The 72,089-nt window shown below is 40.8% G+C and overlaps 2 protein-coding genes across 2 annotated transcripts; one reads left to right on the top strand and one right to left on the bottom strand.

The window, feature by feature from the left end:
* Positions 1 to 320: 320 nt before the first annotated feature.
* On the bottom strand, positions 321 to 27,811 carry LOC132780269 (serine/threonine-protein phosphatase 2A 65 kDa regulatory subunit A alpha isoform). Its single transcript, XM_060783880.2, has 15 exons — positions 27,680 to 27,811; positions 22,088 to 22,178; positions 21,456 to 21,556; positions 19,457 to 19,689; positions 19,185 to 19,332; positions 18,914 to 19,069; positions 17,831 to 17,945; positions 16,931 to 17,001; positions 16,332 to 16,466; positions 14,382 to 14,555; positions 12,785 to 12,845; positions 8,815 to 8,969; positions 4,174 to 4,316; positions 3,915 to 4,006; positions 321 to 1,708 (listed from the first exon to the last, which is right to left on the bottom strand). The coding sequence occupies exons 1-15, from the start codon at positions 27,755 to 27,757 to the stop codon at positions 1,692 to 1,694; spliced, it is 1,770 nt and encodes a 589-aa protein (XP_060639863.1). The 5' UTR covers positions 27,758 to 27,811; the 3' UTR covers positions 321 to 1,691.
* Positions 27,812 to 44,066: 16,255 nt separating this feature from the next.
* On the top strand, positions 44,067 to 71,655 carry LOC132781685 (sialic acid-binding Ig-like lectin 14). Its single transcript, XM_067461976.1, has 11 exons — positions 44,067 to 44,146; positions 51,071 to 51,221; positions 54,749 to 55,156; positions 57,608 to 57,646; positions 58,402 to 58,650; positions 61,666 to 61,731; positions 61,862 to 62,110; positions 63,086 to 63,418; positions 64,657 to 64,741; positions 66,935 to 67,052; positions 70,185 to 71,655. Exons 2-11 carry the CDS (start codon positions 51,110 to 51,112, stop codon positions 70,392 to 70,394), a joined length of 1,869 nt encoding a protein of 622 aa, XP_067318077.1. The 5' UTR covers positions 44,067 to 44,146; positions 51,071 to 51,109; the 3' UTR covers positions 70,395 to 71,655.
* Positions 71,656 to 72,089: the final 434 nt, after the last annotated feature.

Below are 72,089 nucleotides of genomic sequence, written 5' to 3'. Positions count from 1 at the left end.
CATGAGGAACTGAATTAAAGGGTTGTGGCATTAGGAAGGTTGAGATATATGAAAATCGTGCCTAAAAAGGCTCCAAAGCTAATCTATTTGCAGAATTAATGCACTCTGACATCACTTCAGTTACTATGGCTAAATGCTATGGATTCATGGAAGCTATAGTTTTACAAGGTTCTTTTGCCACAAATCCCAGGACTTCACAGTATTAAGCCATAGCAGTTAAAGTGGTTTCAAATTTGATTAATTTCACAATGTAGATGCACTCAAAGTTTTAGTGAAAAGACGCAGCTCCATTTCACTGTCCCAAAAAACACAATGCCAGATAACGTTCGAGCATTTTATTAATCATAAGAGAGGAAAAAATAAAACAAGTATACACCAAAAAAATTCAACAATTGTAAAGTAACATGCCACTAACAGAGGGAGGGTGTGTGTGTGTTTTGCTGTTAGGGGGTGCGTGGTTAGAACACACACTTGTTTCACCTGTCCAGTGCAAGAACCATAGAGGCAGCAGCAGGAATCTGGGGAGTGGAAGGGTTCAAGAGATAATTGGGGAATGTTGGAGGACAGGGGAGGAAAAAGTTGTCTTTTTTTCAATTTCTCAATGTCACATGATAAAAACTGAGAACCCCAGTTGGCAGAGCTTCCAAGATTCACCAGAGAACGCTACCTGATCATCCCTCCCTTGCATGTCTATTAGTTAGGAATCCTTTCTCATATAGCATCCCCATGGCTTCATATTTAGGAAAGACCAAGCCTGGATAGTTAGAAAACATACTGGTAAGTCCCCGACTCACCTTAGTCCAGAGGTAGTAAATACTAAGGCCTGAGGCAACACAATACTTGTCAGCTTCAAAACCTCTGCCTGCAAATCACAACTCATGAACTCTTTCAATCACAGGTGCCATTTCTAATGCCTACCTCCTACCAGCAAAGAGAAGCTCACAACATTAGACATGCAAGGGATGTTATTTCCCAATTTGATCAGGTAGATTGTAAAAGAAGGTCTGACCAACCCTCTCTACTGCAGGTGGGAAAGCTGATTTATTTCATCACTCCCAGCAAGAGAGGATTTTGGCAAATCAAGGGATCTTTTCTGCCTCCCAGCTCATTTCTAATCTTCATTCTGATCAAACTGGTGTTAAGAATTGAATGGAAAAATTGGGGACTTCTAACTATTTATGATGGGAGAACTAAAGGACCCATCGGGCTGCCAGATGAGCACGAAAAGGGCCAAATTGATACTGCATTCGCAGCTATATACAGCTTTAGGGACATTCTCATGCAAACCCTGGCCAATAAAGTTACAGGTTGGCCTAAGCGGCAGGTTTTGCCTCTTGCAAAGCTCAGATTCATGCCAAGTGGGGCTCGAAGGGGCTGTTCTGCTTCTCTTGCTAAGCTTGCATCAAGACACAGAACGGGGGGACTGCTGTTTGCTGCCTCCTGGTGATGGAACAAAAATTAAACTTTTCTAAGATGGAAAAGGAAGACTCTCACAGCTGCCCAAGAAGGTCTGAAAACACAGAGCTAAGAGAAGGAGAGGGAGATCAGCTACTGGCCAATAGCACTGTCTCCACCACATGGATCGGGGGGGGGGGGGGGATTTGCGGGTGTCATACACATGCTGGGAAAGGGGGACAGGATGGGTCCAATGGCGTCCAAGCTGAAGAGACAACAGAGCCAGGTCCTAACGTTCAAGCCAACGCCAACACTGTATGAATAAAACAGAAAGTGAATAGGTTACAAAACTAAGAAATACTTTTGCATCATCAGTTTTTGCCTCCAATTAAATGGTTCCTCCGCTGCAAGAATGAGTAGTAGAGGACAAGGACTCATGGGCCAAGAGTGACTGCTCTTCTGGCTGAATAGAAAACAAGGAAGCTTTGAGTGCAAAGACAAACAAGGTTGGGAGGGGGCACAGTTTGCTATTGGGTTGTTGATGACTTCAGTATGAATTGATAGCTCACAAATGGGAATGATGCAGGAGAGGCCATTCAGCCCCAATACCTTCATGTCATCGCAAACATGCATGTCTTCAACAAAGGAAAATGGTTACAGAGTCCTAAGTAATTGGGTGATATGCATGTCCTGTGCTACGCTAAGTGCTACGAAGGAGACTTAATAATACCGAGGTCTTTTTAGGCAAACAGAAAAGAAAATGATTACAGGAATGAATTGCAAGGAAAAAGAGTGGGAAAAGTTATCTCCCTTTATACCTGTGTTTCTCAATCTGGGAGTCGGGACCCCTGGGGGAGGGGTCGCCAAAGACTATCAGAAAACGTATTTCTGATGATCTTAGGAACCCCTTTGGCAGAGAAGGCTGAAAATCTCTGTCTGTCCTTCCCTTCCTTTTTAGAAACAGACAGTGAGTCCTCCCACCAAAAGCCTTCATCTGCTATGACTAGCCGGCCTCTTAGCGAAGGGGAGGGGAGAACAGGCATGTTTGGTGCATGGCAATGTGGTGCGCATGTTCAGGCAAGGGAGAGCGTGTGAGGCTGGAGGGAGATTCACACCAGCAAATCCCTTCAAAGCATGGGGGTTCTGTGTGGGAAGTTTGGCCCAATTCTATCATTAGTGGGGTTCGGAATGCTCTTTAATTGTAGGTGAACTATAAATCCCAAATGTCAAGTCTATTTTCACCAAATTTTACCAGTGTTTACATTTGGGCATATTGAGCATTCGTGCCAAGTTTGATCCAGATCCATCATTGTTTGAGTCCACAGTGCGCTCTGGATGTAGGTGAACTAAATCTCCAAAACTCAAGGTCAATGCCCACCAAACCCTTCCAGTATTTTCTGTTGATCATGGGAGTTCTGTGTGCCAAGTTTGGTTCAAATCCATCGTTGGTAAAGTTCAGAATATTCCTTGATTGTAGGCTAACTATACATCTCAGCGACTACAACTCCCAAAGGACAAAATCAATCCCTACAACCCCACTAGTATTCAAATTTGAGCATATTGGGTATTTGTGTCAAATTTGGTCCAGTGAATAGAAAATACATCCTGCATATCAGATATTTACATTACAATTCATAACAGCAGAAAAATTACAGTTATGAATGAAAATAATTTTATGGTTGAGGGTTACCACAATATGAGGAACTGTACTGAGGGGTTGCGGCATTAGGAAGGTTGAGAAACACTGCTTTATACAATATTAAAAACTAGCAGCATCTAATGATGAGTGGATAACATATCTCCTTCTCCTAAAAACAGGTTAAAAAGGGCAGAATTTTCTACCTAGGTATGTGTTGAAAGAGGATTAGACTAATTTATTGTGGTTAAGGCTATCGGTGGTTACTAGTCATGGATCCCATGTTAAGAGAAAGGCAGGATACACATTAAATATTAAATAAATGGAAAAAAAACTGATAAAGTCAAGATGGATATTTATCAGTTCTAGTGCAAATCAGAGCTGTATGATTTGGTAACAAAAGCAGAACATATGTTCTGTTTATGGGCTTTCTCGAGCACTTGGCTAATCATGTTGGGACAGAATGCTATCTATAGACTTTGGTCCGATCCAAAGGGACAAAACAAAGAAACATCCCCGAACACCTGTTCTTTGAATGCAAGTATTTTTGAAGGTTGAGTATCCTGTACAGGTTGCCTTTTATATAAATGCCCTTGGGTCTAGCACCATTAATACGCCAGCACTCCTCTGTGACACTAAATCCATAAACTGAAGCTATTAAAGCAAGAGGTCACTAATCTGCATACACAATGACAGAAAGAGTAGGCATATAGGCTTTTTAGAAACAGCCATTAAAAGGCAAGAACTTGAATGGAAAGCATTTACTCTCATCATCTGCAGTCGGATTCCTGGTTAGAAGTAGGATCTGGAACTGACACACATTTGTTATAAAAGAGGTCAAGGCTACCCGAACGGAGGAAAGGAAAAAGTGTTCCAAACTTACCGGTCAGTGCCTCCTGGGCAAAATATTTGACATCCACATCCGCATCCTGTGTTAGTTTTTCCAGGACTGGCTTCACTTCATTCTGAAGGGTGCTGTGGGTTTAAGAATAGTGTGAGATTATGCCAAGAGAGGAAAGAATCAGTATCCAAGGTCTCATGGGCGTTTTTGCTTCTTTGTCTCCATTTCCACCTCCCAAACTCTTTAAACAAGAGAAATTCAGGAGCTTCACAAAAGAGTTATCCTCGGTGATACCCAGTACCTGTTGTCCAGGATTGGTCCAATTTTCTGAAGGGATTTGGCCACATTGAAGCGGACATTTGCTACTGCGTCACCTGCCATCCGCAAGACGGTAGGAAGCATGTGCTTTGTGGTGATCTCCTGCCCGCACACCTCTGACAGCACCTAAGGGAAGGGATTTATTTATTTATCGTATCAGGAGTGAACCAAGTGCACAGTTGTGATGTATTTGAAAAAAACATACAGTTTAAAAACTTGGCTTTATGTATATTTAAAGGGAATTGGGGACCTGGATCATGGTTCCGTACATATCTAGATCCAAATCTTACATTGTCCTTGACTTTTAGGCTTCCTTCTGGCTCTCTTGCTAGCTTGTACTCAATCTATATATATAATAAAGAAGAGTGTTTGTATGGGAAGGACAGAGGTGCGGAGGGCGGAAGGGGTATGTGCCAGCGTTCTGATTGGCTGCCGCTGTGGTGCTATTTGCATATGGTCTCTGATTGGGCAGCTTCAATAGGAGCCCCTGGTGGAGAAGAGGGCTCATGGCAGAAACGGGGCATGACAGAAGGAAATTTGCATATGGTCTCTGATTGGCCAGCCTCAAATCCAACATTCTGAGATGACAAAGAGAGGAAAGGAAAGGCCAAAGGGGGCTGGGTCAGAACACTCCCAATACAGAACGAAATAGGCACACAGAGCCCCCATCACCCACTCGACATCCTACTGCAGTTTGGAGGAGGATGAACCATGGATGATGGGACTTGCAGTACCACCACTCACATTCTGAGACCGCTGTTAACCTTATCCAATGACTGATCAGGACCAAACTTCGCACATAGACCTCTCATGACCCACTTTACGTCCTGGTGTGGTTTGGCCGGGGATGGACCGTGGATTATGGGACTTGCAGTACAATTGCTCAATTCTTCAGACTACTGCAACCCTCATCCAATTACCAATAAATGCCAAACTTGGCACACTGAGTCTCCATGACGCACTCTACATCCAGGTACAGTTTGAAGGAGGATGCACCATGGACGATGGGACTTGCAATACCTGCACTCCCTTCCTAAGACCATAACTGCCAACAATGATGGATCAGGACCACAATTTACACAGAGAGCCCGCATAACTCACTCTACATCTTGGTGCGGTTTGGAAGAATTTGACAATGGATGATGGGACTTGCAGTCATTTCACTCACTTCCTGAGACCACTGAGACCCTCGCCAATGACTCATCAAGACTAAACTTGGCACATGGAGCTTCAATGACCCACTCTACATCCTGGAGCAGTTTGGAGGACGACAGACCATGGATGATGGGACTTCAAGTACCTCCACTCCCCAAGACTGCTGCAAAACTCATCTAATGACCAATCAAGACCAAAGTTGGCACACAGAGCCCCCATGACCCACTCTACATCCTGCTGCAGTTTTGGAGAAGGGTGGACCATGGATGATGGAACTTCCAGTACCTTCACTCACATTCTGAGACCTCTGAAAACCTCATCCAATGACGGATCAACACCAAACTTGGCACATAGACCTCTCATGACCCACTTTACGTCCTGGTGTTATTTGGAAAACTTTGGAGATGGATGATGGGACTTGCAGTACCTTTGCTCACTTCCTGAGACCACTGAGACCCTCGCCAATGACTAATCAAGACTAAACTTGGCACATGGAGCTCCAATGACCCACTCTACATCCTGCTGCAGTTTGGAGGAGGACAGACCATGGATGATGGGACTTCAAGTACCTCCACTCCCTTCCAAAGATTGCTGCAACCCTCTTCTAATGACCAATCAAGACCACACTTGGCACACAGAGCCCCCATGATCCACTCTACATCCTGCTGCAATTTGAAAGGGGATGGACTTTGGATGATGGGACTTGCAGTACACTTACTGACACCACTGCCACCCTCATCTAATGACTGATAAAGACCAAACTTGGCACACAGAGCCCCCATGACCCACTCTATATCCTGCTGCTGTTTGTAGGAGGATGGGCCATGGATGATGGGACTTCAAGTACCTTCACTCACTTCCTGAAAATAATGCAGCCGTTATCCAAAGACCAATAAAGACCAAACTTGGCATACAGAACCACCATTACCCACTTTCTCTAATAACCCGGGCAACGCCGGGTCCCCAAGCTAGTAGATTAGAATAAAAAACAGAATTCATCTTTGGGTTGCTTTGAGTTTTCCGAGCTGTATGGCTATGTTCTAGAAGCATTCTCTTCTGACGTTTCACCTACATCTATGGCATGCATCCTCAAAGGTTGTATCACAATCTCTGAGGATGCCTGCATAGATGTGGGCAAAACATCAGGAGAGAGTGCTTCTGGAACATGGCCATACAGCCCAAAAAACTCAATGATTCCGGACATGAAAGCCTTCAACAACAGAATTAATCTTCTCAAGGCTAATCTTGGAAAAACTTTACAGAAAAGCAACTAGTGGGCCACATCATAGATTCTACTGCCTTGAACACTGGACATCTAGTCCCAAAACACAAACAACAATTCAACTTCAATTGGAACACCTTGAAAGATGGCCATCTTAATGTCTCCTAAATAACTTATTCTACTGTAGAACAGCCGATATATACATTGAGTGGTGCAGATTGTTGGAATCCAACTCCATACTGCCCAAGTCTCAAGTCCTCAATGAGTAACAGGTTGGTTAGTTTAGAATAGTCTGAGGGAATTCCCTTCCCCCATGTCTCCTGTATGACAGTTGGGAATCTATTTACTTTGTTCTCTCTGTGTTTCTACTCTCATTCTGATTGGTTGCTTAAAAAAAGATATTTTTCTACTGCGGGAGTTTTTGAATCTGACTTCTGCCTTCTTACACTTTAGTATGGAGAGTATGTGCTGTGCACTTTGAGATCTCTCGCTCTCTCTGTGTGTCAGAGAGATGTAGTGATTGGTGTTTTTCCTTTTTTTAAACCTTAGAAGAGATGGGTGTTAGAGTAGGTCAGACCCAGTTCTTGATTATGAAGAAATGCAGTTATTTCTTATTATGGTAAAGAAACCTTTTGTGATTTTTTAAGATTGGACTCTGCATGCTTGCCTCCTAAGCTCTGAATTCTTTACAGCCACATCACGCAGCACTTCACACTCTGCTCACTAAAGAACTGATGCTCAATTTTTGTATCCTGTTTGTTTTTGGATGCTCTGCTTTATTTTAGAGTAGTTTTCCCTAACACATTCAAGTCTAAAAATCAAGATTACAGCCTTGATCCTGCTTGGAAGTGACAGAACATAAAGGTGCAGCCCCAAACTTGTGGGTGAAAAATGACTGGTCTGCTATGGTTCAGAGATCTACTGTTGTAAATGAGTACTGGATACTGTTTTAAAAGATACATCCAAGACTTAAACCTGCATAACATCCCTCATGATCCTATCCAGGGAACTTCAGCTAAGGATCAAGGAAGGATTAACGCTGCATTCTGAACAAGATTCTACTGACAGGTGAGGAATGCAGAAAAATATTAGAGGAGGTTGTACGTGCTTTTTCAATTGTTCGTATTCCTTCTCTTCATTGCTGTCTTTGATTTCTAGTCCTAAATTTGTCTCCTGACACAAAATAATTTCCAATGCATAGAATTTGTATTTTAAGAAAAATATATTTAAACTTCACAAGTCTACAAAAGTGCAGTTAAAAATGCAGTTGAGTTATGGTAATTTTGAATGCCAGATCCATTTGATTGCTTGTGTATAAGCCAATTCCATGTATAGTTCGAGGGCAAGTTTGGGGGAACAAAATTATAGATTTCAATTTGACTTGTGGCTAAATCGAGGGTCATTCCATGGAGAGGGGAAAGCGGCCAGGACACCTCAAGAGACCAGACACCCCTACAAGCCTCTGCTCATTCCATGCCCAGGGATTCAAAAAGACCAGATGCAGATGAGGGGAGAGCAGAAGGCATAGATGCTTTTTAAGGTTCTCTTGAGTCAGACAAAGCTCTTGCCTTTTGCCACTCTATTCAGAGAAGGTGGTGGTTCCTTTTATGAGAAAAATACAGCACTCACATTGACCCATGGAGAAGTCAACCCAGATTTTTTGGAATGGTGTCTTTGCTAAAATTCCTCAACATACCCAAGTATATAGAATAATCTTCCTTATTAGATACTGGATAACAATGTGTTGTCAAAGGCTTTCGTGACCAGAATCACTGGGTTGCTGTGAGTTTTCCCTGGCTGTATGGCCATGTTCCAGAAGCATTCTCTCCTGACACTTTGCCCACATCTATGGCAGGCATCCTCAGAGGTTGAGGGGTCTTAATCTTTGAGGATGCCTGTCATAGATGTCGGCAAAACGTCAGGAGAGAATGCTTCTGGCGCATGGCCATACAGCCTGGAAAACCCACAGCAACCTACTGGATAACTAATTATATCTTCAGGAAATTGGAAATGCATTTCATACATAATTTTCTAAACCTAAGAAATATGCTTCTATGAATACTTTGAGTTGAAACTAAAAATATACTTATGCGGCCTGTTTTTAAAATTTGTTCCAACAGCAAGAGGTAGTCTTTTCTTAGTAGAAACCTGGCAATTACTGTATAAATAATCAAGAATATCCCCTGGCCCTCTTGCTCAACATTTACTCCAGATGTTTCTTCTATTCCAAACCCTGACCCAACTTACGTTGATACAGAAGAGCGTGGTCATGCGGTGTAAGTAGTTGGGGTCATTAGACATAGCCAGGACCTTTGGGATGATTGTGGCATGGGCCCAGTCTTTGCCAAACTTCTCCACTAGCTTCTTGAGGTTGCTAGTAGCTGCCTCTCGGATGGCATAGACTAGGGAGCAGGAGAAGAGCGACATGAGCCAAGGATGTGGGTTAAGATAAGGAGTAGTTGAATCCATTCTTTGTTTCACAGGGAATATCTCAAGGGGACGTTCCAGCATTTTTGCCAGAACAAAGAGGGCTTGTTCTTGTTGTTTATCAAAACAGCAGTTGCTTTATATTTAAAGTAAAGCTAAGTAGCAGATGGGGTCTGAGAGTATCAAAGAAAAATCCTGCAATCCTGCTATACGTGCTATGAGAAATCCACCTTAAAACACGGAAGAAAATCTATCCCATACACAGGGAAGAACCTCCCATTTTATGTAAAACTTGCATGAATGAGGGTACAATAAAGTCATTTATATCAGAGAGAAATGTGTTATTTATTTAAAACATTTATATTCCACCCTTCTCACCCCAAAGGGGACTCGACGGAGCACAGCATATATATGGCAAACATTCAATGCCGGGACACAAATTCTTATTTACATATATAAACATTAAAAACAATTATCAAAATATTAAAATACACCATTTAAAACCATCCTAGTCATCCACGTCAAATCTAATTGGACTGGTAATCTTTCTTATTGCTGCTTTATTGCCCTGTCCTGAAAGCTTGGTCCCACAGCCAAGTTTTTACCATCCTTCTAAAGGACAGGAGAGAGGGGGCTGACCTGATCTCACCAGGGAGTTCCATAGCCGGGGAGTAATCACCGAGAAGGCCTTGTCTCTCGTCCCCACCAATCGTGCCTGTGACAATGGCGGGATGGAAAATAGGGCCTCCCCAGAGGATCTCAATCTCCGCAATGGTTCATAGGGAGAGATGAGTTCGGACAGGTAATTTGGGCTGGGGCCATTTAGGGCTTTATAGGCCAAAGCCAGCACTTTGAATTGGGCCTGTAGCAAACTGGCAGCCAGTGGAGCTGGCATAACATGGGAGTTGTATGCTCCCTGTATGCCACCCCAGTTATTAATCTGGCTGCCTCTCGTTGGACTATTTGAAGCTTCCGAGCAGTCTTCAAAGGCAATCCCTCATAAAGTGCATTGCAGTAGTCTATCCTAGATGTAACGAGAGTATGGACCACCGTGGCCAAGTCTGACCTCCCAAGGTACGGGTGCAGCTGGCGCACAAGTTTTAATTGTGTGAAAGCTCCCCTGGCCACCGCTGCGACTTACAATACACAAGTTTCACACATAGTCTGAACTTCTATGAACTACGTCACCATTGGCTACAATTATCACTATAGCTCTTCTCTTTTCAATAGCAAAAATCGTACATGATTAAACTGAGGCCGTGGGGAAAACTGAATCGGGCACAAGTTATATGTGGACTGCCTTGGGGTTGTATCCATTTACTTTATACAAGTCACCTGCACCCCTTCACAATAATAATTAAAGAAGATGGCAATTAAATAGATGTATATTCTAAGGCACCTTCCACACAGCTGAATAAAATCCCACATTATCTGCTTTGAACTGAAATATATGGCAGTGTGGACACAGATCACCCAGTTGAAACCAGCTATTGTGGGATTTTCTGCCTTGATAGTCTGGGTTATATGACTGTGGAAGGGCCCTAAGTACAGACACCGATATGATCCCACAGGCAATTTGCAAAAGATTTAACAAAGCACTTAATAGTGGTTTGCAACTCTGCCAGGAGAATGGGGAGCATGGTCTATGGTAGTTTGAGAGTGTAAGAAAAATATATTTCTTCAATTTTATAAAGCAAGAGATTCACAAATTAAAACCCCTACTGATCAATAATGGCAAATCTTACTCGATAAATAGCATATTTCCATTCTTAAATCATTATTATAGTGAGTGACTGCAGGAGGAAAGCATAAAATAAAAAAGAAAGGCTTAAAATAAGGGGTAATATTAAGTTGCACCCCTTATTTTATACCAGGTTGCAAATATTTAAGGTTTTGGTTATAATTTAAGAATTCTATAAATTCTATAAAATACTAAAATTACAAATATTCCTTGAATACCAATGTAGAAAAAGCCATGGAAACAAACTAAATTACTTTTTCACCATTATCCTGGCATTAGACTTTAATTTAATTGCTTCTGTGGCTGAAAAAGGTCTCTTCCCCTCTCCCCATTAAATGGCAAAAAGCAAACCAACATCTCTATTTCTCCATTAAAAGCTGCATTAGTCACTACCCTGCTGTAAGTGGAAAAAGAACACAATGGATCCCATTAGTTTCAAAGTGCACTTTCAATATTGTGGATTACTTGTTCAGTTCTAGAGCATTTGCCATTTTAGAGACGTGGACTAAAATCTAAAGAACTACTTCAGCATGTGCTCTCCAACTTCTTACTCACAGGAAGTGCACTGAACTAGTAAAATGAAGCCTTCAATTAACCTAAAGAAGGGATGCTTCAGGTCCTACACAATTTATTATCATCATCATAATTCATTTTATTATTTACAGTGTTCATATGCTACTCAACGACAAAGTTATCTGGTAGATAACACAGGTATATGCAACAATAAAAATGCACTAATAGACAAACAGACTGCAGACCTATAACACTGGCTAACAAACATTATGGTGCCTCAAATATTAGCCCTGCTTCTGGATATATTTGTCCTGCTGATTTCAAAAATGGCAAGAGTTTCCCCTATCAGCTCTAATTTTTGAGATACAGAACACATGGCATCTACCAGACGCCATCTGCTCGCAAATGATAACTGTATCTAAAAAACAAGATACCAAGATTTTTTGGTGTGGTTTGGCTGTGTAAACAAAGAGACCTGGAAAAATAAAATTAAAATGTTTACCTCCTACACAAAATCAGAAAGTGAGAGCACATTTCTCTAAAAAAAGGAATGCCACAAAAAGGGGTCCCACTTCTGAAAAACAATCCTTGTCCTGTATAAGCACCCAGAGAAACCCCTCTGAATATGATTTCAGGATCTTTATATGCCAAAGTAACTTGTTTAAAACTTGGAAGATAAACCTTTTGAATCTGGGCTGGAGGTGAACAACAAAGCCAGTGCTTACGATAATCACAATTCAACCTAACATCACTAATTTATTATTTCACAGTACATTTCTGAATTGTAATCTCCCAATTAATTTACAAGGGCAACATCAAAACAACACACTACAATAATCCCAGGGCCCTTCCCCAACCATATAACACAGAATAGTAAGGCAGATTTTTTTTTTCTGTGTCAGGAGTAACTTGAGAAACTGCAAGTCACTTCTGGTGTGAGAGAATTGGCTGTCTGCAAGGATGTTGCATCTGGGGACGTCCAGATGTTCTGATGTTTTACCATTCTTGTGGGAGGCTTTTCTCATGTCCCCACATGGGGAGCTGGAGTTGACAGAGGGAGCTCATCAGTGATCTTCTCGGATTCAAATCTCTGACCTGTTGGCCTTCAGTCCTGCTGGCATAAGGGTTTAAACCCATTGTACCACCGAGGGTTCCATCAAGGCAGATAATCCACAATATCTGCTTTGAACTGGATTATCTGAGTCCATACTACCATACAATCTAGTTCAATGTGGATTTCATACAGCTATGTGGAAGGAGCCCCAGGAATCCAAGTTGAAGTTAATTACACCTTGGAAAACTGAAGCAGGATCCTATCTGTACACGTATGGAGGCAGCCAGCAAATCAGCTGAAACTTTAGTGATAGCTTCTCTAAGTTGATAACTTGCTGATTGACCAAGTCTGATACAACGCTCCTGATGAGAAAAGCATATTCTATATTTCAACAGCTTGTAGCATAGGGCAACACTGCTAAAGGAGGAGGGGAAAAGCAAGAGAGAATGTAGGAACGTCTTGGTTACAGTGTCAGGTCTTACCATGATCCACAAGCCACGCCATGCAAAGAGAGTTCAGCTTCTCATCAAAGAATTCCACACCCTAAAAATGGAAAATTGGTGGTGAGTTCAAATTAACTTGCAAGCTTGTTAAATTACAGGATTTTTAAAACCAAAGCCATAATTTTAGGAGATGTGATGGTGTTACACCAATCAGTAAACTATTTTTTAGGGTCATGTGTAAAAGCAATAGTGAATTTAAACCACTGAATGCCCAAGAAATTTTGGAGATGAACAAGTAGAAAACATATTATAATAATTATATGAAATTGTTGAAATTAGAATAAGCAGAAGCAATTTAAGGACAGAGCTGTATTTTTATAACACCATGTGAAGGAACGGCGCTCCATGCAGTCATGCTGACCACATGACCTTGGAGGTGTCTACAGAAAACGCTGGCTCTTCAGCTTATTTTATTTATTTATTTATTTGGGGCTTTTACATCCCATCCTTTCTCAACCTCTGTAGAGACTCAGGACGGCTAACAAAGTGGCACCTCATGGTACCCACATCAAAACATAAATATACAGAAATGGAGATGAGCAGCACACCCGAGTCGGACACGACTGGACTTAATGTCAGGGGAAAACCATTACCATTTTTTAACTATGTGAAGGAAAGGAAGGGTGGAGGTTAATATAGATTTGGGAATAGATCATTTTTTTTTATTTTTCGTGTCAGGAGTGACTTGAGAAACTGCAAGTCGCTTCTGGTGTGAGAGAATTGGCTGTCTGCAAGGGCATTACCCAGGGGATACCCGGATGTTTTAATGTTTTACCATCCTTGTGGGAGGCTTCTCTCATGTTCCCACATGGGGAGCTGGAGCAGACAGAGGGAGCTCATCCGAGCTCTCCCTGGATTGGAACCTCCGACCTGTCAGTTTTTAGTCCTACCGGCAAAAGGGTTTAAACCAGGGGTCCTCAAACTATGGCCCGGGGGCCGGATACGGCCCTCCAAGGTCATTTACCCGGCCCTCGCTGAAAGTCTGAAAGTACACAACAACAACAACAATAATCCTATCTCAGCCAAAAGCAGGCCCACACTTCCCATTGAAATACTAATAAGTTTATATTTCTTAAAATTGTTCTTCATTTTAATTATTGTATTGCTTTTCACTGTTTTTTGAACTACAAATAAGATATGTGCAGTGTGCATAGCAATTCATTCATAATTTTTTCAAATTATAATCCGGTCCTCCAACATTTGGAGGGACTGTGACCTGGCCCTCTGTTTAAAAATTTTGAGGAACCCTGGTTTAAACCATTGCACCACCAGGCACATAGATGATGTGACATAAGTGTTGTATTATGTCTTTAATGTTTCAAAACAAATATTAAAAAATCAATTATAAAAGGACAAGAAAAACCCCACTCTCAATCGGTAGGCCAAACAAAAAGGATGTGGAAAGGGAACAGACTTTGGTTGAATTGTCAATACTTCCAGTTTCATTGGCAATAATCTTCAGACTGTTTGAGGGGGAACAAACAGGTCAGCTGACACAAGAATCTTAAGGTCATTATTTTCCTCCAGACACACAAGTACTTTTCATTCATTTCTAAAGAGCTCATGCAGCACTTACCAGTTGCCCAGCCAACAAGGGCATGTACTCAATGATGGCCAATCGCACACGCCACTTGGCGTCCTCTGCCAATTCCACAATGGCTGGGAGCAGGGACTGAGACAACTGCCGGATACCAATCACCTCATTCACACAGTCCAGGTTGGAGATGATGTTGAGTCGGACTTCAGGACACTATAGAAAGAGAAATGGGTTACATCACACAAGGGAGATCTTATCTTTACTCCCAGTGGCAGTTTCTAACACCTGCTCCCTCTTTTTGAGCTTCCTTAGTTGGAAGGCTAATAGAGAACCGCTGTGCCTCCTTCCACCTTATGTGAATTGGACTTGCAACCTGTTGATGTGTGAGATGCATTCTTGAAAGATATAGGTCTTTCATTCAGAAATAGGAAGGAGTAACTAACAATCACCCTCTAACAGGCATGGGTAAACTTTGGCCCTCAGGGTGTTTGGGACTTCCACAATTCCTACCAACTGTTAGGAATTGTAGGAGTTGAAAGTCCAAAACACCTGGGGGGGGGGGCAACTTCTAAAAAACCAAGTTTCTACTACCTACCAAATACTTGGTCATCTAGTTCAGTACTGTGAGTTTTCCTAAGGCCCCTTTCCACCCTGCTTCGAAAGCATTTAAGTGCAGGATTGAACTTGGGATCTTATACAAAACATGTGCTCTGCCACTCACCAATGAAGCCCCTCTAGAGAAACTACTCTATTTTATTATTTGTTTTATTTTTGACATTTATATGCCGCCCTTCTCACCCTGAAGGGGACTCAGAGCAGCTTACAAGTAAAAAGTAAATACAATATATTATATTATTACCATAGCACAATATTAATATTATATATTACATTGTACTATAACATTATACTGTAATATTATTAGTAATATTACATTTAATATAAAATATATAATTATAATACCATATTATTAGTAGTATTATATTGTATTACATTATAATATTATCAAGGACAACTATGGATCTGTCCTCACAAAGAAAATTACACGCTTCAAATTTAAAGACATAGCCATTAAGTTTGAACTATCAGTACGTGAAGAAATCTTGTAATATCTTAGAGAATGAGAAAAGAAACACAGTACAAAGCATTTTACAACAAATAAAGGCAAAATTCAATGTCTCACATACATATAAACTAAGTCACAGATATAAACAAAGCATATAACTGAGCATTAAAATCAGTAAGATAATTAAATATAAGATAGAGCAATAATTTGACATGAAGACATAAACATTAAAACCACCTAATAAAAACACTAAAATCACATTATCCAAACTCGTAGACCGGGGCCATTCCAAATGTCGATTGCACATATTCCATATTTAACCTATCATAGAATACCTTATGTACTAGTGTGCGAGTCTAGATATTATAGTCAGAAAATCAAACCAAAAAACCTGGGTTGATTTATTCAGATTGATTTGAGTAGCGTACCATCTTTTAAAAAACAACAACAAGCATCACTTTCTCTGAGTAGAGTGGCAAACATTTCAGGAGAGCCCAAAAGAATATCTCCATCGTGGTGCTGCTTTTGGTCTTTATGAATGTTTGGATGGGGAAATGGCATGAGTCATATTAAAATCTGTAATTTTGATCTCAAAATCTGCCATCAACTTATATATCAGTCTATACAGTAATCTTATGAAAGCTTATGCTCTAAGGTGCTACAAGGTTTCTTTGAATATTTCAAATTTAGTTTATATTTTCCTGTATGTTTCTATAGCTACTTCTATGCTTTGGTTAATTCTATGAGACTGTTTCCTTAGCATCATACAAAGTGGTTCATGGCAAGGAAGCTAATCAGACATGTAGTAATGCACATAAGACAGGAGAGCAGGCAAATGTTCCCTTGTGTGAGCCCTGGGAACTAGAGAAAGATGTTTTGAGTACTCCAGAAAGAATGGGAAGTATAGGCCAGGGGGAAGCACTCACCTCATCTTTGAGCTGAGCCAGGAAGAGAGGCAGGAGGTGTTCAATTGTGTTGTCCTTGCCCAAAATGGGAGAGAGCCCCATGATCACAGAGGCCAAGGCGGATTTGACATGTTGGTTTGCATCTGATACTAGTTCCTAGAAGGAAAAGGGGAGAATTTTTAGACAACACATGCGGGAGAGAAACATTTAGGTAGCACTTCCTGTTCTTGCCCCCTGCTGAAGAGGCCACCTTTATTCTGCGTATGTGATAGCCAACTAATGAAGATATATATATTCAATGTTCTGGTGCCACACCACAAATACCTACTCTCATTTCTTAAAACTTCCCAGATACATGCATGCAGCGAAACAGCCAATATGAATGCACATCTTGGGAACTACCAAGGCTTTGATCAAAATCAGAAGTAAGGAATTGCCCTGGCCATGCATAATAAACAACTGCTTGCTGTTCTTTCTTTATAGAGTCCTCCTGCTTTCTTTCCTTCTTCAGCCTGCAACTCTTATTGAAAGTCTATTCCTGACCTGATTAACTGAAGAGCAAAAGTAATGGTTAAAAAAATTCTAGCTCGAAGCTCAGCAGAAGATGTCCTGACACATACCTTGATGCAGGGCAAGATCTGGGTCATGATGACATTTTCACGACAATCGGGAGAGAGGTTCTCACAGAACTCTAAGAAATGGAAAAAAATGGTTACCATAGTAATAAGATACAAGGATGAGGCTGTTGTTTACCTGGATAACAAAGATCAGAGAAATATTATATTTCTATTCCCTGGTGCCCTAACTTTTTATGCTAACTCCCAGGTTTTTTGTGGCAAAATTAGGTGATTTGGCTTATATTCATGTCGGCTTATACTCACGTGTATACGCAAAGCAAAATAATGGCAGTTATAAAAGACTATCTTTCCTAATCTCTCTCATGATCATCAAGGTTGATACAATCTTATCTTAAATTACAATTTTATATAAATATTCAAAAACATCTAATCTACTGATGCCTCAATTAATGTAATGTTATTGTCATCTATTTTTATTTTGAATTCTACCAGTAGCTCCTTCATTTCCCGCCCTCAGCTTATACTAGAGCCAATAGTTTTCTCAATTTTTTTGTGGTAAAATTAAGTGCCTCGGCTTATTCGGGTCAGCTTATACTCAAGTATATATGGCATTTATTTTTGCCAGTGTGCATTACATTTGGCAGCAAACTTTTTTGGTTTCAGGGTTTTGAAAGCAAAGGTGTGCATTAGATTTGATGGTGCATTAAACTCGAGTAAATACAGGTAATTTGTACTAAATCTACCCCCAGTTGGAAAAATTTCAAATCATGGAGATCAGAGGTAGGCTCGCTATAGCACCAGTTATCCTTTCTGACTCCTATCACTTTCAAGGGCCATCACTATACCAACTTTATTCTGCTTCTCTTATACTGATTCCATTGCTGTTCAAGGTCTTCCACACATTATTCCAAAAACACTACAGGTCAAGTAAGTACAACTGACCTTTGACTTTGTGGGAGGCAGCAGCCCTCACTTCAGCTTCACAGTCTTTCATGAGGTTCTGGAAGGCCGGCACCAAGTCAGTCTTAGTGATTTCTGGTCCAACAGCTTTCTGGAGCTGTAAGGAATGAAATCATACCCAACTTCACCACATAGAAGCTTCCAATAGGGTTGCCAGAACTCTGATAGAAGCAATTATAACATTCACCAGAGAAAGTGGTGGTTATGAGGAGCAGGCTTTGAATAATGTGCTGGGCTTTGATTTATTTTTTAATGGCTTATGTTTTAAATATTTTAATTTTTTGATGGTTTAACTGTTTTTCAACTTTCATGTGGTGGGAAGTTTTAATTATACTTCCTTTATAAGTGCTGTAAGTCTCGCTGAGTCCCTAACAGGGAAAAAGGCAGGAAAGTAATAACAAACAAGAGCAACAATCAACAATACATGTGTCTAATACAAAGTCCGTAGGCCAAATCTAGCCCTTGATGCCATTTTATGAGGCCCTTCAGATGCTGGACTACAACTCTTGTATTCCTCATCATTAAATATAATGGCTAGAAACTATGGGAGTTGTGGCACAGTAACATCTGGAAGACTGCAGTTGGTTCTGTTTTGATGGGGAGACCGGGGTTCCAAAAGGCTCATGGATATGATGTCTGGTGTTAAAATGTCCTTTCATCTTTCCCTGACCTCAGAACCACAAGTACTGTTGGGTTGTAGTTCTCATCATCCCCAGTCCACATGGCGGATAATCAAAAGTGATGTCCTTCAATAACATCTGGGGACCCACACTGGGTAAAAACTAAAGAGAACTGACCAATATAGTTGGCCCTCTGAACCCACAGATACTCTGTTCATGGATTCAACAGCCCTTTGCTGTGGCCCTCAATGAAAATGAGTCCGAAACCCTTCATGGACAACTACGAGGAGGTATAATCAGGAAAAAAAAGAGAGTACTGAGTGGAGTTTGTATACTTTGAAATTATTATGTGTATCAACAAGAACAGAAGAGGGTATAAAAAGTGTGTCACCCGAATCTCTCCACCACAATATATTGCTGACTTGCAGAAGGGATTCATACTAACCTCTGTGAACTTATCAGCCACCATGTAACGAACCCGCCAAGATTTGTCTTCTGCCGCTTGCCGTAGTGTTGGCATGACCAAGGACTCCAGGTCCTCTTGGGGTAGGAGCTGAGCAATATTAACACAGGCTTCCACAGCCAATAAACGCACAGAGTCCTATATGAGAGATACAAAATGGGTTAAAGTAAAGTTTCTTTTCAGAGTACTATGCATATCTCTGCCACAACTCACTCCCATTCTCTTCCAGAACTTGACATGCCAGCATACCAACCTGCTCATCAGAGGCCAAGTTAGAGAACATGGGGATGATCTCACTCTTGACATGTTCCAACTCCAAGACTTTGGCAAATTCGCCCAGCTTGGAGGCTGCTGCCCGTCTCACCATTGGAGTATCATCTGAACACAGGTTCCGGAAATACCTGCAGAAGAGGAAGGAGCAGCAATAGTTGCCATTTACGATTTATGGGGCCACACAATCACTCTCTCTTACTCTGTGTCATTCACAACTCAGCAGATATAACCCAACCATTTTTGCACACTTACTGTCGGAGTTCCGCTTTCACCGAACTGGAGACTCGTGGATAACAGACGCTGAAGAGGCCACAAGCAGAGGTGCGAGAGGTGAACCAGTCACCTCCTGCCAGGCGCTTTACCAGGGGTACAAAATGGGCCTCAAGGTCAGAGGGAGAGTGCTCATGGGAGATGGCTCGCAGGGACTCCACTGCCTTGTCTCGCACCACCGTCTCTTCAACTGTCGCCAGGCTCTCAAGTGGGGGCTGCAATAAGATCGGAGGACGCATTATAGACAGGATGCATTTCTGCAGGTTATAATTTATCACTATCCATAAGAAATAGTAATAAAACAAAAATATACTATAGTTTTTTTAAAAAAGGAAAAGAAATCAAGAAAATAAATTGACATTTTGATAGGACAAACAATCTATTCAAAGCAGCCAGGAAGAAAGAGATTTTCAGCCACTGTTTAAAATTGTTGTTATGCTTTTGGAGCATATGAGATTAACAAAACTTTCCATTTCTAGTAAGATAAGTGGAGACTCAACATGCAGGAAACAGAATATGGGTTACCTGCGTAAGAATTCCAATTCTTAGCCACATATTAGAAACACACCCTATATTCCTTCATGCAAATAAATTGCAGATAAATATTTTGCCAGACATTTTCATGTGATGTACAATAGAGCTTTGATGTGTATGTATGTGTGTGTGTGTGTGTGTGTGTAAATTACAGTTTCCAGAACTGAAATAAGCATTTTCTTTCCCACTTAGCAATCTTCTTTAGAAAACCAAGCTGACCCTAGAAAATGATTTATCTAAGAAAATGTTTGTCATCTGTGAGGGCTTAACACTATAATCCCCTCAAAATTATCAATTGTCAATAATAATAATAATAATAGTAATAATTTTCTTTCTTTCTTGCCCGCGTCTCCTGGTGGCTCAAGGCACATTACAGAATAATTAAAACATATAAACATTGTAGAAATATCACAAATTATTTTTTTATATAAAAGATACATATTAAAATATATTTCTATAAAATACATATTAATATATACAAAAGGTAGATTAAGCAATGGGCACATGTTTGAAATTCATGTTTAAAAACTGCCTAGGAAGGCCTACTGGAAGAAATCGGTGGTTTGGTGAGAATGGGGGAGGGGTCTTCTCCGTGATTGCTCCCCATCTCTGGAAATCCCTCCCTAAAGAAGTAAGCATGGCCTCCACCCCCTCTCCTTTAAGAAACTTCTAAAAACACACTTATGCACTTTAGCACATGGAGAGGAAGAGGACTAAGCGACTTTAACTACTTGTAATGCTGGCTAGTCCCACTTGTTTTTATGCCTGCCACTTTACATTTCAAATGAACACGCACATCAGCCATTTTTAATGTAACTGTATTTTAAATTGCTTTTAGGATATTTGTTGTAATGTTTACTTATGTTTTAGTTAGCTGTGTCTTATTGGATTGTTTTCTTTTCTTTTTCATCACAATGCTTGATTCTTTGTTGTTAGCTCACTGTTATTACTGCTGCTTTATTGTGTATTATGTGGCTACTTTTGGACTCTACTAAGCCATTGAATGCTTGCCTTTTTGTGTGTTCAAACTGCCCTTCGGGGAGAAAGGGTGGTCTAGAAATAAAGGATTATTATTATTATTATTTAGATAGATTTTAAATTCAAACAGCTCATTTGGTTGTCAGAGCTCTTCTAGCAGGCCATTCCACATTCGTGGGGCGGCCGAAGCAAAGGTCCTCTGAGTAATGGTCACCAATCAGGTTCTGGCAAGATGGAGTAAACTGTCCATCAAAGGACCTCAGTGTGCAGGGCAGATTGTATGGTAACCTGAACCCAAACCATGTAGGGCTTTAAAGGTCAAAACCAATATCTTGTACTTTGCCCAGAAACTAATTTGCAACCAGTGGAATGAAGGAACAGAAGCACTCTCAAATTCTTAACACTTTTTACTTCCATTTCTTTCATCTGCTGAAAATGTGCCCCCCCCCCCCCCCCCCGGGCAACTTACCAATAGACAGTGGACATATTCAGGGCCCCCAACCAGAGCCGTGAAAGTTCCCAGCTGCTCCGCGAGGGCCAGTAGCACCTCATCTTCATCGTAAATAGTATCTGTAGGAGAAGGAAAAAAACAATGAAAAAAAAAAACAGTTGAAGCAAGCAAAGACAAATAAGCTTGCAATGATTAAAACTATCACAATATAGTGGAAACCCAGGTAGTGAAAACAGGGTGATAATTTGTTTTTAATATTAATTATCATAATTCTTTGCCATATATGATATTGGTTTAGAAACCATATTTAAAGGCAGAGAGGGTGTTATTATTTCGTCAAGTAGAAACTTCAGCATTGAAAACAACCTTCAGCCACAAGCTCCCAGCCTGGATGAAAGCCTTACACTTTTCCTTTGGTCAGGGCTGTACCAATAAGCATAAAAGAAAGAACAACGTAGTAGTCTGCCTGAAGAATTGTGAAATGCCACACAGCATGCATATTGCAACCTACAAAGAGAAACTTCTAAGGAGGCCTTGGAACACAAACTGGGGCATTGTCCAAAGCGGAAATTGAAGCACACAAGTGTTTTGGCTTTCAGAATCGGCTCTGATTGCTTAAGACTGGACACCAATAGAAAGGCTTTCATTACCTGTGAGAAAAGGCAAGAGCTCACTGCGTGTCCTCTCAACGCCCAGGGCCAATGCAATGGTGGAGAGCTTCTTGATGCTGTTCAGACGAAGCTGTAGTCAAAAGAGAGAAATCCAAGGAAGAGATTCAAAATAATGAACCACTCGATGAAATTAACTAACCTTGCACAAACCCAACATCTTGATACTGAGTCTCGAATTGACTTAGCTATTACCCTGCTAATCTGGGAAATCAGCCTTCTGTAACTTGGGCTTCTCACAGATGTCCTGAATTTCTGTTTCTATTATCATCATGCTGTTACTGGCTCATGGAATTGAACTCCAAACACAGAGAGGGGGATACCATGTTGTGAGAGATTTATATCGTGTTCTATTTTCCCATTCAGCCTCACCCCTCAAAGAAAGTCAGAGTACATAGAAATAAATTACACACAAGACAAGGTCCACACAGATAAATTAATCACAAGCACGCCTGGTGGGGACGAGAGACAGGGCCTTCTCAGTGGTGGCCCCTCGGCTGTGGAACGCCCTTCCTTCAGATATCAGATCGGCCCCGTCCTTATTGGCATTTTGGAGGAAAGTGAAGACCTGGCTGTTCGAACAGGCATTCGATTAGGCAGTGTAATTGATTATAGGAACACGGAATAACGGATGATGAGACTGGATTCTGATTCTATTGATGAGACATGAATGATTTGTCATATTGATGTTTAATTGTTGTTTTGCTATTGCTTTTAAATGTTCCAATGATTTTGTAATGTGTGTATTGAAACTGTTGTTGTTCACCCCTTTGAGTCGCCTAAGGGCTGAGAAAAGCAGTATATAAATGAAGTAAATAAATAAATAAATAAATGTTCAAGTATACATCATGGAGTGAAAAGCCAGTAAAAGTTGTTGTCCAAAGGTCTGAAATATACATTATGATATGATCTCAAAGAAACATTTACAAAATGCTGTCTTGTTCGTGCATTTTAAATCTTGTGTGTGATGTTTTATGTGTAACCGTTGTGTAAATGTATGTTGTTACTGTTTCTTTATGCTTATGTATTGTGTATTTTTGTGTGTGGCACCTTGGAGTGCTTTTGTGAACCGCCCTGAGTTCCTTCGGGGAGATGGTGGTGGGATATAAAGCTTTATTATTATATTATTATGACACATAAGAAATTGGCCTTCGACAATACATTGAATACTTTTTTTTAAATTGCCTGGTTTTGAATTCTCTATAAAACAGCCTAGCTGATCAAAGAATGGAAAACAGAAAAGATATGAAGTAAAAGTATTAAAAGTCTTTGAAAGATTCTCACTAGGATTGGATATCATGGTATGTGTGGGCAAGTTCCAGAAGTCAAACAGAGGAGGAAACAAAGTAAGCTTTTCTCACTTTTGAAACACTAAGCCCAATCATAATCAGAGTTTAGAAAACTGGTATTTTTAGATTATCACTATTAGGATCATCTACATGGCCATTTTCCATTCTGACTTACTTTATGCACTGATTCATCTTTCACAAACTGAGAGGGCAAAATGGAATAGTTATCAAGTGACAAACCTTTAGTTGCCAAAGGAAAAGAACAAACAACCAATTATGAGCCATTTAAGCTTTCAGCCCAAATGTTTAAAGTGAAGATTTTAACAACTTCAAATTTCAAACACAGAAGGCTAGAAGGAATAGACCCCTGTCCTGCCTTTGTAACCACTACATAACTGGGTCCCAACACAGTTCAGGCACATAAAATTCCATGTTATGATACTTGGTTGACCTGCTAAACTGGTCTCAGTCCCTCCCTATCCTCAATATATTGTCAATTTGACAGGTTTTGACTGGGAAGGATCAGTGACACACAGCTCTGGATTGTGCTACTTCTGGTAGGATAAAATTATAGTTAACAATACAAACATCTAATACTAGTGCTCTGAGTTTATTATAGCAGAAAGAGATATTCAGGCCAATGAGAAAGCAACAGTATGCCTACGCTGACGTTCAGGGTTCACCAAGCTGATGGCCATGTTTATCATGACAGATGCCAAAGACAGGGCCCGTGTAACGCAGATGTTTGAACAATAGACAAATCCCCATTTGGACAAGGAAACCCTCTGGGTGACCTTGAGCAAGTAACCTTCCCTTAACCTCAAAAAAGCCAAATAACTTGCCAAGTAAACCCCTGATAGGTGCACCTTGGAGTCCCCATAAATCAGAAATGATCTGAAGACAAAAAAAAAACAAAAACAAATAATGGAAAGCAATCTCTCCATAAACATGAGGTGTATATTTATCTATCTTTACAACTGAGAGAGCCCACATGGTATCTACAGCATACAACACTTCCCAGCAGATAGGGCTGGAATAGCAAGTGCAACCAGAAAGAAAAGCTGCACTGGCACTATCAGGATCCCTCAATAAGCATGACCATTTTCCAGTCTGCCTTATTCTGAATTTCCAAGATTGACTACATCAGATTATTATTCATGTCAGGAGCAACTTGAGAAACTGCAAGTCGCTTCTGGTGTGAGAGAATTGGTCGTCTGCAAGGACGTTGCCCAGGGGATGCCCAGATGTTCTGATGCTTTACAATCCTTGTGGGAGGCTTCTCTCATGTCCATACATGGGGAGCTGGTGATGACAGAGAGAGCTCATCCATGCTCTTCCTGGATTCAAACCTCCAAACTTTTGGATTTCTGTCCTGCTGGCACAAGGATTTAACCCACTGCGCCACCGGGGGCTCCATTACATCAGATGACACAAGTGCAGTCAATTGGGTGCATATGCCCCCAAAGCCCTTTTGGTAGCCCTTGGTGCTCCCCAAGCCCTTATACAGCCCAATTTTTTGCTGGACCAAACATCTTCCCAAAAATGTCAACCAAAATTCATCAAAATAATATGATTTTACTTCCAGTTTTGACAGGGTGGTGCAATGCAATCTTCAAAGACGTAGAGGGGGAAAATAAAAACAGAGCTCCTGTTACAGTTGCCTAGCTCTAAACTAAAACAATATGCTTTACATAGGCATGCCCTTAAAGACTGTTTCATTGTATTCTTTCAAGTTTACTGTCAACTTATGTTGTCCCATGAATCTCATAGGGTTTCCTTTGGCAAGAAATAGTTGTCTAGGAAAGTTGTACTACAACAATGTCATGACTCTTACCCTGCTGGAAATCAAGATCATCTTCAGATTCCACTCCCAATTTTGCTATTTTGCTGAAGGCACAAATTCTGTGTGAGAGGCTCAGAAATCTACCATTACATTTTTTTTAAAAAAAAATTAGGATTGCTAAGATAGAACAGGCAACTCTGTCTCATGATCACTGTGTGAGGCATATCAGGCACATATTAATTTCCTAATAAATCTAAAAGAGGCTTTCTGCTCTTTTGCTGTACACAGTTAAATTCCCATTTACAGTCTTAGTAGTGCTTGCTTCAATCTTTCCTGGGCTATTTATGATAACAAGGAATTTTATTATCCTCATTTCATCTATGTGAGATTCTAGAAATTGGGCCACACATTTACAGTGGCTTTATTTTTCCAAAAAAGAATGGTCTATTTCCTTTCAGAAAGCATCCCCAGCAGATCATCTGTGAATTATTATTATGCTATTTTAGATTGTAAGTCGCTCGGAGCACCTTGGTGGAGAGCGACTAATTAAGAAATAAAGTGAAGTGAAGTGTATTAAGCGAAGCAAGAAGGAAAATATTACAAAAATGGTACAGAACTTCTGCACAACTTTCACGCTTCGTACCATGGATAAAAGATAGGTGTTGGCATGGTTGTGAATAAAGAGGGGTGTTTAATCTTATGATATGGGAATGTGATTAAGTGCAAGAATACTGGAAAATGATTAAAGGAGAAATCAATAGAATGCTAAATTTACAAATAATAATGGTTAATAGAAAAGTAGTACATGCACAGATAAAGAATAGACAAAAGGAAAAATTGGTTGACAAATTAATAGCGTGTGCACAAATTGTTTTAGTGAGGGGTTGGAAAGATAAATAACAAATTGCAAATGGAATAGTATAGAAAAAATTGAAAAGGTCACAATAACTAAGAGGATGTTGGAACCAGTTAGGAATTATTTAGAAAATGTGCTTTTTTTTTGGTCCTGTCAGGAGCGACTTGAGAAACTGTAGGTCGCTTCTTGTGTGAGAGAATTAGACATGACTTGAATTGTCATTCAATCTGATGTCCTATACTATATTAACTAATCCTGTTAATTTATTCTGTTTCCATATTTCCTATGCCATTATACATTGTTATCAACCTTACTAAACCACTTATCCTTTAACTAGTTCATGTAGTGGTCTTTCCTCCCCACCCCCTCCAAAATTAGTGTGCTGTTATTGTTGTTGCTAGCTATTATTGTTATGTTGTTTTACGTTGTTTTATGCTGTCTTAATTGTTTTTGCTTTGTTTTTAATTGTATTCTGCCTTGGGCTTTGGCCCCATGTAAGCCGCCCCAAGTCCCTTCGGGGAGATGGAGATGGGGTAGAAAAATAAAGTTCTTCTTCATCATCATCATCTGCAAGGATGTTGTCCAGATGTTGTGATGTTTTAACATCCTTGTGGGATGCTTCTCTCATGTCCCCACATGTGGAGCTGGAGCTGATAGAGGGAGCTCATCAGCGCTCTCCCCTAATTTGAACCTGTGACCTGTTGGTCTTCAGTCCTGCCGGCACAGGGGTTTAACCCACTGCGTCATTGGGGGCTCCTTAGAAAATGTGCTAAGATGTGGAGTAAAAAAAATTAAGACTGAGACTAATATTTCAAATGTAACTTCTGTAGTTTGAGGTATAAATTGCATACACAAGGAGGGGAGGGTGGGAGTGGGAAAAAACAAATAAAACAATTTTTACAAAGGAATTGCAATTTTACAAAGCCTTGAGCTTTCACTGCCAGAAAGGGCTGGTGCCTCCCATGATTCCATAGCATTATGCCATGGCAGCTAAAGTGGGGTGAAACTGCATTAATTCTACAGTGTAGCTGCACCCTGAGAAAGGTATTTCAAAAAAAGGGAGAAGAAATGCCACACACCTCCATCCTGGACATCACCAGGCTACATCCAACATGGCTTCCCTATTGACAGCCTTCCCATACAAGCTGATCTCCTAACTGGCCCACCTCCATTGAAAAATAATAATAATACAGCAATGTCTTTCCCAGGGTGTAATTCTGAATGAACTGGGGCTGGCCTCAAATAGAAAAAGCCTAACCCCCCTCCTCTGGATGGACAGGAAGCTTCTCTGCATTAAATAAATAGGCCAAGCCTCGCCCACTCACTCCCCTCTTGGGTTTGAGCCCCGTATCAGAAATATCACCCGCACGGCCAATCACGTGGCGGTTCTCATCCCGAAGGGAGAGGTCAATGGATTGTACAGACCCTTTCATTAGCCAACACCCTCCTCTTGTCTTTTCTTAAATGAAGACCCTTCCAGCCAATCGGGCTCCGTTTCTGATTGCTCTCATCCGGGTTTCCTTATAAAAGGGAGCTCCTGATTGGTTACCGTGCCGGGGCCTTCGCTTCGCATTCCCGGTTGCCTAAACCAACACTCAGTTCCTTTCCCTCCGTCCTAGCTGCGCTCCCACAAAAACGGGCCTTACCTGGACGTCCTCATTCCGCAGCTCGTCGATCAACACGGCAATAGGGTAAAGCGAATCATCTCCGTCGGCGGCCGCCATCTTAGCTCCCGGCTTCTGTTCTGACGGGGACGCGGGGTTCCCACAGACGCCTTGCAGGGGCGGGTCTAAAGTCATTGGTGGATGAGGATGCCACTCTCGCCTGTTCCTCAACCTTATTGGTTACTGTTGTTCAAACCCCGCCTCTTCATTGCTCCCGTTTGAGAGGCCTGCAGATCAATCAATTCTCCACATGCCACTCATTGGGTTGTAATTTTGGAATTTTGACCATTCACAGAAAGCATCGGGAAACACGTCATTAATGCCCGCCCCTTGCAAACTTTTACTGGCTAAACGAATTTTAGACCCGCCTTCTTCACTTACTTACTTACTTACTTACTTACTTACTTAGGCGATTCCTCGTTGGACGAGTAAAATGGTCTTCCGTCATGGGTTTCCTTGTGGGTCCGGATGTGGCTGTGGAGCCCTATTCTTCCTCTGCATCTTCTCCCGCAGTGAAGGCATTGGTTTCCAGGTGGAAGGCGGTCCCGGTCGGGGTTGGCTTGACGCGCCTTCCTCCTGGCGCGTTTCTCTCTTTCGCCCTCCATTCGTGCCTCCTCGAATTCTGCAGCACTGCTGGTCACAGCTGACCTCTAGCTGGAGTGCTCAAGGGCCAGGGCTTCCCAGTTCTCAGTGTCTATGCCAGAGTTTTTAAGGTTGGCTTTGAGCCCATCTTTCAATCTCTTTTCCTGCCCACCAACATCCCGTTTTCCGTTCTTAAGTTCAGAGTAGAGCAACTGCTTTGGGAGATGGTGGTCAGGCATCCGGATAACGTGGCCGTGCATGGGTTTTTTTAATGTGTGGAGGTCAGTGCACAGCTGATCAACACACAGTCTTCACAGAGTGAGGTTCCACTGGTGATGTAGTTTAACACAATGACCGTGGCTTCTCAGTCTGTTGCAGCCTTCTTCCGCCTTCGCAGCCATTGTAACATGTGTCATGTTATCCTCCGCCTGCTCCGCCGTTGAGGTCTTTGGGTCTTCAGACTGTGCTTGGTCTGGAACCTCCCCCGCAGCCACTCCTGGGAGTGCACGACTCCAGTTGTTGTGCTTACAGGTTCATCAGAACACGCAAGCCCCCTCACCACGACAAGGTGACAGTCCATCGAGGGGGCCGCCTTCATCAACACATGATTGGATGTACTACTTTCCCATGTCTCTGCCTTAAGGTTCTCGAAAACTTGGGCATGAACATTCTTGTTTCAGTCTCTCACGCTATTGGATAGAACCTATTCCCGCCCTCTTAAGATTGAAAAGGTGATTGGCCACTTGTTTTGAAAGGATAGTGGTAGTATCCAATCCCAGGTGTGCAATAGGCTTTTGTTTCACTCCAAGAGAGGGGAGAAGGGGCGGGGGCAGAGTATACCTATGAGCGTTGCTGAAGCAACCACTGGCCAATAGCTGGAGAAGAAAGGAAGTAATTGGATGAAGTTCCATGATGTCATTTGTGATGTCATCACTGTGGTATAGATTATTCTAATAATCTATTATTATTATAGATTATAATAATAATCTATAATAATAATAATCTATAATAATAATAATTACAATTATAATTATAATCTATAATAATAATAATCTATGGTATAGATTATTCTAATAATAATCTTCTATTATTCTAATAATAATCTTCTACAAGGTCCAAGTAGCAACAGTCAGAACTGACTACGGAACAACAGACTGGTTCAAGATTGGGAAAGGCGTACGGCAAGGCTGCATACTCTCACCCAACCTTTTTAACTTGTATGCAGAACACATCATCCGATGTGCGGGGCTTGATGAATGCAAAGCTGGGGTGAAAATGGCTGGAAGAAACATTAACAACCTCAGATATGCAGATGACACCACTCTGATGGCCGAAAGCGAGGAGGAGCTGAGGAGCTTCTAATCAAGGTGAAAGAAGAAAGTGCCAAAGCTGGGTTGCAGCTAAACATCAAAAAAACCAAGATTATGGCAACAAGAATGATTGACAACTGGAAAATAGAGGGGGAAAATGTGGAGACCGTGACAGACTTTGTATTTCTAGGTGCAAAGATTACTGCAGATGCAGACTGTGGCCAGGAAATCAGAAGACGCTTACTTCTTGGGAGGAGAGCAATGTCCAATCTCGATAAAATAGTAAAGAGTAGAGACATCACATTGGCAACAAAGATCCGCATAGTCAAAGCCATGGTCTTCACTGTAGTAACCCACGGATGTGAGAGCTGGAATTTAGGGAAGGCTGAGCGAAGGAAGATCGATGCTTTTGAGCTGTGGTGCTGGAGGAAAGTTCTGAGAGTGCCTTGGACTGCGAGAAGATCCAACCAGTCCATCCTCCAGGAAATAAAGCCCGACTGCTCATTGGAGGAAAAGATACTAGAGACAAAGTTGAAGTACTTTGGCCGCATCATGAGGAGACAGCAAAGCCTAGAGAAGACAATTATGCTGGGGAAAGTGGAAGGCAAAAGGAAGAGGGGCTGACCAAGGGCAAGATGGATGGATGGCATCCTTGAAGTGACTGGACTGACCTTGAAGGAGCTGGGGGTGGTGACGGCCGACAGGGAGCTCTGGCATGGGCTGGTCCATGAGGTCACGAAGAGTCGGAGACAACTAAACGAATGAACAACAACAATCTTCTATATAAACAAAAATGTAATGTTCGTTTGTGGGATTTACAGAACCAAAAATCACTGGACGAATTGACACCAAATTTGGACAGCATATACCTAACAACCCAATGTATGTCCTTCACTAAAAAAAATTGATTTTGTCACTTGGGAGTTGTAGTTGCAGGGATTTGTAGTTCACCTACAATCAAAGAGCATTCTGAACTCCACCAACTATGGAATGGAACGAAACGTGGCATACAGGACTCCCATGACCATCAGAAAACACTAGAAGGGTTTGGTGGGCATTGACCTTGAGTTTGGGAGTTGTAGTTCACCTACATCAAGAGAGCACTGTGGACTCAAACAATGATGGATCTGGACCAAACTTGGCAAAAATATTCCATATGCCTAACTAGGAACACAGATGGAGTGTTTGTGTGTGTGTGTGGGGGGGGGGGGGGGGGGGAGAGAGACCTTGACATTTGAGAGCTGTAGTTGCTGGGATTTATAGTTCACTTATAATCAAAGAGCATTCTGAACCCTACCAATGATAGAATTGAACCAAGCATGACACACAGGACTTCCATGATCAACAGAAAACACTAGAAGGGTTTGGTGGGCATTGACCTTGAGTTTGGGAGTTGTAGTTCACCTACATCAAGAGAGCACTGTGGACTCAAACAATGATGGATCTGGACCAAACTTGGCACGAATACTCCATTTGCCCAACTAGGAACACAGATGGAGTGTTTGTGTGTGTGTGTGGGGGGGGGGGGGGGGGAGACCTTGACATTTGAGAGCTGTAGTTGCTGGGATTTATAGTTCACCTACAATCAAAGAGCATTCTGAACCCCACCAACGATAGAATTGGGTCATTTCTCCCACACAGAACACCCACAACCAACAGAAAATACTGTGTTTTCTGGTGGTCTTTGGCAACCCTTCTGACACCCCACATTACCCCCTCAGGGGTCACGGCCCCCAGGTTGAGAAATGCTGTCTTAAGGCCATCCAGTCCAACTCTCTTCATCAGGGCAAGAAAACATAATAAAACCCCTCCTGACAAAGAGCTATCCAGCTATAGATATAGATATGATTCACACACACACATATGTATGTATATGACAGATATAGTATCATAGATTTGAAAGGGACCTCTAAAGAAGGACAATTATATGTTGTATGTTTCAGAGTAGACAAGCCAGACAATCTCTACATCAACACTGACAAAGAAACAACAAGAAATACTGTTTCCCCACAAGCATAAAGAGATTACATGTATTGGAAACAAATACTTCTTCATTACTTTATTTTCCAGATCGCCAGACTGGGCTACAGCAACGCATGGCAGGGGATGGCTAGTATTATTCTAATAATAGAAAATAATAATAATAATAATAATAATAGTAATACCAACAAATATTTAATAATACATTATTTTTAACAGCAAAAATAATAGTATTACTAACAATAATTCAATAACTCATTGTTAACAATAATATTATTATTATTGCAATTAATAATGGCAATAGTAATATCAGAAATAATGTAATAATATATTATTTTATTACCAACAATAATAATAATAATTGAAAAGAATAGTATCTCTAGAGATTAAAATATGGCAAAAAGAGATGCATAGCACAAGTACACAAGAACAATAATAATAATAATAATAATAATAATAATAATCTTTATTTGTATCCCACTACCATCTCCCCAAGGGACCCGGTGTGGCTTACATGAGGCCAAGTCCATAATATATCAATAAACAAACATCAAATAAAGCAATCAATACAATACAATTCATATAAATCACATAAACATAAATAAGCAATAAACGATCAACAGTGACATACAAGCATTTAAAAACCAATGGCCAGGCCAAATGTAATAGATTACAATTAAAATAATGCTGATGTGATGTAGACATTTTCAGAGAGAAGTGAGGGAACACAATCAGTCCTAACTCAATGGTAAAGTGCATTTTGAGGGCATATTTCTGAGAGTTTTCCTTATTCTGGGAAGGCACACTGGAACAACCACGTTTTCAGGCTCCTCCTAAAGATTGCCAGAGTTGGGACATGTCTGATGTCCCTGGGAAGTGAGTTCCAGAGTCGGGGGGGGGGGGGGGGGGGGCACCACCGAGAAGGCCCTCTCCCTCGTAACTTAAGCAATGTGCAGTCATTGAATTTTTGAGGAATTACGAAAGTGGAGGCATTACTTTTCATTCAACCCTCATAGTTTGTTGAGGCAGAAGTTATGACAAGTAAAGTGATATCATGCTGCTTTAATTCTACAGTGTAGATGGCCTCAAGCGTAAAGACCTTGCAAAGTTACAATCCCATGATCCCATAGCATTGAGAGTTATGGCAGTTAAACTGGTGTCAAACTACATTAATTCAAGAGTGTAGCTGTAGCCTGTTTTATAAGCGCATCAACTTTTTGAGAGCATATGGTCTTTGTAGTATATCTTGTGCAAGTAAAAGCAGACAAAGAGATCCAATAAGCATCTGCAATTTGGCATGAACAACGGGTGGAATCTCATATTTAGGGGAATGCTTTTGTGTCACATATAGGAAAGATGCTGTGCAGTTATATCTCATTTTGTTTGTCTTGTTCACAGATGGCTCCCCTCTCTCTTTCAAGCCAGAAAGACTGAGACTTTTCATCTGTAACTTATTTCTCCATTTCTGTTCCCCAGCTTCTCTACAGGAAGCAACCCATCCCATCTTCTTGCAGAGCGCAATTGGCTGCATTTCCATACAAATAAGGCAGGCTTTTCATCCTCTTGTTTTTTACCTTCTTGTAATTCACTGTGGCACTCTCGCTCAGTTAAAAAAAAATAATCTGAATTTCCAATGAAGCTTTCCTTGCTGACTGCCTTTTAATATTATTGATTGTCTTCTTTTATGCAGTTCCTATTCTTCAAATGGACTTGCTGATAATGTTGACAGATCTGATCAAACCAGATGCTGGGAGATGGCAAAAATATGTTGGAAAAGAGGGCTATGTGCCACAACTTGTTGCACTTGTACGAGGGTTATCCAGAAAGTAAGGCTACGAGATTTTTTTTAATACAAAGAAAGAATATATTTTAATAAAACATGCATTGGTTGTAGCATAGGTTGTTGTTGTTTATTCGTTCAGTCGTCTCCGACTCTTCGTGACTTCATGGACCAGCCCATGGGCCGTCACCACCCCCAGCTCCTTCAAGGTCAGTCCAGTCACTTCAAGGATGCCATCCATCCATCTTGCCCTTGGTCGACCCCTCTTCCTTTTACCTTCCACTTTCCCCAGCATAGGTATTACATTATTTTTACACATAATCACCATGAGGTCACGAAGAGTCAGAGACAACTGAATGAATGAACAACAACAATCACCATTCACTTCAATACATTTTGTCATCCGTGGGACAAGTTTTTGACACCTGTGCTATAGAAGCTTCCCTCTGTTTTTTTTCAGCCATTTCGTCACTTTGATTTTCAACTCTTCATCGTCGGAAAAATGTTTGTCACCAAGGTGTTCCTTCAATTTAGTTTGTCATGTCAGGAGCGACCTGAGAAACTGCAAGTCACTTCTGGTGTGAGAGAATTGGCCATCTGCAAGGATGTTGCTCAGGGGACGCCTGGATAATTTGATGTTTTTATCATCCTTCTGGGAGGCTTCTCTCATGTCCCCGCATGAGGAGCTGGAACTGATAGAGGGAGCTCATCCGCCTCTTCCCAGATTCGAACCTGCAGCCTGTCGGTCTTCAGTCCTGTCGGCATAGGGGTTTAACCCACTGCGCTACCAGGGGCTCCCGGTGTTCAGTTTAGTGAACAGATGATAGTCACTGGTGCAAAGTCAGGGCTGTGAGAGGGGTGGCTTAAAACATCCCAACCAAATGAAGTCAACAACTCTTGTGTTGCATGAGCGCTGTGCGGATGCGCATTGTCATGAAGGAGACAGACTCCCGCCATCAGCATCCTACGATGTTTGTTTTGGATGGCTCTGCAAAGTTTCTTCTTCACAGTCTCACAATATTTTCTGTACCCATTTTGTCACATCCTGTCTTGACATTACTCCCTCTCCATAAACTGAAATGATTTCGCGATGCAGCATTCATGCCTTTAGCATTTAGGTAGCGTATTACAGCATGAACTTCGCACTTGGAAACAGAATAAGGAAGCTCAACTCTAAGCTTCACCCCAATACCAGTCAATGAGCTACTGATGACTGGCATTGCTCATTTGCTTCCACTGGCTTCCCACTATATGGCAATGATACCAACTTCCCCCGAGAAAATTCCCTGCGAGAGCTACGTGCCTTGTAACCTTACTTTCCAGATAACAGTATCCCTTTTGTCATGCTATCCTTGTTTTCCTTTTGTACTCAAATCTCAGGGAAACTCTACAGCCGAATATCAAGCTGGTATTTAGGATACTGCTTTGCATTAACTAGTTCTCTAAACACTTATACCCTGACTGCATCCCACCAATCAGAAGAGTGTCTTTCCCTTCACCCTATATAGACATACCTATCTATAGGTGATCACTCGTGGCTGAGTATGATTGTCTTCCAAGTGTAGAGTCTTGACTGTGTAGACCTTTTCTGGATCCACATGGTTTTTCACATTGAGGACATAGATTTCCAGATGACAGGCAGTCACATCAAGGATTTTCTTGATAACCTTTTTGGTGTGTTTCTCCCTTTCTCCCTCTATTCATACATCTTCAAAATCCATAGCACTGCTGGTAAAAGCTGACCTCCAGTTAGAACACTTGAGTGCCAAGGCATCCCAGTTCTTGGTGCTTATTCCACATTTCAAAAATGTAACTTTACAAAAATGTAACAATTTCACATCCCATTTTCCATTCCTGAACTGAGAATAAAGTAGCTGCTTTGGGTGATGGTGATCGGGCATTCAGACAACATGGCCAGTCTCTCCCTCCACAAGGTGGAGACACAATGTCTCTGAATAACCTACAACATTTCTAGAAGCCTTGCATAGTGATAGTTTCAGCTTTTCATGTCACAAGCAGGTTACTTCCCAGGGGAAAATCTAAGCCTTGAAGCATTTGAGGAACTGAGAAGTTAGCATACGTTATGCCTTCCTGTGCTCTTCTATTTTGACTAACATGATTGTTTTTACAATCAGAAACAGGATAATGTTTATTTCTTTATTACAAGGTTGTAGCTTATCTCAACAACTGTTTTTTATTCACCTTAGCGGCACAGGAGTGAAAGAGCTAGATGCCATTTTAACTGCCATGGCTCAGTGGTATAGAGTTCTGGGATGTCTAGTTTGTTATGGCACCATAACTCTCTGATGGAAAACAGTAAATATCTCACCAAACTATTATCGAGCAAATTTAGGACAGTTTGTGGATAGTGAGATCCGGAATGCAGAAACTGAGTCTGTGCCTGGCGAGACTTAAAGCTAAAACCAAAAGTTCCCCAATCAAAGAAATCTCTCCAGTTGAAGCAGAAGCCACCAAGGTATTGAATTCAATCCAGTCAGAAGGGATGACAGTCAGTAGCATGCTGCTCAGAGAAGCTGACATGCCATTTTAAAAGTTAAACACACATTTTATACAATTTAGTCTTTTGTCTTACGCACATACTCAGCTGGGGCCAGCTTCACACTGATTGGCAGAGCCGGCTCTGATGTCACAAGCGGCTGGGGGGATTCCCTCCACATGGAGGGACTGCAGCACCCGGCAGCCAATCAGAGAGCTTTTCTCACTTCCGATGCAGATGTCGGCTCTCCAATGGCAGGCAGAGGGTGGGATGCTCAGGAAAAACAAAGGAAAATATGGATTTGTGAATGGGCAATAGTGTCTCAACTTTGAGACTAACAAAGACGGGCCATCAGGTCCCTGAGGATTATTGTTTTGGCGATTGTCTAGTCAATGACCCATTGGGTGGGTCTGGTGCCCACGGTGCCTGTGTCCATTGTTGACCATGCAAACATGCTGTCTAGAGTGATGGGATTAAGAAATCCATTCCTGGGAAAGGTGAAATGATAATCAGAAAAGCACTGGCAGGACCTTCCAAACTCCAGGAAGGGTGCCAGATGATAATGAGTCCTTCATGTCCATATGGTCACACAAAATTTAGCCCAATTCAGGGTCTGGTCATCCCTTGTACAGCCAGTTCAAACTGGAATCAATAGAGATGGATTGATTCCGAAGATGATGGGTGATTGAGTCCTTTGCTAAGGAGAAGACCTAGAAGACCTAAGGGAAATTGCAGGTCAGGGAGTGTCGGTGAAAAGTCACCAAGGTTGTGGTGGTAGCTTCATGGCTCCAAAGACATTTCATAAAATCACAAAACATAAAATTTTATAATATACACATAAGACATACCGGCATTGCCTAATCCGCGGATACCAGAGGAACCTGGTTCCGGATGCCAGGGTTTTGGGGGTGCGGAGGTTGACCCAGGGTTGGGGAACATACAAGGGGGCAGTGGTAACGGGGAGGAGAAGGGAGAGAAGTCTCGCTCGGGAATGGTAAATGAGGCGGGCTATTAACGTAAAAGGAAAGGCAAAGGAGACAATAAAGGCTACAGTGAAGCAAGTATGAGGGCAAAATGACACTGGGGTGTTCATCAATTAAGGGGTTACTTTGTAATTCATAAAAAGGGATTTTAAGACTGTATCTTCTGAAGCTGGCGGCTGCTGCAAGTCTTCCTCGGTCCTCCTCTGGCAAGTTATAGGGACTTCTTGCCATGTTCCAAATGAAGCACTCTGTCATTGTTCATAAATTTTGCAGAGGGGCGAGGGTCTTGGTTTGACACCAACACTACAGATACCAGCATTATTATGGCATTCTTCCATGGCAGATATAGTGGTATTAAATTGCTAAAATTCTGCAGCATGGCTGCAGCATTAGTTTAAGTGTAAATAATTCATCAGAATTTCTGTTAGGATTCTGGAAAGGCCAAAATGTTTGGCCTGTGCCCTTAGGAAGGAAATCTAAACTAGAACTCTTTAAGCAGCTGATGAATTTGAGTCTTTTTATGCTTTTCTTCAAATTAAACATAAGCCAACAATGTGATGCAGCGGCAAAAAAAGCCAATGGGATTTTGGCCTGCATCAATAGGAGTATAATGTTTAGATCTCGGAAAGTCATGCTACCCCTGTATTCTGCCTTGGTTATGCCACACCTGGAATATTGTGTCCAATTCTGGGCACCACAATTGAAGAGAGATAGTGACAAGCTAGAATGTGTCCATAGGAGGGCGACTAAAATGATCAAGGGTCTGGAGAATAAGCCCTATGAGGAGTGGCTTAAAGAGCTGGGCATGTTTAGGCTGAAGAAGAGAAGGCTGAGAGGAGATATGATAGCCAAGTATAAATACGTGAGAAGATGTCATAGGGAGAAGGGAGCAAGGTTGTTTTCTGCTGCCCTGGAGACTAGGACAATGGCTTCAACTACAAGAAAGAAGATTGCATCTGAACATTAGGAAGAACTTCCTGACTGTGAGAGCCGTTCAGCAGTAGAATCTCTGCCCTGGAGTGTGGTGGAGACTCCTTCCTTGGAAGCTTTTAAACAGGCTGGATGGCCATCTGTCGGGGGTGCTTTGAATGCCATTTTCCTGCTTCTTGGCAGGGGGTTGGACTGAATGGCCCATGAGCTCTCTTCCAACTGTATGATTCTATGCTGTTGGACTTCAGTTTCCAACAGTCCAAGGTAATATAGCCAGTTGTCAGACCTTGTTGAGCATATCTGTATACTGTTAAACATTGCAGAGATGAAGACTGGGACATGTATCTAGTCAAATGGAAAAAGTTATTGGTGAGGAAGAACACATCAAATAGGAAAAGCTGCAGTAGATTGCTTTTGCCCAACATTGCAGGAAAGGACAAGTTTCTGCCTCCTCTTTATGTTTCTGAGTTAATTGAATACGAACTTAGTTTGTTCTTTGAACTCATTTTGCAGCAATTTAAGCCATCAATGAAAAAGGAAAGTGGTTGGAAGAAGAAAAACTGAGACATTTTAAAAGCAGCTGAAACAGAGGAATGAGAAAGGCTTAGGTCAGTCAAACTGGGACAGTTGGGGGGCATGTATGTGGAAGACTACAGTTTTATTGATGCTAGGACTGCTTACTACTAGCAATGAGATACCCCACTTGCCCATGCGTATCTGTCCTTAGGTATCAAAGGATCAAAATCTGAGATTTTTACAGCTCATGGGTGGGTCTCATTACAGTTTGCATGGTTAAACCTGTATAATCCTCACTTCCTTCTCTATGTTCAGTGCGCTTATTTGCACTTAGGTAAAAGAGGAACTATCATGAAACAATTTCCAGTAATCTCACCACAAAAGAATAGGGGCTGCCCCTCTGGCTTACCTAGCATATTTGACACCCAGAGTGGATCTTTTTTTGAAAGCTGGGGGTAGGTGGGAGCTAGTGCAACAGATAGAGCTCTCCATAATCACTCAAGCTGAACTTAGGGTTGCAACATTGGATGAGGCATGAAAGATGTGTCACTCTCTACAACAGTGTTTCTCAACCTAGGGGTTGGAAACCTGACAGGATAATGAGGGGGTTTCAGAGGGATCACCAAAGACGACCAGAAAACGCATATTTCTGATGGTTTTAGGAACCCTTTTGGCAGTGAAGGCTGAGGATCTCTCTGCCTGTCCTTCTCTTTCTTTTTGGTGTTGGTGAACTAAAACTCCAGAAATAAAAAACAACCCCCCCCAACCAGGCATGTAGCCGGGGGGGGGGGGGGGGCTTGAGGGGCTTCAAGCCCCCCCCCCCCCCGAAATTCTCATGGTGGTTCGTGAAAAGGCCTTACCGGTGCATTATTTAAACTGTTATGTTTATTCATATCATGATCTGATCACCATACTCAATATATCCCATATGCATGGGGGTATTGGGGTAATGATACAAAAGGTTTGCTAGGCTAGACCCTCTTTCATGCAGACTCAGCCCCCCCCCCCCGAAACTCAGCCCCCCCGAACCCCCCCTGAAAAAAATTCAGCCCCCCCCCCCCGAAATGAAATCCTGGGTACAGGTCTGCCCCCCTCCCCCCCCCCCCCCCCCAGTATTCATTGTTGGCCATGTAGGTAGTGTGCCAAGTTTGGTGCAGATCCACTGTGGGCTCGGTTCAAAGTGCTCTTTCATTGTAGGTGAACTATAAATCTCAGCAACTACAACTCCCAGATGTTAAGGTCTATTTTCCCCAAACTCCACCAGTGTTCACATTTGGGCATATTGAGTATTCATCCCAAGTTTGGTCCCCATATTCATCATTGTTTGAGTTCACAGTGCTCTCTGGATGTAGGTGAACTACAACTCCAAAATTCAAGGTCAGTGCCCACCAAACCCTTCCATTTTTCTCTCTCTTAGTCATGGGAGTTTTGTGTGCCAAGTTTGGTTCAATTTCATTGTTCGTGGAGTTCAGAATGCTCTTTGATTGTAGGTTAACTATAAATCCCAGCAACTAGAACTCCTAAATGACACCCCCCCCCCCAACAACCTCACCAGTATTCAAATTTGGGTGTATCAGATATTGTGCCAAATTTGGCCAGTGAATGAAAATATATCCTGCATATCAGATATTCACATTATGATTCATAACAGTAGCAAAATTACAGTTATGATGTAGCAACGAAAATATTTTTTATGGTTGGAGGTCACCACAACATGAGGAAACATGAGGGGGTTGCAGCATTAGGAAGGTTGAGAACAAATGCTTTACTGGGAGATACTATTCTCTCTTCACTAGCACAAACTACTTTTCATGGGATGTCCTGGGATTGTCCTAGATGAGTTTTTGAAGTTATTTTACACAAATACGTGTCTGTTCGAATTGGAACACCTTTTTTGCCATTTTGCACCACTTTTAGGGATGCAGCAGTGTTTCCTTAACAAGATGGTGGACTTTATGTTTGTCAAGGCTGCCATCATCATGTTACAGATGGGACCTCAAGGACCTCCCTTTTACTTGTCCGCCCTTGTCAACAAAAAAAGGAGAAACAGGTCAGGAGACAGAATACAGAAGTACCTCAACTGTGCAGTATGACTCCACCAAGGAACTTGATACCCAAGTTAGACCGTTAACTCTTGTGGTGATTTTCTTCATAGTTGTTGTGAAGCAGCAATTCCTTGTATTATGGGCAGACATTTGCATGTCTGTCTCAAATTTCCCATCTGATCACAAGCCTTTCACAAGAATCACACAATTTTTCAGCCTCAGACCATTATACAGTGACACCTTGACTTAAGACTTTCATAATTCTGTGATTGAGCTCTTAATTCAAATTGTTCTTATCTCAAAGTGAATGTTCCCATTGAAATACTATTAATCTGTTACAGCACCCTCAACCCCCTCCCATTTTTATTTTACGTGTTTTAACATAACATGTACTTTATAAATAACTAATAATGTATTCATGCGCATTCACATGGAACAATTAAAAAAGTAAGATCAACTTTAAAATGGTAGAAGCACAAAGTTGTGGCAAAGAAGCACAAAATGTGTTTTTGCCAGTGTAACAGCAAGGCAAAACCTGCATATTCACATGGAACAACTTTAAAATGGTAGAAGAACAAAGTTGTGGCAAGGAAGCACAAAGCGAAGAGGCAGAAGCATCATTTTCTTCATACTGTACTCATTCCAGCCTCTCTCCCTTTCTTGCTCTGTCTTCCTCTCTCTCTTCATGAAACCAAACATACCAAGAATAAAAACTTCGCAAAACTAACTACCGTACCGAAAAGTTCCTCAAAGTGCACAAGAGCAATGCAGACAGCAATCCCCCAAAGCAGACAAGAGCATGAGGCAAAGGGATGCTCCATTGAAACACTAAAGCCCTTTACATTCATGCTAGTGTTCTCATGGACACTAGTGGACCCTCCGGTGCTAACTCTTAACTCAAAATGCTGGCCTTATGTCAAAGCGAAATCTGGGTTGTGCAACAGCTCTTAATTCAAAACACTCTTACATTGGGATGCTCTTAAGTAGAGGTTCCACAGTACTTCCAAACGAAGGATGCACCTAATTAATTAATGCAGTTTGATACTACTTTAGCAGCCATTGCTCAGTGCCATGGAATTGTGGGAAGGCTAAAGATCTTGCAAAACGGCAACCTCCACAGTTTTACAGAATTGAGCTGTAGCAATTTAAGTGGTGACAAATTGCATTGATTCCTCAGTGCAGATACATCCTAAGCCTCTTTTTATAATTCTTGCTTCCCCAAGAAATCACGTGGCTATAGCTTTCAGAGACTGTTAATCATCTACACAACCCTATGGTTCCCATAGTTTAGCTGTGCAGTGCAGATTGCTCCTTCTCTTCTATTTCTTTGCTTCATATTTGCAGGTAGATCTGGAAATGACGACGACAACAACAACAACTTTATTTACAACTCTATTTTCCCAAGGGGATTCAGGGCACAGATGTGTTTTGTCTGTTTAGAAAGTAATTTTGGGATTATTCTCCTACTTCTTCTCTCCATAACATGGTAGAATCTCATGGTTGTCTGTTCTCTAGGTGGTGGCATCAGGAATTGCTGGACTATTTTGAATGTTTGATTCTAGGAGTACAGCTGGGACAAGCTGCCCTTTGACATGACTCTTGGGGTTGCCGGACACACAAGCTCTTGGGCTTGTCATGATTTGTGTTTCTAAGATGAGGAAGTGAGCTTGAGGGAATTAGTGCCTCTCATGCTGAAATAATTTTCCTTGAAATGGGTGATGTGCTTCTTGAACTGGGTGGGTATGAAACACCACTTGGTGCTGTGTCTTAAGCAGAAAATTATTTCTGCCTCTATACACACAATATATGTACAGTAGTCTCACATATCTTGTGTAGCCTGTTGTCGACCTTTGCAACCCGAAAGACAGTTGCATCTATCAAGTAGGAAAAATAGGTACCACCTTAAAGTGTGGGGAGGTTAAATTAACTAATTTATGAGGCCATAAAAAAGACTCCAGCAAGCACTCCTGCAAAAAGTATGCGGGGAATGCGGAAGTACTTCATCAGTGTCGCAGATGGACAATGAAAGCGACAGCTCCCCTTGGTGGCCAGAAAAAGTTAAATAGCCTCTGTCTATGTCTGTATGTGTTGTATGTCAAAATTGGCATTGAACATTTGCCATATATGTGTACACTGTAATCCGCCCTGAGTCCTGTGCAGAGTGAGAAGAGCAGAATATAAAAAGCTGTAAATAAAATAAATAAATATCTGACATAAACGGGCCAGCAGAATGTTGGATAAGTGAAAATGCTGGAAAAACCTATTAAATGTCAAATTATGTTAGGTTTTTACAAATTAGGCACCAAAACATCATGTTTTACAACAAATTGGTAGAAAAAGTAGTTCAGTACATGGTAACAAAGCTATTTTGTCACTTCAACATGGACTGCAGCTTATGTCTTAATCTCCCTGTAGTCATAAATTTGCATCTCGATGATGTCTGACTGAAGGTGATGGTAGACTTGTCACACCCTTCTCTTGAAGTTTAGAAGAAAAAGAAATTCTCTTGAAAACCAAACCAGGGGATAAGAAAATTAAAGAAAATTATACTAGAATTGGATGTTATTAGAAAGCAATTGAACACAACACAATTGGAGCAAATGGCAAGGAACCTAAAATTTTTGAAGGCAAACTACTTTGCCAATGCCAATAAACCAGGGAAACTATTGGCTAGGAAATTAATGAAAAGAAAGCAGCAACAACAAGATAACTAAAGAGAGAAGATTTTTTTTTCAGAGGAGGAGATAATAAAACAATTTAGAGACTTCTATAAAAATCTATATAAAAAGGACCAGATAAAAATGAAAGATATAGTAACATATATAACGGAACAAAGATTAGAGAAACTAAGTAAAGCATGGCAAACTTGTAAAGTCCCAAAAAGTTTGCACTGAATTAACCTAGGGCCCTTCCACACAGCCATATGCCCCAGAATATCAAGGCAGAAAATTCCATGATGTCTGTTTTGAACTGGGTTATCTGAATCCCCATTGCCATATATCCCAGTTCAAAGCAGATAATGTGGAATTATATTCTGCTGTGTGGAAGGAGCCCCAGTAGAGAAGAGAGAGAAAGGGAGACAAGTGCTGAACTCTCTTCTAACTTGTGTATTCATCCTTAATAAATAACTTGTTTTCCTGTTATTTCTTTCTCCACTCTGGACATTCTGCAATTCTATAAACCCAATTTTTCTAGTTTCTAACTGACCTCACAACCTCTAAGGATGCCTGCCATAGATGCAGGCGAAACATCAGGAGAGAATACTTCTGGAATATGGCCATACAGCCTGGAAAACTCACAATAATCTAGTGATTCTAGCCATGAAAGCCTTCAACAATACACACACACACACATCTTTTTAAACCAGTTAGGTTATGTGAATCAGCATGGTGTATTGGATTGAGTATTGATGACTCTGGAGACCAGGGTTTGAATCCCTGTCCAACCAAGAAAACTCACCATGTTGACTTGAGCAAATCATCTTCTCTCAGCCTGAAAGATAAAATGCCTCTGAAAATCTTGCCCAGAAAACACCAGGATAAATTAGCCTTGGGCCCCTCTATTTTTTCACCCACTCAAGCCAATAGCTTATTTTAGTAAGTGTGGCTGTACATGCTGAGATTTTCTATAGTGAGATGAGGGAAAGTCTCTGGGAAAGTCCTCATCTGCTGCATCTTCTTGCACAAGCAATTTGCTGACACTTCTGCTTTTCTCACTTTTCAGGTTCCTGTCGATTCCACTTTGGTTTTAGCATAAATCTTCATCGGGGTCAGACTCCGGACTGAAGACAAATCGTACTAGAGTCTCCTTCCTCGCTGCTGGATAAGTGAGTGTGCCTAGCTGTGGAAGGGAATATTGGAATATAGTCCAGATAGGATTAGAACAGTGGTCCTCAAGCTGTGGGTCCCCAGGTGTTTTGGCCTACAACTCCCAGAACTCCCAGCAAGTTTAACAGCTGTTAGGATTTCTTGGAGTTGAAGGCCAAAACATCTGGGGACCAACAGGTTGAGAACCATTGATTAGAAAGATTCAAGAGAGGCAGTGAAAAAAAAGATAGAAATTTAATTTTCTTTCTGTTTCTTTTCTTTTTTTTCTTCTTTCTCTCTTTTTTTGATAAGACCTTACTTTTCTGCTTGATTATTGCAGTCTTCTTTTGGCTGGTTTTTGTACCCTAGTTCTCTGGGTATTATGCTATTAAATAAAATTTTCCACCTGTCATTTTTATCATGGTGTTCCATTTTTGCATTCTCTCTGTTGGTTGCCAATTCTTCTAAGATTTGGTACCAGCTTCTTGTTTTAACATTCAAAGCCTGCACAAACTCATGGCAAACTATTTTTCATGCCTGATTATATTTTCCTAGCTTACTCAAGATCTACTTTCTAGGAATTCTAGGATTGTCACCCAACTAATGGTTTTCTTGGCTTGGTCCTTTTTCACTCATTGTTCCACACCTTTGGAATTGCCTCCCTGAACATCTGTGAACTGCTCCTTTCCTTATTACTTTTTAAAATCTCAATTTAATGACTTCCTTATTGTCTAATTCTAGTTTAATATTGGAATTTAGGAATTCTAGTGTAATATTGTTTTATAATTTTATATAATTTGATTACATGTGTTGGTATGTTTATATCGTGATCTTTTTTATTTCATCCACATAATTTGTTTATAATTGCTTTGTATAGTTTTATATTTGACTAGCTGTACCCGCCATGCGTTGCTGTGGCCAATCTTCCCTCTTTCCCTCCTCCCTTCACTCCCTCTTTCCTTCCTTCCTTCCTTCCTTCCTTCCTTCCTTCCTTCCTTCCTTCCTTCCCATCTTTCCTTCTCTTCTTCCTTCCTTCTCTATCTTTTCTCTTCCTTTCCCCCTTTTCTTTCTCTTCTGCTTTCTCTCTTTTCTCCCTTCTCTCTTTCCTTCTTTCCTTCTCTCCCTCTTTCTCTACATCTTCCCCCTTCCTTCGCTCCCTCTTTGCTTCCTTCTTTCCCTTTTTTCTTTTCTTCTCTCCTTCCTTCCTTCTCTAACTTTCCTTCCTTCCCCCTTTTTCTTTCCCTCCCTCTTTCTCTCCTTTCTTCCTTCTCTACCTCTTTCCTTCCTTCTCTTTCCTTCCTTCTCTTTCCTTCCTTCCTGTATTTTTGTACCCTATTTTTGTACCCTGTTTCCCCGAAACAGGGTATGAAAATACCCAGGCACCCCTGTTGAATGCCATTTGGACTTTTCCTTTGAAGACTTATTTTGAGAAGCAGTGCTCCATTTTCACTGGACTTGATTTGGATTTTTTCCATGGAGATTGTTTTGAGAGTGGCGCTCTATCTTCATTATTGTCTTCAGTTTACATATAGCCTCATGACTCAATGCTTACTTTGTTTATATACTTTTCATATTGAATGTATCCCTGAAGCCTATATACAGTGGTATCCTTATCCAGACCGAGAACTGTTACGTTTGAGAGCGGCTGCTCCTTTTGATTTTGCTATGTACCACTGAATTGAGCTATGTACTGGGGATTTTGGTAAATGGAATACTATATGTGCTTTTGATAATACACTTTGACATTACGTATAGATTGTTTTGTGTTTGTGCTAGTATCAAAACCCAGGCAGCATTTCACAACCTATAGATACATCTGATGAAATGGATTATATACCACAAAAGTGTTGATATTGGTTGTTATTTGCTGTCAAGTTGACTATGACTCTACAAATAAGAGACCTCCAAGAGCCCATCCAGACAGTACCTTTATTGCGGAAATTTCTGCAATAAAAAGGGGGCTGTCCAGACAACATTCTGGACAATCTCAAATTAATTCACCACAAACCAGGAAAATCCTGGTTTGTGGTGAATTAATTTGATAGTGGATTTATTCCGCGCCTTCTTGGAAGGCGCGGGATAAACCCACTACTTCCGGTGTCTGGACTTCAGTACAGAAAACATTATCTCAGTTTTCTGGACTAAATTATTCTGGAAACCTGTGGGAATCCCACTCCCTCCTCCACAGCCCCCAAACATCTTTTAAAAGTAAAATAAACTTACCTGGCCTCCATTATAGTCTAGCCAGAGCTCTCCCGGTGCATAGAAATGTCATGCCAGGAGAGCGGGGGTGGGTGGGGGGTGGGTGTTAAACTATTTCCTCCCCCCCCCCCCCCCCCCGATCTCCTGGCACGTCATTTCTACATGCCGGGAGAGCTTCGGCAAGATTATAATGGAGGCCAGATACATTTATTTTTACTTTTAAAAGGGGTTTGGGGGCTGGGGGGAGGGTCACCAGATGTTCTACCGGGCCAGTCCCGGATGAATATCTGGACACCCACCCCAGAAAGACAGAACCCAAAGAACATCTGTGTTTTTTAAACGCGGATGCTCCTGGGATAAAGGGCTGTCTGGAACCACCCCAAGAAGCTTGGCCTTCCATTTTATCAAACATTACAATTTTTCCTAGTGAATCAAGTTGTCCCATGACAGATCCAAAGTAGAACAGCCTCAGCTTAAGGATCCTAGCATATCCTGACAGTTCTGGCATGTTCTAAGGCCCATTCATATGTCCTTTCAATGCTAATGGTATCCATAAACTCCCCTCCATTTGGCTCTCATGAAAGTTAGATCAAATAAAATGTTAGCCTTTAAAATGACACAACACTTTATTCTTCCTGTGTAGATTTAGCTTCATTTGGAAATAGGTCAAGGGAAGTTTCTTGGTGTTTTGGTGTATTGGTATTTTAAAAATATTTTTAGGTGAAGGCACAGTAAATAGACTATCTTGCAACTGAAGCCTACCTCTTCTGCATCAGATCTTAAAATAAGCATGCAGAATCTTGAGATGTTCTGAGATTTGAAAGTTCCCCTTTAAACGATAGCTGGGAAATTCCATGAATTGTTTATCAAATAGTAATGTTTCCAAGCTGTGAGAGCCCCAAGATGTTTTTCTGTCTCTTTCCGACTTTGGCTCAGATTCAACCAATGCTTTTCTTCTCACACAGGGACATCTAATAGGCTTGGGTAACAACGGAAAAATTTGTGTCTTAACTCGTTTCATTTTTAGGGGTCCATCGCGTTTCGTTTTTTAAAAGAATTCTGAAATGTTCCTTTTAAAAATTTTGAAATTTACGAAATTTCATATAATTACGAATCAATTCGTTAATGGCGGACACGATTGCGCAATATGCTAAAAAAACCTCCAAATGGGACAGGGGGAACTTCTGAAGCTTCCCTCTCCCTCTGTTGTTGACTGTTGGTGTGATAAAACAAACAACAACTATAAAACTTGCAGACATGCGAAAATAATTACAAAATTATTACGAAACAATTACGAAATAATAACGAAACAATTACGAAACAATTACGAAATAAATTGAAAAAATTGTTTCGAATCTAATTTACTCCTCACACAATTCCTGCATGGCTCAATATTGGATCGTAAGCTAATTTAAATACGAATTAATAACGAATTACGAAATTAACGAACGAAACCGCCCAAGCCTAACATCTAAACCTAATAGCACATAGCAAGTGTTCATGTATTTTGTAGCTATTGAGAAAAGCTGGCTAAGTTCCCTAACTCAAAGACAAATTGTGGAAACTTTAGGCTTTTCCGGTTGTTGCAAAAGAGGGTCAGCTCTCACAGTAGTCTCTGGGTTTTGTTGGGATGCTCTTGTGCTCAATTTCTAATGCAGTCTTCTCAATATGTAATGCAATTTAGATCATGGCCTTAATAAGACGATCAAGCTGCCTTTGAGTAGAGGTGAAAATAATAGAGATCTTTGGTCTAAAACACAAATGTGTCTCTGGGGAGATGTAAGGTTTTTTTTGTGGTCAACAGGTCTTGAACTCTTATGCCTCACTTCCTTTTGTTGGGGTCCAAATTTGGAAGGTACAAAGACCCAGTAAGAGGAAGTGGGTCATAGTTTCTAAATTTTGGGTTCCCTGTTTAAATCCTTTCCCAGTGTTGATTTTTCTGGGGAAGGTATCTCATGAGACAACAGACATGCTTCTTTCCAGATTGCTCAACTACTTGTGCAGACTTCAGTTCTAACTGACCTACTTGCCTCTCTTTATATTTCTTTTGGGGGTATCATATGTCTCTTTAACAGCTTTATAGTGCTAAAGCAAGTCCTAAACTTTGAGATGATTTTAAACCAGGGGATCTCAAACTTTTTCAGCTAGGGAGCCCTTTTTGAAGCAAAAGTTTATTGTGGAGCCCCAAGAAACGCATGCATACACACACACACGCATACACACACTCACATATATACATATATAGATGTATATATGTATGTATACACACACACACACACACACATATATCAGACATGGGCAAACTTTTGGATGCATTGTGTTTTAAAATTTGACAGACAGGACGTGTCAGTGGCAGATGAATGGAGAGTGTTTGTGTGAACTATTCTTATTAATATAGCAATATCAATGTACAAGCAAAAGTTTCTCATGGAGCCCCAAGAAATGTTATATTATATTGTATTATATATCAGGCATGGACCGGGCTCCAAGAACAGATGGATGGAGAGTGTCTTGTGAATTAATTCACACGGTATTTAAAAAGAAAGGTGATTATAGTATTTTTTATTTTGTATAAAAAGCATTGCATAAATTAGTATAAAACTAATAAAAATAGAAGGAGCGCAGGCAGCTAAATATCTTTTGACCAAAAACGGGCAACAGCAATGGCATTGTTATATTATTATATTATAATCTCCCTCTATGAACCATCTTGGAGATTAAGATCATCTGGGGAGGCCCTGCTCTCAGTCCCACCTTCGTTGCAAGCATGGTTGGTAGGGACGAGAGACAGGGCCTTGTTAGTGGTTGCCCCTCGACTGTGAAATTCCCTCCCAAGCGATATTAGATCACCCCCTCCCTCCTAGTCTTCAGAAGGAGAGCAAAGACTTCACTCTGGGAGCAGGTTTTTCAAACAAATGCAGTGCAATAACTTTCAAGTGGAATAATGTGCAATTTCACTTCAGAATGGCCTTAGACTCTGATCCATGGATGGCGTGTTTTTAACATTGGAATGCATTTTATTATGTTTAATTTGTATTAATTTTAATTCAATTTATTTTAAGTCAATATTTTATGTTTTAAGGCACATGTTCATGCCACTTGTGAGCCTCCTTGAGTCCCTTTTGGGCTAGAGAAAGGTGGGATATACGTATATAAGGTAAATAAATACATTATATGTTATACAGGGTGAGGCAGTATTACTTCCCTTTTTCAAAACTTAATAAAACCCATTGTATGAATCAGAATTTTTTTATAATGTAGGCGCATACCTAAAGTTTTGTTTTACATAGTTTTGAAGATCAAATTAGGTAGGTGATGTCCCCCATTCTCCATATACTGAGTAAACCGATTTCTGGCATTTGTCATGACTCTTGCCAGCATAGTAGGCATTATGTTGGCAATTTCTTCCTGGATGTTGGTCTTCAAATCTTGTAGGGTCCTTGGACGGTTCACATAAACACGGGATTTCAAAAACCCCATAGAAAAAAATCACAAGGCGTCGACGGCAAAAGCACGCCCCTCACTGTTCCAACGCATGATGGCGACTGAACTGCATCAGGACAAAACTTTATACTCCCGCCTCTCGAACGAGACCACTAACACTCCGCTACGTCTTCAACTGACTGAATGGCGCATATTTTAAAAAAAGGAAGTTTTGCTGCCTCACCCTGTATTATATTATATATAATATATAAACATTATATTATATATAATATATCAGGCCTGTGACAGATGGATTCACACAGTATTTACAAAAGGAAAGAAAGAACAATACAATATTTAAAATGAAGAACAATGTTAATCAACATAAATTTAACAGTATTTCAGTGGAAGACCCTTGGGTCCATCTAGTCCAATCCACTTCTTCCATGCAGGAAAAACACAACCAAATCACCCTCAACATGTGGCCACTCAGCCTTTTAATAATAATAATAATAATAATAATAATAATAATAATAATAGGAGCAATGTTGGGGCCATCAGGACCAACACCCTATTAAGAAGAAGAAGAACAACAACAGCAAAGATGAACAAGAACAAGAAGAACAAAAAGAAATGCAGGACAGGAGGAGGAGGGAAGTATGGAGCCCCTCAAGATGCTTTGTGGAGCCTCAAGACCTCCCCAGAGCACACTTTGAGAATCGCTGCTCTAAACAATTGAGACTCTACCTGTTTGGGGTTTGTCAGAAATTGCTGCTGTTTATTTTTTTATTTTTTTGTCATGTCAGGGGCGACTTGAGAAACTGCAAGTCGCTTCTGGTGTGAAAGAATTGGCCGTCTGCAAGGACGTTGTCCAGGGGACGCCCGGATGATTTGATGTTTTATCATCCTTGTGGGAGGCTTCCCTCATGTCCCCGCATGAGGAGTTGGAGTTGATAGAGGGAGCTCATCCGCATCTCCTCAGATTCAAACCTGTGACCTGTCGGTCTTCAGTTCTGCCGGCACAGGAGTTTAACCCACTGCGCCACCGGGGGCTGCTGTTGATGATTATATTTATATTTATTTATATCTTGGAGTTCTCCAAGTTTGGAATTCAAAGTGACACCATAAATTAGAAAAACACATAGTTAGAAGAGTGATCAAAATAAGAAAGCATGATCAAAATAAGAAAGCAACAAGAAAAAACAATATGTGCATCCACATAGACAGAGGGACATTTAGAAACCACCCGTGTAATATTGCAAATAGTTATTTATCTTTTGTTTTCTCATTATTTGACATGACTTTTCTTTCCTCTACAGAATTCCTGTCCCCTAAAAGAAACATCCACTTGCAACGTGATGCCCAAGTATGGAAGAGCCTGGCAGGCTGTGTTTTTGCCTTTGAAGAAGAAGAATTTGGTTTCTCATATGGTGACTCAGATAATCCTGATTCTTGCATTTTTCTGCAAAGGTAGGCACAACGTTCACAAACGACAAGAGCAATATGGAACTATGGAATTCTCCATCTTATTAAAAGAGAATAAAATCTGGAATTTATTTATTTTTATTTATTTATTTATTTGCTGCATTTATTAACCGCCGCTCTCAGCCCTAGGGCGACTCGCGGCGGTGTACAACATATAAAAAACAATTTACAATAAGCTACAACGACAAAAACCAACATATCACTAATACACAATCATCTAATTACACTAAAATAATCCGCTCCGTCTTATCGTAGAATCATTTATTATTCCAAGCTGTTGTTCATTCTAGGTGTATTAGATTATAGCTCCCATAATCCCCAGCAACATGATCAGTGGGAGATGTAGTGCAATCATGTTAAGAAAAGCTGTTCCAGAGAAAGCTCTAGAATGGTATCTATCTGCTTCTTTTAGAGTGCAGATGCAATGGAAACTTAGGTAGAACATGAAAAAGTTACTTTTTGGACTATTGCTCCCAGAATACCCCTGCAAGCAAAAGGTTATATTTAGAAAAGAAAGAAAAGAGGAACTTTTGAAAATTCAGCGTTTGGTTATTTCAAATATACTCACCTTTATTCATTTTAACTAATCTTTGTTTTATGTATACTAGTTCTGTATATAGATTTTGTTATTTGATTTTAACCATTTAGAGGTCATGGATTAATGCAATAAATGTTCAAACTGCTGCTGCTACTACTATTACTAAAAATACAAGTGCCATTCTTTCTGGAGATGATGCACTTTATAGTCCAACATACCTGACTGGAAGGTGCTGGATTAAAAGGCTATTCTAGAAGTGCTGTCAGAATGAGACCTTTCTTTAGAGAAGAGAGTAATAGAGGTGTGGGTTCCATCTACATAGCCATATAATGTAGTTTGAAATTATATTTTATAGTTAGTGTGGATTTCTATAATGCAGTTCAACTGGATCAACAACACAATGCAATGAAGCAGCACCCATAGACAATAAATAATAATAACAATAACAACAACAACAATATACAGTGCCTAAAGACCTCGGCACACTGAGTGCAGTGCCGAAAGACCTTGGCCTGTACTTAAATAATAATAATAATAATAATCATCATCATCATCATCATCAAAGTATGGATAGTCAATGTCGCAATCCCAGGTGACAGCAGGATTGAAGAGAAACAATAGGAAAAGCTGGCATGATATGAGGATTTAAAGATCGAACTGCAAAGACTCTGGCACAAGCCAGTCAAGGTGGTCCCAGTGGTGATTGGTGCACTGGGTGCAGTGCCTAAAGACCTTGGCCTGCACTTGGCCTGCTGACAAAATTACCATCTGCCAGCTGCAGAAGGCCACCTTACTGGGATATGCACGCATTATTCGCCGATACATCACACAGTCCTAGACACTTGGGAAGTGTCCGACATGTGATCCAATACAACAGCCAGCAGTGTGATCTTGTCTGCTGTGAACTCATCTTGTTGTGTTTCAAATAATAATAATAATAATAATAATAATAATAATAATAATACACTTTATTTATATTCCGCTATATCTCCCTGAGGGGTCTCAGAGTGGATTACAGTATATACACTATAGGCCAGTAGTACTCAACCTTCCTAATGTCACAACCCCTTAATACAGTTCCTCATGTTGTGGTGACTCCCAACAATACAATTATTTTGTGGGTACTTCATAACTATAATTTTGCTACTGTTATGAATTGTAATGTAATATCTGACATGCAGGATGTATTTTCATTCACTGGACCAAATTTGGCACAAATACCTGATATGCCCAAATTTGAATACTGGTGGGGCTAGAGGTGGGGGGGGGGGTTGATTTTGTCAATCGCCGTCTGTTTCCTAAAAGGAAGAGAAGGACAGATGGAGAGACAAACCCTCAGCCTTCTCTGCCAAAGGAGTTCCTAAGACCATCAGAAATATATATTTTCCAGTGGTCTTTGGAGACCCCTCTGAAACCCTCTCATGAATCACCCAGGGGTCCTGACCCCCAGGTTGAGATATGCTGGTATAGGCAAACATTAATTGCCTTTTATACAATGACATACAATACACAAACAAAAGTTTCCCTTTCAGTCTCCAGCGTCTGGAGGTGATGCTCAACTCTGGCCATGGGAAGGCACTCTTGTTCCATTTTCCCATGCCAAGGAGCCTGTTGTCTGTAGACCCTCCGGGTCTTGTTGCTGACATGGCTGCATGGGTGACTTTTACCTTCCTGACGAAGCAGTACCTCCTGATCTAACAGAGGGAACTCACCCTGAACTATGGCTTTGAACTGCCAACCTTCCAGTCAGAAAGATTTTCTGCAGCTTAACCCACTGTGTTGTAGACTGTGGTATAGACATATTCCAAAGCTGGTGAAATGATCAGAAATTGGACGAAGTTGGCAAAACTGCCATCAAAGAATAACACTGTAAAGGAAGACACGGGATATCCTAAGGCAAAAAGACACACATTTATTTATTTATTTATTTATTATTTACACCATTTCTACCCCACCTTTCTCACCTCAGAGGGACTCAAGGCGGCTTTATATACAGGCAACAATTTGATGTCCTAAAACACAATGTACATTTAATTTAGTTTAAATTTAAGTGCATTAGAATAATAGAATCATAGAGTTGGAAGAGACCTCATGGGCCATCCAGTCCAACCCCCTGCCAAGAAGCAGGAATATTGCATTCAAAGCACCCCTGACAGATGGCCATCCAGCCTCTGTTTAAAAGCTTCCAAAGGAGGAGCCTCCACCACACTCCAGGGCAGAGAGTTCCACTGCTGAATGGCTCTCAAAGTCAGGAAGTTCTTCCTCATGTTCAGATGGAATCTCCTTTCTTGTAGTTTGAAGCCATTGTTCTGCGTCCTAGTCCCCAGGGCAGCAGAAAATAAGCTTGCTCCCTCCTCCCTGTGACTTCCTCTCACATATTAAAACAATTAAAAACAATACATTCAGAGTTAAACATGTAATCCACGAGTGTAATCCAGGCTGTTCCAATGGTCATTGGACATTGTTCCAAGTCTGCCTATTGCACACGTTCTCTAAAGTCTTGGTTACAAAGCCACGCTTTCACTCTCTTGTGGGGTCAGAAGGGAGGGGGCTGAACTAACATCATTGGGGAGGGGCCACCACTGAGAAGGCCCTGTATCTCGTTTCCGCCAATCGTGCCTGCAAGGGAGGCGGGACTGAGAACAGGGCCTCTCTAGATGATTTTAAACTCTGCGGTGGTTCATAGAGAGATATACATTTGGACAGATAAGCTGGGCCAGAACAAAGATGTTCAGGGTCTAAAAATTTTCAGAACAAAAAGCTGATCCTTTCTTCCCAGTGAATTTCTTACCCACAAAAGTTTCTGGTTGAAAAATTAGAATCTGAAAAGTTTTGGAGTTGAAAATAAACTCTTCAAAATATTAAAATACATTAAACCTGATTTTTTTTATTGTGTCAGAAGCAACTTGTGAAACTGCATATTATGTTATCAAACCTGATATTATCACCTTTGTTTTCTCTTTCACTTTGGCAGGTATGCTGAGCCAACGGAGATCAAGCTTCACACTGGAAGTGTCTCAAAATGTCCCTGTACAGCGGAACGGTTGTGTTCACATCCCTTGCCAATTCACATATTATAGTACCAGGACAGAGAAGATTTCTGCCAACTGGTTTAAACCTCATGCAGTAAAAAGTTCCTGTTACAGCAATTGCGTTCCTGGTTTACTTGTGGCCACCACTAATAGTAGAAGCGTGGTTGAGGAATCTGCTCAGAACCGTTTCTACTTCATAGGAGATCCAAACCAAGGTGACTGCTCTCTTATCATCATGAATGCCAAAGCCGAAGATGAGGGACACTACTTCTTGAGAATTGAAGGCAATTGGGGACTGAAGTACAGTTATGTGACTTCAAGTGATACACAACCTTACATTTCTGTGAGAGGCAAGTGACATCTTCCCAATGTGCTTCTTCGTTAATGTCTCTCTATTGTTTTTATTGTTGTGGTGGTTGTTGTTGAGGGGATGGACAAAGATGGATCTATAGATCTGTCAGCAGCTCTGAGAACCATTGTGCTAGGCAAAGGATCAGAAAACTGTGTTCCCTGTTCCTCCACATTAGTTCAGTGTCCTCAGTAGGTGTTTCTCACTTTCAGATGTCATTTCTCAACAGTCAATGGATTCCTCTTACTGGGATAGATAGGAACACTATGTTTCAGATGCAACACTCTGAAGGAGTGTGGTGCAATGGGTTAAATCCTTATGCCAGCAAGACTGAAGGTTGCAGGTTCGAATCTGAAGAGAGTGCGGGTGAGCTCCCTCTGTCAACTCCAGCTTCCCATGCGGGGACATGAGAGAAGCCTCCCACAAGGATGGTAAAACATCAAAAGATCCAGGTGTCCCCTGGGCAATGTCCATGCAGACGGCCAATTCTCTCACACTAGAAGCAACTTGCAGTTTCTCAAGTTACCCCTGACATGAAAAAAAAAACTGAAGTGGAAAAAGATTAAACATGGGGCACTGCCATTTTCACTCTGCATAATCGCTTTATCTTAAGTGAGCCATTGTTTGCAGGTCTATATTTCTGATCTTCTCTGTGCCCTGGTTTGGGTTGAAAGTTTGTGGGATATGGTATGAACAGATAGGAAGAGAGTATTCATGCATAAGTACTAACCATAAAAACCACGCCTTGAGTTGCCTTCGGGCTGAAAAAGGTGGTATACAAATACAGTAAATAAATAAATAAATAAATAAATAAATAAATAATAGAAGTGCTTCTGTATCCATTGGAAAGATGCTTTAGCATCTATGTTGCATACCTTGGTTCTTCCTACTTCCCAATCTCTTCTAGTCAAGTCAATCACAGATGTACATATGAGGGCCCTTCCACACAGTCATTATAGCCCTGAATGTCAAGGCAGAAAATTCTGCAATATCTGCTTTGAACTGGGTTATCTGAATCCACACTGCCATATATTCCAGTTAAAACTAAACAATGTCGGATTTTATTCAGCTGTGTGGACATGGCCTGAGAAGAAAGGAGGAATGAAGATGGCCCAGGACCCTTTCGCACTACACAATTATGGCGCAGTAGGTTAATCTTCTGAGCTGCTAAACTTGTTGACTGAAAGGTTGCAGGTTCAAATCCGGGGAGCGGCGTGAGCTTCTGCTGTCAGCCCCAGATCCTGTCAACCTAGCAGTTCGAAAACATACAAATGTGAGTAGATCAATAAGTACCACTCCGGTGGGAAGGTAATGGCGCTCCATGCAGTCATGCCTGCCACATGACCTTGGAGGTGTCTATGGACAACACTGGCTCTTCAGCTTAGAAATGGAGATAAGCACTAACCACCAGAGTCAGATACGACTGGACTTAATGTCAAAGGAAAACCTTTACTTTTACCTAATTCCTTTATAAGAGGTCTGAAATCATTTTATGGAATGCTAGAAGCTTCAGCTTGGTGAGATACTAGAGCTCTCTGGCTGAGAATCCTAAATGCCTTTTGATAAATGACAATCCTCAGGATGCCATGGGATGTTGTCATGGCAATTAAAGCAGAACTACTATCCTATAATTGTGTAGTGTAAAATGCCTTCTTAATTTGGTGATTTTGAGATTATATTAATCCTATGCCCACCTTCCTACCTTCCTGCCTTCCTTCCTTCCTTTGATCATCACCAAACCATTTTTCAAAATCTCAAGAGAGAATGGGAGAAAGAAAACAGTATGAGGTGGTGAATTATGTTTAAAGGAAGGAACCAAGGTAGAGAAAAAAAGAGATAGAGAGAGATAGAGAGAGGGAGGGAAATAATGTGAGTGGGTTTCCCCACTGTGAGCACCACCCCCTGGAAGTTCACCTTCAAGATAATGCAGCTTTAGACAGAAAAACACTGTTGCCTTCTGCTGCTATCAAGCCATCCATATCGAGCTATTTGCACAGAAATGAAATCTGGAACGCTTGTTCTTACTAATCTTTGTGCTTTCCATTTACAACAAGGGGCCCAATTCACACCATGTTTCCCTCCTGTTGAAGTTTTTTGTTTGTTGAGCCACCCAAGCATTCTGGCCAAAATTTCAAAATTCCTCCCTCCGAACTGCAAATTTGTGGTTTCATGACAGTTCAGGTGTAATAATAGCACTATGATTGCATAATTTGAAAGGCTTCGAAGACATGAATCTTTTCTCATCTATCTGTTCTGCTATTCTACTGTTTGGGGGAAACTATTTCAGAACTATGCCAACCTTGACTGAGCTTTCCAGCCTTAAGAGAAGATTTTGTCACCCCTTGAACTGCCACATTTTTGGTTCCCTTATTAGATTCATCTCTTTTTTTTAATTCATGGATTTCCCAGCAATCTATCTGGAACATTTACCCTTCTACTCTTCTTTTTTCAGATCCCCCATGGGATGTCCAAATCACATGGACCATACATGGTAAGTTTTGAAATTTTTGTTTTTTTATTGCCTATGTCTGCTATTCCACACTCTCGGAAAAGCATCAATTCAGGGCACTGAACTCGGTATGTATCAGTGATAATGTCACTGTAATGGAATAGTGGGTTTCATATGGCAGAAGTATTAAGAATTTTGGGTTGCTGTGAGTTTTCCAGGCTGTATGTACATGTTCAGGAACCATTCTCTCCTGATATTTCACTCACATCTATGGCAGGCATGCTCAAAGGTTGTGAGGTCTGTTGGAAACTAGGCAAGTCAGGTTTATATATCTGTGGAATGTCCACAGTGGGAGAAAGTACCCTTGTCTGATTGAGGCAGGTATGAATGTTTCAATTAGCCACCTTGATTAGCACTGAATGGCCTTGCAGCTTCAAAGACTGGCTGCTTACTGGCTGGGGGAAACCTTTGTTGGGAAGTGTTAGCTGTTCCTGGTTGTTTCCTGTCCTTAATTCCCTTGTTTTTTGACTTTTGCTCTTTATTTACTGTCCTGATTTTAGAGTTTTTAAAATAATGGTAGCCGGATTTTGTTCATTTTCATGCTTTTTCCCCTTTCTGTTGAAATTGCCCACATGCTGGTGTATTTCAGTAGCTTCTTTGTGTAGTCTGGTATGGTGCTTGCTAGAGTGGTCCAGCATTTCTGTGTTCTCAAATAATATGCTGTGTCCAGGTTGGTTCATAAGTGTACTCTGCTATTATTACAATATTAAGAATATTGTAATCGCTTTCTCTTGCAGGCATACCCCACCAAGAAGGAACTACGGGTCCCATAGTGGCCCGAGAAGGTGATACTGTTACATTGGTGTGTGATGATAAGAGTAAACCAGATCCCACCCTGAACTGGATAAAGGGGAACAATGCTATCCCTGTAGAAAGCAGAGAATATGTGATTTCTCAGATCAAACCAGAAGACGCTGGGGAGTATCGGTGCCAGGCAAAAAATCAGCTTTGTTCAACCAGCCAAGCCATCCATGTGACTGTTCAGTGTAAGTGAAGATTCTTTGGAGGTCATCAACTGAACACATGCATCATCTGCTAAATGGTGTGGCTCACATTAACATCGCCCAAGAAGCCTTTTGAGTTTTTGAGCCACATGATAAATGAATTATTCCACAAACATGTTCTCCTTGCTCAGGAAGTTTGGGGATGTATAATTAAGTTGCAGACAATGGCAATATAGTTTACAGTAGTGGTGGTCCATGGACTAGGGCCACTTTCTACCCCTTTCGCTGCCTATCCCCTGTGAGTTTCCAGGAAGGATTTTTTTTACAAGGGTTGAATGAAAAGTAATGCCTCCACCTTCGTAACTCCTCAACAGATGGCAGTACTGTTATGTGGCAGGTACTGGCTTGTTCAGTACACTCTCCTCTACAGTTCCATTTTGGCGGGAAGTCTTAGCATAGAACAGTTGTGATGTTTAAGTGCAAACTATGGAACCTTGCGCAGACAGTCGGTCAATGCGACTTAAGCAATGTGCAGTCATTGAATTCTTGACAGCAGAAGGTGTCACCCCAAAGGAGATTCATCAGAGAATGCAAGCTGTTTATGGTGATTGTGTTGATGTGAGTACTGTGCATCATTGGGCGAGTAAGTTTAAAGATGTTGAGGTAGGAACATCTGACTTGTGCGACAAAGAAAGAGTTGGATGTCCTGTGACAGCAACCACTCAGTTTCACAAGCAAAAGGTTGACAGATTGATTCAGGACAATCGTCATATCACTCAGAGAGAAATTTCAAGCATAATCGGCATTTTACAAGAATATGTGGGTCACATTATTGCTTTGCTTGACTATCGGAAGATCTGTGCACAATGGGTACACAGCAGAACGTCAGAGACTGGATCTCACCACCGCACGGCATCCTGCCTACAGCTAAGATTTAACATCGTCTAACTTCCATCTGTTCCCAATAACGAAAGAAGATCTGCGGGGACATCATTATGCTTCTGATGAAGACATTGAGAACTGTGAGACGCTGGTTGCAGAAACAGAATGTCGATTTCTTCCATGACGGCTTCAGAAAACGTGTTCATTGTTGGCAGAAATGTATCCAGTTGTCTGGTGATTATGTGGAAAAATGAATAGTGGTAGTTAAATGGCACAATCAAGGATTGTTTCTGCATTTGATTTATTAAACTATTCCCATCCAAACCCAAGTAACGAAGGTGGAGACATTACTTTTCATTCAACCCTTGCAGCTAAAATTATGGCACACTAAGGTAAAGGTAAAGGTTGTCCACTGACACGAAGTCCAGTCATGTCTGACTCTGGGGTGTGGTGCTCATCTCCATTTCTAAGCCAAAGAGCTGGTGTTGTCCATAGACACCTCCAAGGTCATGTGGCCGGCATGACTGCATGGAGCGCCATTACCTTCCCACCGGAGCGGTACCTATTGATCTATTCACATTCGCATGTTTTCAAACTGCTAAGTTGGCAGAAGCTAGGGCTGACAGCAGAAGCTCATGCCACTCCCCAGAATTGAACCTGCAACCTTTTGGTCAACAAGCTCAGTAGCTCAGTGCTTTAACCCACTGCACCACTGGGCACATTGGAAGGGGAAAAAAACCAATTACCAGTCCCCCACATCAAACTTATTGGGAGCACTGTCTTTAGATGATCTAGCTACTTTCGTGGCTCTTTAAATAAAGTGTAAGCCAATCCAATCCAATAAGCCTTTATTGGCATATATATATATATATATATATATATATATATATATATATAATGGAACTTCACATTTGCTACAAATTCAGTTTACAGCCTTCGTTCAGGAATCTTGCCACTGAAAGGCAATGGTTAAAATCTTGGCAGTTTAAAAGCATAATTTTTGTAGGCCAGTATGGTTTTTCAAAGAATCTATAACTTGTAGCAGTAAGCTATATCATAGTTCCTGGTAAAATGAACAGTGCAGAAGAATATGTGGGATGGAGTCCAGCTGTCCAGTGCTAGAGGGACAAATCCTCTTATCGCTCGGTTGAGCCTTCCTCTATGGAGCAGAGATGGCATAATATTAAGTCTAGCCAGCATGTAGGCTCTATTGTATGTGGGGTTAGTCAGTGCTGCAATATAAAAAGCTGGGTTTCCCTGGATGAATGAGATTGCCATGTTCATAGGCGAACAGGATTTGTTGGCCAAGCTCAGCAGTTGGTTATAATCCCTTTCTAGCAAACTCTTTTTAATGAGGGTAAAGATCTCAGTGAAAGTTAGCAGGTGTAAGCATTGGGGGACTTGAAGTCTACTTTGTACACCTTCAGGAACCACGTGGTAAGCGCAATACTACACAGGTTGTAAAGGAATCTGCAAACTGCAGCACTCTGCCCTCCAGTGGTAAAACACTCAATTTCAATTACTGAAAATAAGTACAAGTTGAGCATCTCTTATTTGGAGTTCTGAAATACACTAAATCCAAAATTGTCTTCATGGGTGGCTCAGAGAGTGACACCTTTGCTTCCTGATAGTTCAGTGTACACAGACTTTGCTTTATGTACAAAATTATGACATATATTGTTCAAAATGAATGTGCCTATAAGGTATATATGAAACATAAACAATTTTCATGCTTAGACCAAGGCATAACATTATGTACCAATATGCAAATACAGGTATTTCAAAACCTGGAAAAAGGTTGCCATCTAAAACATCTGGAACACTTTAGGAGACCATTAACACTCAAGAATTATAGTACTGTGATTCCACTTTCCGCTGAAGCGGTACCTATTGATCTACCCACATTTACATGTTTTCAAACTGCTAGGTTGGCAGGAGCTGGAGCTAACAGCAGGAGTTTACCCTACTCCCTGAATTCAAACTGCTGACCTTGCAGTCAGCAATCTCAGGAGCTCAGCAGTTTAACCTGCTGTGCCATCAAGGGCTCAAGTGGCACTATAATAATATAATACCACTATACTGTATAATACTATAATTTTGTAAATGTGTAATCTCAATAGGTTTAAGGTTGGAAAAGGCGAGTATCTTATTAAAACACTAATCTCTCTGTTGCAGATTCACCGAGAAATGTGACATTCAGCATCACTCGAATTTCCAGGAGAGACCCTACCTTTTCTCAAGGTACCATTAACTTTTGGGGTGTAAAAATCAGTATCTGATGTCTTTTTCTGGAGGTGGGGGTGATGCTGTCTGCAATAAGAAGTTGTTTTGATATTTTATGGAAATCACTGGTGTTTTACTGTGGTTACAGGTTTTCCCCCAGAAGTGGCACATGGCAACAAACTGATGGCTCAGGAAGGAGAGACGTTGCACATACTGTGCCAGGTGGATAGCAACCCTCCTTCCAGAATCCACTGGATCAAGCCAGGCGGGAAGACCTTGAAACAGGCTAACTTGTTAGAACTGCCTGAACTGACAGCTGAAGATGAGGGTGCATATGTGTGCCATGCCAATAATACTATATATTCAACTCAGGAGACCTTCCAGCTCTATGTAGCATGTGAGTGAATCAGGATGGGGGTTACTTTCTGGATATCTTTGACACCAGTGAAGCCTGATCTCCTACACTACAAGGCATCCCTTTCCATCTACTGGGAGATTATGCGAATACTGTACTGTATACTGTAGAATTAATGCAGTTTAGCGCCGCTTTAACTTCCATGACACATTGCTATGGGAATGTGGGAGTTGTAGTTCGGGAAGTCAGCACTTTTATGTTTCTTTGACACAATGGTTTGGTTCCAGTTGAAACTAGCAATTTGTTTGAAGCCAATACATTTAATGTAGTTTCAATTAACTTCTTGAAACTGCATTAATTTTTTGTGTGTCAGAAGCAATTTGAGAAACTGTGAGAGAATTGGCTGTCTGCAAGGACGTTGACCCGGGGATGCCTGGATGTTTTGATGTTTTACCATCCTCGTGGAAGACTTCTCTCATGTCCTGGCATGTGGAGCTGGAGCTGACAGAGGGAGCTCATCTGCGCTCTCACCAGATTCGAACCTCCGACATGTTGGTCTTCAGTCCTGCTGTCACAAGGGTTTAACCTATTGCGCCACTGCATTAAATGCTCAGTACAGATGTTCCCAAAACAGTACTGGCTCAGCAGAATGTGAATTGCTTTGTGGACACCCAGAGCACTTTGTTGATGTACACATGCATTCTGGTGAGAACTTAAAACACATTCTCCTTGGCTGTCAAGCCACAGATACTACAGATCCTGGATATCTGTAGTTTGTGTAATCACCATCTGGGCCTCGAACCAGCTCCAGGATTACCAGTGTAATCAACTGAATACCAATAGCGCTTTCTTCTATATTGGTTCAAAATTGACCTAAGTGATCAGTATAGAGGTGTCGTTGGACAAAGAAAACTAATCCACAATCTCCCAATGACCTCTAATGGATGCTTTGTAACTATGGATGGCATTTTTGCACCACAGTTTTATCACTCCTTGGTTTCTTCTGCTCCTTTCCAGATGCCCCCAAGCTCAATGAAGACCCTCAGAGAAATGCTACATGTTGGCAACAGCACAACAGCTTTCTCTGCAACTGTTCCTTTATGGCCCAACCTCCACCGCAGGTTCAGTGGCAAGTAGATGGAGAAATTATAACTGAGAAGAAGAGCAAAAAGAACCAAAAAGTAACTTCTTTAATCCAGAAGAATGAGGTCACCAGCACCCTCAACTGGACAGGCAATCTGGAGGTGGACCATGATATCATATGCATTGGGCACAATTTTTTTGGGACCTACAGGATGCAGCTCCCCCTCAGTGCCTTGGGAGCCTCCATCACCACAGAGTCTTATACAGGTGAGAGGCTCTACACAGGGTCAAAATGGGAGAATTTTCAAAAGGCAAATAGGCCAGGCAATACTGTAAAGCAGTGGCAAAAGCTCTCCTGTTCAGACAGGAGTAGTTCAATGGTGGCTGAAATCTCCCAAGTAAGGGAGGGAGGGAATCCAATCCAGACTTTAATCACAGTTTTCAAGGAGCTCTCCAAGGTGCCAAATTCAAAATAGCTTCAGCACTTTGAGTCCTTCTTCGGAGGTGAGACGGACAGGATAGAAATGACCGAAATAATAATAATAATAATCTATATAAATAAAAATGTAATGTTAGTTTGTGGGATTAACATAACTCAAAAACAACTGGACGAATTGACACTAAATTTGGACACAATACACCTATCAGGCCAACGGGTGACCATCACTCATAAAAACACTGAAAAACACAGCAGAAGGGACTTATAATGCCTATACACACACACACACACACACACACATTACAGCACATGCACAAAACCACATATATTTATGCAAACACACATATATACATACACATATACCCAAATATATACACACACACAAAACACATATACGCAGACTGGGCCACAACAATGTGTGGCGGGGGATGGATAGTAATAATAATAATAATAATAATAATAATAATTCTGACCTCACAATCATGTTAAAAAACAAAGTATGGATCATCGATATTGCAATCCCAGGCAACAGCAGAATTGAAGGGAAACAACTGGAAAAGCTGACATGATATGAGGATTTAAAGATCCAACTGCAAAGACTCTGGCACAAGCCAGTCAAGGTGGTCCCAGTGGTGATCGGCACACTGGGTGCAGTGCCTATAGACCTTGCCCTGCACTTAAACACAATCTGTGCTGACAAAATTGCCATCTGCCAGATGCAAAAGGCCACCTTACTGTGATCTGCACACATTATTTGCTGATACATCACACAGTCCTAGACACTTGGTAAGTGTCTGACATGTGATCCAATTCAACAGCCAGCAGAGTGATCTTGTTTGCTGAGGACTCATCTTGTTGTGTTTCAAATAATAATAATAATAATAATAATAATAATAATAATAATAATAATAATAATAATAGTGTTCATTCTGACAGCCTTTTTTCTTAAAGACCTGCTGTGAGAAAATGAAGAGAATTTTCTGTGATTGGGGGAAGTGAAAAATCAAAAGTCTTGAAACCGAATCCTGTTTTCCTTTCCTTCTGAGATCTTGGTGTATCATTGCAGGAAGCCCTGCAACTGTGCTCATCTCTGGACTATGCGGAGCCTTGCTGGGAGTTGGTTTCTTCATGCTGGGCCTGTTTTTGCTCAAGTGAGTTTATCTCTCTTCTCATGTTCTATAAGGTAATGTAAAAAAGCAGTACATGTTAGATTCTAGGATTATCACTAGATAATCCTAGATCATTTTTTTCTAAATTCTTCCTTAGTCTTACACACCCATGTTCTATCCTTTCCATGCTCCTTGTCTTGACAGATTCCAAGTTTCAATATGCAAAATGCAGAACTGATAACTGATAATTTTAGAATCATCAAATTGAAAGTGACCATAAGAGTAATCTAGTTCAGTCTCCTGCCATTTAGAAATATGCAGTAGTTGCCACTGTGTTTCCATGGATCCAGAAATCAGAGATTCCGACAACCACAGACTGAAAATATATCCCGGCTTCAAAAATAAACCCTTGATTTTGACATTTAATATAAAGGGCACCATTTTGGCATTTTGTATCATGGAGCTTGAGCATCCATACATTTTGATTTCTATGGTAGTCATGAAATCAAGCCACAGTGGATACCAATGGTCCACCTGCGAGATGGCCATCCAGTACCTGCTGAAAGGCTTCTAGGGAAGGCAAAGACACCCAGTTTTGATGCATGTCATCCCACTGTCGAGTTGTTCTATCAGAAGGGTCTAAGTTACCTCTGTTTTCATGTAAACATAAACAAATAAAACTTTATTTATATACTGCTCTATCTCCCCTAGGGGACTCAGAACGGTTTCTAAATAGCAAAACACCAACATGCAAAACATAAGCATAGAATTATCAAAAAAATTGTAATTGTAATCTATTGATTTATGTCAAACTCTGAAACAGGAGAAAACAAACTTCTGTATCAGTGCTACTCAAAGTGATAGATAACCCCTGGATCAGAGCTGATCCTCAAGCCATCTGCTACTGGTTCCCTGGGAGTGTCTAGGAAAGAAAATGTAGCTAGTAGGCATGTTTAGGTCTGGTCGGAATCTTCGTAATTCAGAATAAATTTGGAAAGATTTACTTTTTGAAGTTTTTAAGGAAACTGGAAGTCCCTTTGCTCTTCCGAAGCTTTTTCCGCCATTTCTGTTACAGTAAGTGAGTCGGAAATGATTCAGCTTTTCCCCACTTCTGGTCCCTGGCCTCGCCTCAAGCCAGAGAATCCATTTTAAAACAGAGTGAATGAATTTCTTCCCTTTCCTCTTCCCCTGCTTCTGTCTCAAGCCTGGGAAGCCATTTTAAACCAGAGTGGATGAATTTCCTCTCTTTCCTCCCCCCCCCCCCCCCCGCTTGTTTCTCAAGCCTGGGAAGCTGTTTTAAACCAGAGAAGGATGAATTTCCTCCCTTTGCTTCCTCCCCCCTCCACTTCTGGTGTAAAACAATTACTTTCAAAGTAAAGACCACCCAATGAAACAGAAAATAACACTTTCAAACCATTAAGGAAGGATTCAGAAGTTTCGGAAGTTTTGAAAAGTTTTTTCTGTTTTGAAAACATTTTTTCTGTGAAAATCGGAATTGACTTTAGAATCGAACTACCAGCGCCCCCTACATCTGAAATGAGTTTTGAACCAATTTTTTTTAAATCAAATAAGCCTAGTAGCTAGTGATCACAAATATGGTGCTGGTCCTAGGCACATTGAGGAAAATCGCGCGTCTCCCACATCAGGGAGCTATCTTTCAAGCTGGCTCTATACTGCCACATAATGCAGCTTCAGATTGGAGATTAACAGCATTGAACTGGATTATATGAGACTACCCTGCCATATAATCCAGTTCAATGCAGTTGATCTGCAACCTGAAACTGCATTATATAGCAGCAGAGATCCAACCTAAGTCTTATCCTTTTCAAGTTAAACATATTTATTTGGTTCACTAACTCATTCTTTATAGAGTATGCTTTCTAGACCTTTTACCATCTTAGTTGCCCTTCCAGGTTAACAATATCTTTATTCAACTGTGGTGCCAAGAACTGGACTCAATATTCCAGGTGTCCGTTCATGCTACACAATAATAACACCATACCTGCTCTAAATGTCATGACAGTGTCTCAGGAAATCCTCGGATTTGCAGTTGAGGGAGATGTTTCTAAAATTTTCAGTTAGAGGGTTGTATTGCCTACAAACCACAGGATTTCATAGGATGTTGCGATGGCTGTTAAAGCGAAATAAAATATTAAGAAGATGTAGTGTGATTGGGCCTCAAGTGAAGTCTGACCAAAACAATATAGAATAATGATCTCATAATTTTGTTCTTAGATTTTGTAAGAGGAAATCGCCACTGAAAGCAAGCTGTGAAGAGATTGTGGACCCCACAAATTCTGGGTACCCGAAGGCCAACAACAATAGCCTAATCTACAGCAACATTTTGCCTATGGTAGGTATTACACGTGGCTATGCTCTTCTACATTCTCTTGGGCCGTAGGCAGAAGACAAATAGCTAAAGGCTTAACTATCCAGGCTTGAGATCTTGATTCCCCTTCACTTAAACTAGATTAATCTCCAGATTCTACACTTAAACCCACAAATTGTTCTAAAGGGAATTAATCTATACATGTCTACTGAAAACCAAGTCCCTTTGAGCTCAAGACAACTTTCTCCCAGTATGTCCAGTTGTAACTGCACCATTATCTTGATGATACGAAATCTAGTCCCCTTCCATTGCTAGGGCTCACAGCATGTCCGAACAAAAAGATCATAACATTGTGGTTATATTTATACTGGAATTTATTATTATCCCATTTCTAACTACTGTATATACTCAAGTATAAGCTGAGTTTTTCAGCCCCTTTTTAGGCTGAAAAAGCCATTTATTATTTTATTCTGTTATTATTATTATTATTATTATTACATTTATTATTTTACTCTAATTATTATTATTATTACATTTACATTATTTTACTCTATTTATTATTGTTATTATTACATTTATTATTTTTCTCTATTACTATTACATTTATTATTTTTCTCTATTACTATTACATTTATTATTTTACTCTATTATTATTGTTTTTGTTAATTTCCATTATTTTACTCTCTTTATTATTATTGGGAGGATACATAAGCACATCTACATTGAAGAAGGTTAGAATAATGGTTTAATCAGAGTTAGACAGTCTTATCTTAAATTACACTTTTATGTTAATATTCAAAAAGATTTAACCTACTGATGCCTCAGTTAATGTAATTTTATTGGTATCTATGTTAATTTTGAAATTTACCAGTAGCTGATGCATTATACTTGAGTCAATATGTTTTCCCAGTTTTTGTAGTAAGATTAGGTGCCTTGGTTTATATTTGGGTTGGTTTATACTCGAGAATATACGGTAAATATCAAAAGCAATAATGTAAGGCCACACAACAAATTATAGTTTCTTATCCATATCTTAACCGCAGCTCGCCATTTGTAAAACAGACTTTTTTTCAAGAAGGATTGAGATGACTTGAAAAAGTTACTTTTTGTCCATACCAATTGGAAGATTTCTGCAAGCTGTAGTTTTAAAAAGAGTAATATTCACAAGCTGTGGAATCTAGCAGCCCATAATTTGTGGACTTGGACATAACTAACACATCCTACTGGATGGATGTATTATTGGCATATGCACTGAATGGCGTACTGTATCATCATGGGCAACTATCAACATTTGTAGGAAATTGCACATTACAAATGGAATGACTCAGTCAAGGAAGCTACAGCTCTGAATATGTAGGATATGAACTGGACTGTGAATGACTGAGACTCTGGGAAGTCTCTCATTCATGGGGTCAGAATAAGAGGAAGCTGTTTGGATAACAAGTAACAATGACAATAACAGCAAAGTGCTATAATATACAGTCTAACATGCAAAAGTTTATCACAAGAGCCTATGTATTTATGACCTTAATCCTTAGTCACATTGCCAGGAGACATACCTCTTGCTTCTCTTTTTCTCTACTTCTGCCGCCTATGTGGCCATTGGTCTTTCTGGCTGGAGGATTTTGAGAATTATAATTCAGTAACTTTCCCAAGCTCCGATTCCTATTCAGAAGAGCAAATATTAGGTTTTAAAACTCTGTTATAAGGGAGAGATTCCCAAAACCAACAAACTCCTAATAAAGCTTCACATTTAAGTTTATGAGACCTGACTTCAGTTCTTAGTGTCTCATTACTTAGAAGCAAGTCTAGTCACAGCTTGTAAAATACATTGGACTTTAGCAGAAAATCTTTGGCCAATTGACATATAAAGTATATGGAAAAGAATCATTGCTTGGGTACTTTGAGGAAACCCATTCAAGAAAAGAAATATTCATTCTCTGACTTGTTCTGCATACACTGGCCTTTAATAATAATCCAACCTGAAAGTCTTATCAAAGCAAAGAGGGCTGGTAAAGGTAAAGGTTTCCCCTGACATTGTCTAGTTGTGTCTGACTCTGGGGAGTGATGCTCATCTCCATTTGTGATGGCACGCCCGAGCCTATGGGAAAACTATATTGTCTGACTTTACTTGGGGGCTATCTGTATACCTTCTGTTAAGATTAAGACCCTTAGCAGACAGAGACACTTTAGGCAAAGTGAAAAGATAACCAAAATGAGTTTACTGAAAACAAGATGATTAAAGGGTTAATTCCACCCACGACTATCATAAGGTTACAAAAGGAGATTTTGCTGGTTGCAATAATCTTTCTTGATATTCTGCCTCTGCTGCAAAGTGATGGTTTATAAATGGGTGCTTAAACTATTTCAATCTTCTTTCTTATGAAGCTTAGGCTGGCCAAAAGCTTCTGTTGTCCTTTGGACTTATGGTATAATAATACTGCTAAATGCAGGTGCTAAGAATGCCTGTTTTTGGATTGCTTTCACCTAGAATTTCCAGACAATGTCCCAAAGCTAACTATAGAAAAAAAGGAGTTCAGCAAGTGAGATCTATAAAGGGAAATGGAATAGACCAACTAAGGCTGGCCTCTGGGGAGTGTTATGCTCCACCCAAAAATGAATACAAAGGAAGATATCTACACTATTGGGAAAACCTATAAATGGGAGCAAGTAAAACAGAGAAGAGGAAAAGGGCAGAGCCAAGACTATACACCATTTCTAAGTTGAAGAGTTGGTATTGTCATATTGCCAGCATGACTGCATGGAGCAGCATTACCTTCCCGCAGAAGCAGTACCTATTAATCTATTCACATTTGCATGCTTTTCAACTGCTAGGTTGGCAAAAGCTGGGGCTAACAGTGACATCTCATCCCGCTTCCCAAATTCAAACTGCCAACCTTATGGGCAGCAAGTTCAGCAGCTTAGTGGTTTAGCCTGCTGTGCCACCTGGTACTCACTCAAATGTCCCAGATCTCTTCATACTCCAGTTCTTTCCCCAGTTTACCATTGCATACATGTCACTCTGGTTAATGAAATCATGTGCTCATGCTTTTATCAACACAGTCTCACAGCAGTTTCACTATTTACTGTTATATTGTTATTCCAAGGAAGAGGACAGCCTTTTTCACATGGTTTCCCTCCTCTTTTTTCTTCCAGGGTCAAAGGACTCCCCATGTTGGTCAGCCCAAGATACCTAGACAGAAAAATGTGAAACAAGAGCAGATTCCTAAAGTTCCTGATCTGACCACAGATAAAACAGATGAGGTCCACTATGCAGCCTTGGAGTTCAAGTTTAAAAACTCAAACATCAGTCCTCCAATTGCAGAGGAAGAAACAGTGGAATATTCAGCAATCAGACAGAAATAAAGACCTTATTCCCAATCGGCAATGAACTAGACTATTGATAGCAGGTCCTCTGATGTAAGGTCACTCAGACATCAATGCAAGGCTTGAATGAATAGAATGTTTTTCATCAAGGAGTTGGAGATGGATGTGGCAGAGGAAGAGTAAGCAACCTCTGATTTCTATGTTCTCCAAGAAAGCATTAACCCATCCCGTTACCAATAGATAGGGTAGAAGATACTTTAAGAAGCTGGTAGAGCTGGAAGACACTATTATGGAAACTTCAGCTTTTTCAGCCTGGTTTCCATGAGACCATTAGCTAGGAACCAGAAGGCTATCTTGAAGGACTTAGCTAATTAGCTAGGAACCAAAAGAATATGTTGAAGGACTTAGTCATTTTCTCAACAATAAGCAAAATGCACCCATCAATGGATAGACTTCTTATTTGTGTAAACCTCTTCCTGCCCAAAGCAATTGGTCAAACTAATGTGATAAGAAAAGTTCACTATCTTCAAGAAATGGGTCTGATAAAATTATGTCCACAAGCCACCAGTGGTTCCCTGGGACCCTCAGGGGTCATTTTAAATTTCTTTTCATATTTTGCACACCAATTCCCTCCTCCACCCACACACAATGTATTCTGGGGTGTTCTCGGAGAATTACCACAATGTTTTGGACCCTTCCTGGGCCAATATATGCTAAGGAGTGGTAGTTTTCGAAACATGAGGTAACTTCTGCTTATTTCCTGTTGTTAAAAAGGGGTCTGTCATAGACCTAAAATGGTCAAGGAAGGCCCAACACCATAGTGAAAATCCCACATGGTATTTGGGGTCAAACAATATTTTGTTGGGCAGGAATGGTATTGAGAGGGGACCCTTCAAGGTTGCTTTGGGGCTAATAAAGCCTTCTACCTTTCCAGAATTAACCACCCCAGTTCTGGAGCATAGAGATTTAATTTGAAAATTTCAAATTTTTTAAATAGGAAATACGTTCTTCAGCTCTATTATTCTCAAGTATTTTCAACAAGTGCAAATGTTTTTGATTCTGTGTTTTTAAACAGCATTATTTTATGTATTTATTTATTTTATGTTTTGCTATATCTTCCCTTTGTATGATAAAAATAATATCATGTGGTCATGTTTTACATATTTAGCTCTTTTGGCAATTGTTGCTTTTTCTCATCTCTCAATAATAAATCTCTGTACGTTATACAGAATGGAGGAGCTTATGTGTCCTTTCTTACTTGGGCATTACCATATCTTGGTCACAAGTGTTCAGAAATGGAAATAAACAACAGAATCTGAGCAGCAAACTTGTTGTGTGATCATCTATCGAGTGATTGGAGCATTGCTTCTCAAACTGTGGGTCTGGACCCCAAATGGGGCCTCTCCTTAGCTCAGTGTTTCTCAACCTTGGGGTTGGGACCCTTGAAGGGGTTGTGAGGGGGTTTCAGAGGGGTCACCAAAGACCATCAGAAAACACATATTTCTAATGGTCTTTGAAACCCCTTTGACAGAGAAGGCTGAAAATCTCTCTGCCTGCCCTTCTCTTCATTTTTGGAAACAGACGCCAAATCCTCCCACCAAAAGCTTTTCTCCTGCTCTCTAACACTCCAAAATTCAAGGTGAATGCCCATCAAACCCTTACAGTATTTTCTGTTGGTCATGAGGGTTCTGTGTGGGAAGTTTGGCCCAATTCTATCGTTGGTGGGGTTTAGAA

The sequence above is a fragment of the Anolis sagrei genome, chromosome Y (assembly GCF_037176765.1).
Source record: "Anolis sagrei isolate rAnoSag1 chromosome Y, rAnoSag1.mat, whole genome shotgun sequence".
Classification (NCBI taxonomy): Eukaryota; Metazoa; Chordata; class Lepidosauria; order Squamata; family Dactyloidae; genus Anolis; species Anolis sagrei.
This window is presented reverse-complemented; position numbering and strand designations above follow the sequence as displayed.

Bases quoted from the DNA above. Each gene is read 5' to 3' on its own strand.
- LOC132780269 (XM_060783880.2), bottom strand. From the start codon at position 27,757: ATGGCGGCCGCCGACGGAGATGATTCGCTTTACCCTATTGCCGTGTTG. The intron at 17,002-17,830 runs GTCAGTTGTACT...TCCATTTCTTAG, and splicing joins TGCCTCCCACAAAGTCAAAG to AGTTCTGTGAGAACCTCTCT. The intron at 4,317-8,814 runs GTAAGTTGGGTC...CCCTTCCCTTAG, and splicing joins CCACGCTCTTCTGTATCAAC to GTGCTGTCAGAGGTGTGCGG.
- LOC132781685 (XM_067461976.1), top strand. From the start codon at position 51,110: ATGCCCAAGTATGGAAGAGCCTGGCAGGCTGTGTTTTTGCCTTTGAAG. The intron at 57,647-58,401 runs GTAAGTTTTGAA...TTTCTCTTGCAG, and splicing joins AATCACATGGACCATACATG to GCATACCCCACCAAGAAGGA. The intron at 61,732-61,861 runs GTACCATTAACT...CTGTGGTTACAG, and splicing joins AGACCCTACCTTTTCTCAAG to GTTTTCCCCCAGAAGTGGCA.